A 72,089-nucleotide genomic window follows, 5' to 3' on the forward strand; every position below is an offset into this window, starting at 1 on the left:
AGGGGAAGGGGGTGGAGGGATGGGTGAGTCTGTGGTGGGTATTAAGTAGGGCACATATTGTAGGGAGCACTGGATGTAAAATGTAAACAATGAATCTTGGAACATTACATCAAAACCTTATAATGTATTGTATGGTTACCAACATAACATAATAAAAATATAAATTAATAGTATGTTTTTTAGAGCATTTGTAGAGAGATTCAGGTTTAAGGACCTGACATTATTTTATAAAAGACATCTGAATAGCAAGTGTCAAATATTTCTGGATTTTTAGTCTTTATTTTTTTTCTTATATTAATTTACAATAGTGACTTGCAAATCACACATCCTAATCACCAGTTTTGTATTTCTTTGTAAGAAAAATTCTCTTATTTTGGGCAAAACTTCTGAGCTGGAATTTTGCATGTGGGTGTTACACCATCAGAGTTAAATGGAAACTTTTAGTGTATTGATTACCAATAATCTTGTGCCATTCTTATTAAGTATGTCTTTTATACACAAAGACTCAAATTTTTACTTCACTCCAGTGGCCTCTTCAGCTTGAGAATTTCATATATGTGCTGAATAATTGAAAATAAAGAATTCTTGTTTATGCAACCTTATATGTTTGCTATTAATAAGTGGCATGGTCCTTGCTGTTAGATTGATGTTTTTTCCCCCACTTAATTCTCCTGAAGTGAATGGCCAGGAGAAGCCTCTGAAAATATGGATTATGTGGAAAGTCTCAGTTCTCAAGAGCATGAATCCCTGGTGCATTTAATTTTGAACAAACCGCCTTGGGGACAAACTGTTTTAACAATTCAGCCAAGTAATGTTTTGTTCATTGTTGATTTAGTGCCCAATCATGTCTTTCCTTACCTGGGAGGAGGCTTCTCCTTGGGGATTGATGTTTCTGTCAAGAAGAGAAAAGAAACCATTACTTTAGTGGTCATAGACCCTATTAAAACAGTCATAGGAATGCTTCAGAAATATCCCAAACAATCCAAAATATCCATTTCTTTGATTACCCAGATGTCTGCATTATGGACAAAAAAAATACTATTAAAGGCTTATTCAATTAACGTGGTCAGTTACACATAACAATGAAGTTTTGAATTTGATTTTTGGTACATAATGTCAATGATGACTTTCAAATTCAATGATTCGTCAGTCATCTCAACTGTATATGCTTGAAGTCAACTCTGGATAATTCCATAATCCAAACTTAAATGTTTTTGAAAGTTGAAGATGGTCATGCTTTGTGCAGGCAGAGAGAGAGAAATCCTTACGTGACAAAGCATTTCTGGCTGCAGTGACAAAGCTTGTCCTGATATTTTTTTCTGCAGCACACCAGGGTTGATGTGGTGGCAATCCTGATTTACCTTCATCTAAAGAAGCCATTATTTCCTAGGATCAAAGATAGAATTGTAGAAGTGTGGATTTGGAACAAGCGACCAAAAAAGAAAGAGAAAATCCAGGTGACATACTCAGAAAAACTCTTCACTGCTATGGGAACAGGGCAAAATAGACTTACTTTTCGTAAATTATGTGTCTTTCTTAAGCAACAGGTTTACCATTTGATCTAAAATATTTTCAGCCAGATGCTCCAAGAAAAAGATAGTAAGTACATGCATTTTCTCTGTTTTATAAAATATTATTGTAATAAGTACAGTGTCAGTAATTTTCTCCAACATTTTATATTAGAATTAAATATATATTAAGAGAAATAAATCACATCAAAACAGTACAGCTTGTCATATATATGGTCTTCAAAATAACTTTTTAAGATTGCTTTTATAATTTAAAGAATCCAAGGATTATTTATTTTGTGTCTTAATATATTGGATAATAGTAAGGATTATTATACTCCTTTATAAATTGTTACCTTGTGTCTAGTATCTTTAAGTGTTCTGGCCCATCTAGACATATTGGCATTTTTTTATTGAAGTAAAATACACGTAATAAATTGTTGTGTATTCCTCAACACCATCCATCTCCAGAATTTTTTTCATCATCCCAAACTGAAACTCTGTACCCATTAAACAATAACACTCCTTTTTCTCCTCCCCCTGGCCCTTGGTATACATTGATGTACTGTGAATATGACTGTTTATTTATGACTATATTGACCTTATTGCACCTAGCATAGTGTCTTCAAGCTTTATCCATGTTATAGCATGTATCAGACTTTTTTTCCTTTTCAAGGCTGAATAATATTCCACCATCTATACATACCACACTGCATGCATTCATTAGCTTTTGGACATTTGGATTGTTTCTACCTTTTGGCTATTGTGAATAATGCTGCTATGAACATTGGTGTACAAATGACAGTTTGAATCTCTGCTTTCTATTCTTGTGTGTATATGTAAGATTACAGTTTAATATTTAAGTTAGCAACCTTTATTACAAAGGGAAACTTAAAACTTACAATGTGGAAAGTTGAGGTCAGAGAAATTTAGTTACTTGTTAGACTCATTGACCTATAATACATACACCTTATTAGAAAATGAATTTTAGTGTCTGTGAAAATGGAATTCATGAATTTTACTAAATATGAAATCTACAGAAAATGCCAGTATCAGTTTTTGCCTATGGGTTAATTACATGGATATTTCCTTATTTTTAGGGTCTTAAAATATTCTGAGCAAAATGGACACACTGAATTTTATACTCAGTTGACCTCTTATTTATAAAATGAAGACCCCCTTTGGCTGAATTTAGATTTAATGATTCAGTGAAAAGAAGGGAATGAGATGTGGAGAAAGAGGACATTTGCACACAGTGATGTGAATTGTGAAGAAAGAACATCTTCTGTAATTGTATATGATAATGACCCAGTCAATCCATTCATCCCTCAGGGAGTGCTCCTTTGTGTTATGAAATAAGATAGTGGACTTTGGGGAAACTCTTGTAATGTGGCACTAAAATTACATGGGGAAACAAAAAAGGGTCAATAATATCTTGAATGTATTTAGTGACTATTACCTGTCAGGTAGTTTCTGGAGAGCTTTATTTGCATTATTTAAAAAATTTTTTTAAAGATTTGATTTATTTATTTGACAGACAGATCACAAGTAGGCAGAGAGGCAGACAGAGAAAGGAAGCAAAGCAGGCTCCTGGCTGAGCAGAGAGCCGGATGTGGGGCTCAATCCCAGGACCCTGGGATCATGACCTGAGCTGAAGGCAGAGGCTTTAACCCACTGAGTCACCCAGGCGCCCCTTTTATTTGCATTATTATATTTAATCTTTAAAGCCGTCCTATGTGTTAGATGCCATTATGTTTCATTATGCAGATGATGTGAGTAATTTACCCAAGGTCACACTGCGGCTTAGATTCCAGGACAGAATATAGAACCTGAGTTCTCATAAAGTACACTATTGGCATCCAGAGCCACTCCTGCAAAATTATAAAACAAAACAAAACAAAACTCACAAAGACTATGTTTGGGCTAGGCAATCTGCACTCTCTGATTGTTGTTATCTGTGCTTGTCCCCAGAATCTGTTCAACCCCATTCAGGTTTTAGAGGTAGCATTTTTCCTTCACTAGAAAGTAACTCATTTGGAAAATGTGATAGCTTTTTAAGATGTATCTTTTTAAAATTTAAAGAATTTTTAAAAGATTTTATTTGTTTATTTGAGAGAGAGTACAGAAGCCCACAAGCACCCATGGATGAACAAAAGAGGGCAAGCAGGAGGGTAGGGTAGGAGGGGTGAGGGACTTGGGGGAAGGGTTGAGGGAGAGGAAGTAGGTTACCCACTGAGCAGGGAGGCCCTCCTGGGATGGTCACCTGAGCTGAAGGCAGATGCTTAACTGATCCATCCAAGCACCCCATACAATATATCTTCATTTTTTAATCTGATGATCTGATTAGGTGTTTATTAGGACCTCAAAATTTTTGGTGCTTCATTTTTATGGTCACTGCTCAATCATTAAAAAAAAGCACTTGTTTATGTGGGGAACGGATTTTACTCTACAGACTATTAAATAGAAACATTCAGATAAGTATTGTGATCATCGTTTCAAAAAGTTCTGGACTGAAATTTACAATTTCAGAGGCCACAGTTTCTATTATCCTGCTGATCTGAAAGTCTTTCCCTGTGTTTTACACCTTGCATACACACACCTGGGTTGTTTTTCTGTCTCATGTTGTTGAATTTGGTATAGTATAGCTCTTAATTTATCTTATTTTAATTCTCTGTTATAGATTAAAGTTTTTGGAGCATTCCTTAAGTGATTTATTTGTTCTCATTTATTTAGTGATTTATTTGTTCTCATTGAGTGGGTTAAGAAATTTGAAGTATCTCACGGATGTTGGAAGCAGATAAATTTATTTTTAATAAAATACTATAATGGTTAAATATAGAATTTTGTATCATTCTGAAGCAAATCACTAGTTTTCAATAGTCTAGAGTAATCATTAGGTTCATAAGCACATTTTTAATAGTCAACTTTTTATTGACTAAAATGCATTTTATATTATATCATATTATATGGCACACATATAGATTCTGGTGATACCATTGTTAAAAAGATGTGTTTACTCTGCTGGCAGATCTAACAGATGACTGGGGAAAACACAGCTATAAACAAATGACTGCTACAGGGCAAGGTGTTAGACCCTCATACTGGAAGTTATCTCTTGAATGCTCAGATGACCCCTATGCATTGTGAGTATTTGCCATTATAAATGCAGACATAGCTTCATAACTGTGAGTGGAGATATTTAATTATGTATGTATGTGAATAACCTGCTGTAAGTCCCAAAGATGGAAGTCCTTTAAGCAGCTGGTCTCTTCTGATATATCTTAAGGTTCAGAATTTGGTTTTCTGGAAATGTAAAAAGTCTGAGCAGTGAGTCCTGGTACTGATGCTAGGTTACCCTCTGGTCCAACTCTGGATTGAAAGTTCTGGAAATCTGAAATTCTTCTACTTCCATTCAGTTTTCCCAAACCAAACTCAATCAATTCAAAGCCTATTTCATTCAGTTTATGGTCTTTGCTAGTTCTTATCTGCCTTTTCTGTTTTCTTTTATTATCTCTTTGCTACATTTTTATTCTCACTCTGGATTGTCTAGAAGCAGAAAGAATAGAATAAGCTTTCCTTCACAAATGATGGTTTACAAATGTAGATATTATAATGGGGCACATCTAAAATAATTCTGCCAAAACAAAGTTGCACATATTGCATGTACAATTGGTCCTGGGTTGTATCTGGTTGGCCTTATGGATAATTTATTTTTCTCAAGTGAGAAGGAATGTCTTGTATTCCACACAGACTCGGAAAATCAAGAGCTAACAATATGAATGAAATATCTGGTGTAATCTATTCATCACTTTAATAATCAAGTAACCTTTAACACATGCCAATTCACCCTGGTTAGTATAAAGATGGTCCAGCAGTAAGTGCTAGCATGTCATTTAAGATAAGGTTTTCCATGACTAGAGTTCAGAAACTCATATCTCTGGGAAGGCTATAACCTTTCCAATAAGAACATGAGTTGGGACATGTTTTTCCCAGAATGACTGAACAAAATTAACTTTTTGAGATTTTTAGTGTGGGATTCTTGCTACTATACCATGATTCTGCCTAAAATCTTTATGTTGGCATTCTGAATTGAATTACAATTAGCAATAACCAATTCTAAACCATTTTGGAAAGTAGGGAAAATGTCTAGGTAGTACCCATTTACTTAAATTTGTACTATCCATTTTTCTCCTCTATAACCTCTGTTGTAATAAATGCCTATTCCATGTGTGTGTGTATGTGTGTGTGTCTGTATTTTCAAACAAAGTATACTTTCATGAGTGGGAAGAATTTCTTTTTCTTTTTCTTTTTTTAAGATTCTATTTATTTTTTAGAAAGAGAGAGAGAGAGAGAGAAAAGAAGGGGGAGAGCACAAGCAGGAGGAGTGAGAGAGGGAGAAGCAGTTTCCCTGCTAAGCTAGGAGCTGGCTGTGGGGCTCAATCCTAGGACTCAGGGATCATGACCTGGGCTGAAGGCAGATCCTTAACCAGCTGAACCACCCAGGCATCCCAGGGAAGAATTTAATGTACTGGTCTCTTCTTAGATGGTTTATTACATGTTCAAAATTCAGCTGGATTAAATAAAGTTTAATAAATATTTAAGGGGCACTCTTAGTATGTCTGGGTCTCTCACTGCAGCAGGTGACATATTTTTTGATATTTGGAGCTCATAGTGAAGTCACTCAGAAAGCAGTTATCTAAATGTCAGGTAATCACTTTATGCTCCATGGACTAGATATTATTATGTAAACAAGGTTATTAAAGATGAGCATGTTTTCACAGTCAATGTCAGAAACCCAGAAAGCATTCAACAAAAAAAGAAATTACATACAAAATAAAAAATGAAGTATTCGTAGGCAGGATTCTGGAGAAAGCCGCTTCCTTGTTTTTCGGTAGGTCATGTCACAGATAAGCCCACTGCCATGTACCTCCCAGGTAGAGAACTGGTCTCCTTGTAGTTGATGCAAGAAATTTGTGGAAATGAAAACAGAAACTGTGGGTGGTGATTCTAAACTTTCATTCTCTAGAAAGTCACCCTGTGTGAGGCCCTGTGGGGCAAACGTGGTTGAGTGTGGCAACGGTTTTTGACACAAAGCATGCGATCCTCTCAAATTCATTATGGTCGTTTCATTTCCAGCCTCTGATGCCTGAGTTCAATGCCTTCCAAAGAATATATGGGAAATAGAAACAATGTGACAGAGTTTGTCCTTCTAGGGCTCACACAGGATCCTGAGGGGCAGAAAGTGCTCTTTGTCCCATTCTTACTCATCTACGTTGTGACAATAGTGGGCAACCTGCTTATCATAGTAACCATTATGGCCAGCCGGTCACTGCATTCTCCCATGTACTTTTTTCTTGCTTATTTATCATTTATGGATGCCATCTATTCTACTGTCATTGCTCCCAAGATGATTGTAGATTTGCTCTATGAGAAGAAAACTATTTCCTTCCAGGCTTGTATGACTCAAGTCTTTCTAGATCACTTATTGGCTGGTGCTGAAGTCATTCTTCTGGTGGGGATGGCCTATGACCGATATGTAGCCATCTGTAAACCACTTCATTATCTAATTATCATGAATCAGAGGACATGTGTTCTTATGCTGCTGGTGGCCTGGACTGGAGGCTTTCTGCACTCTATGGTTCAGTTTCTCTTTATTTATCAGCTCCCTTTCTGTGGCCCCAATGTCATTGACAACTTCGTATGTGATATGTATCCCTTACTGAAACTTGCTTGTACCAATACGTACCTCATTGGAGTTTCTATGATAGCTAATGGAGGAGCCATTTGCACTGGCATCTTCTTCATTCTCCTAGTTTCCTATGGGGTCATATTACACTCCCTTAAGACTCATGGTTTGGATGGGAAACACAAAGCCTTCCACACCTGTGCATCCCATATAACTGTGGTCATTTTATTCTTTGTTCCCTGTATCTTCCTGTATGCAAGGCCTAATTCTACCTTTCCCATTGACAAATTCATGACTGTAGTTTTGACCTTCATAACGCCCATGCTAAACCCCATAATCTACACCCTGAGAAATGCAGAAATAAAAAATGCCATGCGGAAACTTTGGAGTAAAAATGTGACCTCAGTTGACAGAGGGCTGTACTGCTCATGCAGAACAGGATATTCATTCTTTCACAGAATCGAGGACTGCTTCCATTATCAGTGATTACATCTTAAAAATGATCTCCTTTGGGTTAGTTAGCCTCTTTATTCTGAAATAGCTATATAAATTAATCTTTATCTAAATGGAGTATGTTACAACCCTTAGAGAGCAAGAGAATTGTGTAGGTTTAATCTCTGATCTATATAATCATACTGTGCTAAGGTTCTTCAGTGAGCAACAAATTTTGGTTTTACTTCAAGTTTTTGTTGGTGGAGTATGGTACCTCCACGGTACATAAAAATATGACCTAATAGAAATTATTCTCCTTAGTCCAAGAGAGTGAGATTTTAAAATTAAAAATTCACATTGTTTAAAAAAAACCTAATCTAACAGTAGAAATAAATTCCCTGTCAAATTAAATAATTAGAAATTTCACAGCACATGTTCATAGCTGAGGATAGATCTATGAGAAGTGAACTTTATTAGCTTTATACTGTGATGATAGCATATGGCTGATTTTCTATATCCTAATGAAGTTTTGGGCAGAAAACTTAAATTGTTCAATGCTTGTGTGCATCTAGATCAAATGACTCTTCTGGTAGTTGAAATACACATTTAGTCTTTCATATCACATTAGACTGTCAGAGTCTACCTACATTTAATTAAATTCTCTGGGTATACATTTTTAAAATTGTAATAAATGTTAAAAATTTTGTGAATATGTTTTGTTTTACATATGAATGCCTTTCTCCTCTGTAAACTTTATGATCTGGACTTAAGTAATAAGTCAAAAGTGACTTCTCTCTTTATAGTTTCTCTATAGAAATTTTGGAGGTTGATTACTGTATTACAAAAGTCATTTTTGAAGGCCCTGACATTACACATTACCTTGCTGAGAGGTCAACTCACAACACAGATTGGATATGAAATTGGTATTTTTTGCCCTCATCTTTCTTTCAATTTGTAATTGGATCCAGTGAGTGTATTTAGCAATATTAATGCTTCCATTTATTTAAAATGTATTGAATAAATGCCAGCCATGAAGTTTTATTTATTCTTCAATGAAGGAAATAACAACTAACCTAGGTATTTTAATCAGAAAGAAATCCAGTACAGTGGATTAAATACTTCAAAATGATCAGAATTGGTGGACCTACTACCTGGATACTGGTGTGCACGCAGTTGGGATCAAGGATTTACCACCAAAGTTATTATGCAGAAATGAGAAAGCTGAACTCAGAATGAAAAATGTGTGCATATACTTCTCAAAGTCCTTCCCTGTCCTAATTTTAAAAATAATATTAAAAAAATTTTTCAAGTTTTGCTTCTTACATTTACATCTTTAACCCATATAGAACATAAATGTTCAGGTATGGCGTGAGGTAGAAATATACATTCCTTTTAATCATAAGAATAAATTTCCCAGCACACTTACTGAAAACTACTGAATTTCCCACTACCCTGAAACACCTCTACTTTTATATATAAAATATCTGTATATCTATTCTTCTGTTTCTATGTAGTTCAATTAGTTGATCCATGAATAATAATATGGTATCTAAAGTGCTGCAATGTTTCAGATACCATTGTGATATTAAAAAAAAAAAAATCCCCCCAATGTTTAGTAGCTGAAAATACCAGCAATCACTTCATCATTTCAGTTGGTTTCAGTGGGTCAGGAATTTGGGAGCATTTCTGAGGGGGTAATTCTTGTTCAGGGTCTCTTGTGAGGTTACAGACAGAAACTGGGTGAGCCTGAGGTCATCTGAAAAGTTTAGTTACTCATGTAACTTGTACCTAGACTTTCAAGTCTTGAACAGTGGGAAATAGAACAAGTGGTACTCCTTGAGATCATAAGGGTGGGGTCCTATAGAACTGGTGTCCTTGTAGGGAGAGGAAGGGCAAGAGAGTTCTCTTTCTGAAATGTGTGCACAGAGGAGAGGCCATGTGAGGACAGTGTGAGAAGATGGATAGTCTACAAGCTGGGAAAAGAGGCCTCATCAGAAACTAGCCCTGTTGCTACCTTGATCCTGGACTTCCAGCCTCCAAGACTGTGGGAAAAATCAATGTCTGTTTAATCCTCCCTCTCTGTAGTATTTTGTTATGACAGCCTAAGCAGACTTTGATGATGATGATAAATAATTTAGATTTGGTGAATAAAGGCCTGACTTGAATCACCACAATTCAGTTATAAAGGTCATGGCTCCTCATCAAATCACCATATGTGAATAATACCTAAAGCTTGAATTTTTTGAATGAAGGAATCAATAGGTATCCTCGAATAGTCTGTGATAGCACCACAAAGAGGGATGTATATCTTCCTCTTTACCTTTTTCTACAGCATCTGAGATCATTTTGCCAGGGTAACTGTGCTCTGGAAAGAGAAATAATCAAACATTTCTGGAGATGACTGGAAATATGTTGCAAACTAGTGCTCATTCCTGTGGTCCAGTAGTCTGAAAGCAGACCAAAGGTGAAAGAAGGAGCAAAAGCTATCATAATGGGGCAGTTCCACATACACTGTTAGACTTCCATGTGTTCTACAGGAATACATTTCTGTTTTGGGTCCCTGGTCACTGGAGTATAGTTTCATGGAATGAAGGAAGGACTCAATAGAAGTATTTAAAACTAATCTTTCATTCCAAAATATTAAGCAAAAAGTAGTACCATATTTTTGGCTGCTAAAGAGATTTGATAGATGCAGAGAGTGAGTCTTACCACTTTCCCACTTAATTTACTTGCTTGGTTTGGGAACAAAATGGAGAGACAGGCTCAATCTGCATGGAAAATGGAAGCTTAAAACAAAATCTGGTATCATTAATATTTACTTTTTGTGATTTGCCTTTGTATGAGAAAATCCTGTAGAGTCAAAAAAATGTATTTGGTTATGATCTCTCAACATCGTCATTTCCTTAGACACCTGTCTAAGGTGTCTCCTCCCTTGGAAAACAAGGAGGCTCACTGAAGTAATTATATAGACCAATTAGGCAAGCAAAACAATGTCTTTTGTTTGGATTACTCTGCACAAAATGAGAATATCAGCTATTCCATGCAAGAAAAATAAGTTAGGATTTAAGAAACCTAAATTTGTATCCTTAATTTGTCTCAGATTCTTCATATGAAAAATTTTTTAAAAAGTGAATTAGGTACTCTTCAATAACTCATTCAATTTCCATTATCTAAGATTATTGATTGATTCATCAAGTTCTGGCTTCCATGTACTTGAATTTTCAGAAAACTCTCATAATATTATATGAAATCCAAGATTAGTATTCTTCTTCTTCTTCTTCTTCTTTTTTAAAAAGATTTTATTTATTCATTTGACAGACAGAGATCATAAGTAGGCAGAGGGCAGGTAGAGAGAGGAAGGGAAGCAGGTTCCCCGCTGAGCAGAGAGCCTGATTTGGGGCTCGATTCCAGGACCCTGGGACCGTGATCTGAGCCGAAGGCAGAGGTTTTAAACCCACTGAGCCATCCAGGCGCCCCTATTATTCTTTTTATAGTCAAATATGGTACAACACTTTTCAGATATTTTTTATTTTGGAGATTTCTTAAATTAGGTAGATAACATTGTGGAACTGAAACAATAGAAATTGGCTTTTGGTTCTACTGCTTACTAGTTACACTATCCCGGAAAAGTGAAATAAATCATTCTAAGCCTCAGTTTTTCTATCTATGAGTTGGAAATAATGTATTCATCTTCTAGGGTTATACTGAATTAACTATGAAAGGGCTGTAAATAGTAACTGCTTGGTATATGATACTACCTCTTGCTGGTGAATTTAGGGCAAATTAGAAGTGGACAGGGACAGTAATATGTTATTAACTGACTTGACAAAGTAAATAATTAATAGTAATTCTAAATTCTCCAGAGGGAAAAAAGTAAATTCTCCAGAGAGAAAATACGGGAAGTTCTGAGAGGAAGAAGTTGATGCATTTCAAATTCCCAAGTGTTTCTTGAGTTTAGTGGTTAATATCTCCACAACTTAGAATGAGAATCAGTCTTCTTAAAGCCTTTGTTGAAAGATGGATGTTAACTAAGGATCCTGCTATGTGCCTTGGTGAGTGTTCGTATAGGAAGTAATGTGGGGCCAAGGTCAAGATCAGGACTTGAGGCCAGACAGACTTGAATTATATCTTTAGGTCTGTTTCTCACTAACTATATGTCCTGGGATACAAGGCTCTCCTTCTTCATGTTTTAGTTTTCCTATTTGTATAATAGAAGAAGAAACTTTTCAACCACATATAACTCTCTCTAAACAATATTAAAGGAGATAATTTACATTTTGCATGATGTCTAGCATATATAAACAGTCAGTACTAATTTTTGATTATTACTTATAATAAAATGGCTAACCTTCACACAGCACTTTATAATTACCAAATAATTCCCATCTCTTAAGAGAAGAGTAAACTTACTTTCCTTAGTCCTTAATCATCTCAGAACTTTAATATTTCTGACACCAAAAGAAATAAGAAGAGAGATGAGAAAGAGCTATTGGGACATTTGAAATGGTAATAAAATTTCTTTAAAAGGTATATTCTCTAAAATTAGAATAACATGTAGTCATGATAGAAAAATATAAATTAAAGATAGGTTAAAAAAGTAAAAATGTTATAGTTTCAGCATTACAATAAACCTATAAAAAGAATACTGGTTTGCTCTATTTACTTTCTGCATTTTTTCACACATAATTTTAAATACTTGTACCTATACTTTCCCAAGAAATTCTAACATTTAACAATAAGGTAACAGCATATTTCTTTGAGTTGAAAGATTTGGAGATGTATTTCTTCCATTCCTGAAGGCAAAAAGGAGTGCTTTATTTAGATGCACTGAAATGATTTTTAGCTTTTATTCCTTGATGGTGTAGTACACCTTTCCTTCCTTGACTCCTATGCCCTTTGATTCTTAATGAGGGAGAGAACTGCTGGGAGAGGTACTCTTGGTTGTTCCATATGTGTTACTCTATGAGAGAGGCTGGTGAAAACATCATGGCTATTGGTTGAAGATGTGGCTTCTGATAATTGAAAGCAATCGAACGAAGCAAAGGATTTCTTTCTCTCCAAGAGTTAAGATGCTCCTCTTTGATAAAATATAGGAAATGACCGGAACCATTGTTTTCAAATTTTTAATCTTTTTACACAACAAATAGTACTCCCTTGCTTCCTGAAGTGATAAGACACTGAAGCAGTTCTTTCAAGATTAGGGGTTTCGAATTCTATTTCCTACTTTAGGCATTCACTTAATCTTCAGTACAAAATGTTGAAATGTCTAACTCGGTGTTCTAGTCTCAAAGACATGATCCATGCTTCATCTTCCATTCATTCACATTTGGTATTTGGCCTCTGCATATTTTGAAGTGCATGCCTCTGACACACTTAACATTTTCTCTCTTTTTCATTAGAATGTTGGTTGTACCTCTGGTAGAGGAGGAGCTTTTTCAAATCAGGCTCCTGTCTTTGCATTTCCCCCTGGAGACTGCCTTCCTGCCACTTACACATATTGAAGGTGTAATAAATGGTTACTGAATTAACATGTGAATCAGTGAAACTCTGGGCACTAGGCAATGAATCAAAGGATGAATGAATGAGTAATGGGTTTTGAGAAATAAAGGAATGATTTTCATAAATGCAACAAGTGGATTTTATCTTGTGACATTACCACAGCTATATCTTATTTGATAGCTTCTCTATTAATTCGCCATAATGTTTAGATTTTATAATTGCGGGGGTAAGCCAGAGACCCAAACAACCATGTTTGCAAGAGATAAAGCATTGGGTTTTTTAAGGACTGGATTCTCTCTGGCTTACACAGATTTACACAGAAAAAAAAAAAAAAAATCCTTCTTTAACTTATCTCATCTATAGTGATAATACCTGTTAATAGATCTTCATTTTTCACCCTGGAGGCTAAAAAAGGGGGCTGGTTAGAGTCTCCCAGAATAGCCTTCCTAGCTTCCACATTATCACCTGCAGTGTTGATAGACACAGATTACTTGTCTTCCCATTCCCCAGTCTTCTTGGTAGCTATTCTTCTACTAGATTACTCTCACTAGTCCTTTTTCAGAAGGGACTGAAGCAGTACTCTCTTGGACTCTAAGGGGGATAATATCATTTATTAACTGAATATTCATCATTATAGGTTAAAAGATGACTCTAGGGAAACAAAATCTGGAGACATGAAAACAGCATGGAGAGGAGTGAACAAGCAGGGATCATTTTTGTGGGGGAGGGAGGGTGCTGAGCAAAAAAAGGAAAAAATGACTTTGAAGGGGAGAGTATCAGAGAATGACAACACTTGCAGGAAATTTATTTCTTTTTGTTAGAATATTATATTTGGCACTCATTTTCAAACTGTAATCTTGTAATAAAAACTGTCTTTGTCTATTTAATGCCAAGACTAACTAATAAATCTAATGTGTATGGAGTCAGTGTGTCTATGTGTAAAGTCGTTTACAAGCAGCCACTTTGGTAAAGAAGAGGAGAAGATTCATGCTACATAGTTAAGAACCATGAAGATAAATGATAGATACATATTCTCATTTTTTTAAGCAATTCACTGCACAGTGAATTTCATAGAAAGAATACTATATAATAGTCATGGTCAAATGTCAACCTTTGTACCTACTTTGTGCAATTACAGAACTAGTCACCCTTCTGTTCTGACAGATAACCTTTGAGCCAAGCATCTTCATTTTACAGTAAATAGTGAAGAGTTCCAGAGGTTAAATGTATTTTATAGAATTATCTTTGCTGTTTATTCCAGTGTAAGGCCAGGGTCACAACCTACTGAATTACACTGAACAGCTTCCTTTCCTTTTGTAAGTCTTCATTATTTCATCTTTTACATAAGGATGATAGCAGGGTCTGACTTCAGTGTTGATGTAAAGAGTAAATGTGTCTGGCACTTGTAAACACTCAAGCAAATGTTGGCTGTGTTAGTGGTCACATCTAGACATGAAATGGTCTCCGTACATGACAACACTGTCTTTAGGTGATGTTGTCCAAAAAACTTTAGAGTAATTTTTACTCTTTTCTCTCTTTATGTCTCTGTCAAGTCTCTCAGCAAATTCTACTGTATCTACCTTCATAATACATCCACCTCTACTCCTACCATCACAGTCCAAACCACCATCACTTTTTGGCTAGATGGTTGCAATAACTTCCTAACTAGTCTGCTTCTACTCTTGCTCCTTAATGAACCATTCTCTAGACAAAAGCCAGAATAATCCTCTGCACGATCTGTCATCAACCACTCTTTATTCATCCCACTCCTGTTAAGCTAGCCTCCTTTGATCAGTGGTACCAACCATGCTCCCTCCTCAGGGACTTTTCATTTGCTGGTTTCTCGATCTGGAAGCTTCTATGCTCAGATACCTTTGTCCTTCCACAGCCATTCAAGTTTGGCTTATGCCATCCCTTCTCAAAGAAGCCCTCTCTGATTAGCTTACAGAAAATAATCCTACTCAGGGATCATGTGTCATTTACCCTGCTTTATATTTCTCCTAGCAGGTATTGTATTTTTGACATAATATATAATTCCTTTTCTATTTGCTATTTTCTGTCTCTACGTACTAGAATATAAGCTTCAGGAAAGTAGAGACATTATCTGCTTTTTTCCCTAGAGTGTTAGGCATATAGTAGACCTTGAGTATTTTGAGGTGAACTTATAAGCAATTGACTAAATAAACCATAAAATTAAATTGCATTATATAATCTTCCCCTTCATCACACACACACACACACACACACACACACACACACACATACACGTACACACACACACACCAGGGCCAGATTCATAGGATTTTTTTCAGCAGGTTCCTTTCAATATGGTTGCTACGGATGCTCATATTAGCTAAGTTTGGCTGGGACTGGAATTGGGAAGCTAACAAAAAAAAATTTCAATAACATATTTTGTTTCTATTTTACTTCAAAGGGAGTTTTAAAGAAGATTTTTACAAATTGATTAAGCAGAAACAAATCTCCAACAGAATAAAACAGAAAAACCCATGGTGAAGAACACAGAGGACAAGAATATCTGGATCTCTAGAAGTCTTTTAGTTTATCTCTCCTAAATATAGTGGTTGCTCTTCTCTTATCCAAAGGCAAGATAATTTTTAAAAACGTGAAACCATGACTCTCAAAGAAATATAAAATGAACACATAACAAAGGTTTTATTTAGTTCATTCATTAATGAGGAAACTGGTATGATTATACTCAGCCTAAAGGAAATTCCAAAATAGCACCCTTACATTATTCAGTCAGGGATGTGTAATTAATTTACAAATAAATGCAAAACTGGCTTGATCTGTAATGACCAGCGAAATCAATCAATGTTCCACCCAGTAGCCTTTGCATTTCTATGGACCAGAGTTGTTAGCGTTATTATCAGTTTTATAAATTTAAGGAGTTGTTAAATAGCTCGAGATACCAAAATGCAAAAATCTGATAGACTCATATAATCCCAAAGAGAGTGTCATAGATAACACGTAGACTTCAACTGAAGATGTCCAGTAATCTTTAGGTTACATTTCTTTCTTACACAATATTTTTTTCTGACAAAAGTTAACCTTAGTTTCTGTACATCAAAAGAAGTACAGATGTTTTATAAATAAATTTATATAAAAGGAAAACTCTTTCTTTCTTTACAAAGGAAACAACACAAATTTTCTGCATCCATTGGCACCCTGAAAAAGCATACTTAAAATGAGAGATTTAGAAGAGCTTAATTATGTTTACTTACCAGGGTGTAGGTGGGACTATGGGAAACCAGCAAGGGATGATAAAGCCATTATCAAAGTTAGACCTGAGAGAGCAAGGGGAGAGAGTGATTACAGGAAACCAGAAGTTCCATTCCAAGTGTTCTGTCTCATTTATCACTCACTGGTTGACAGTAAGTGATAAAGGAGGGAACCAGGACAGTAAATACCCCGAAATCCTTTTCTTCCCACCTGCCTTACATTCAGCTGGTACCACCTGTTGGTAAGAAGTAAGAGAAATCTGGTAAAAGGGGACCAGGGAAAGCAGCCGCCCAGGGTGTATACATTGAGAACAGATCTGAAGGGGTAGAAAGAATACATCTAGTACCTGTTCCAACTGTGTATTCCACTTTTTTTCCCATGTAAGAAAGTAAACACTTTGATTTGGGGAGTTAGGAGGAAAAAAGAAAACACAGGAAAAATAAGTAAGGAGTCTTCCAACTGACTTATTTATATAACACTTGTTGAATACCACTATGGGTCAGACACTGACTGAAGCAAGTGCTGGGGATAAAGAGGTGAACAAGACAGGTACAGATCTACTCTGCCACTTACTTGAAGGGTTTTTAAATGAGAAAAAAAAAAAAAGGTGAATCGCACTTAACCTGTATATTAAATCAACAATTGTACAAATAGTTTTTTAAAAAATATTTAATGAACAGTTCTTAACATTTCTTATTAGCTGAGAAACAATCAGGTCAATTATATGGTGAGTTAGTTCCCTGTATCTGGATGTCCTCTAGCATATCCTCAGTGATGGTTCATCAGGTGATGAACCTTGTAAGAAGCTGAGTTAGTTCAAAAATTCACTCTTTTTATAAAATAGAAAAAGGATGTTTCTTTTCTTGGTACACCATGAAAAAATACCTTATACTACTAAAATGTTTTGGTCTTGTCTAAAAATCCAAAATATGGAGTTCTCATCATTTGAATTTGGAGATCTTATCTTTGCAGGTTAATTCTGCACTCCAGAATCTATCATCAGGATTGAAATGAAAGAAGACAGGATGAATGTGACCGAATTCATTCTAATGGGACTTACCCAGGATCGTCCAATGCAGAGAATTCTATTTCTGGTGTTACTTATCACCTACACTGTCACTGTAACAGGCAACCTACTCATTGTGGTTACTATCATTGGCAGCCAGGCTTTGGACTTCCCAATGTATTTCTTCCTGGCCTTCTTGTCTTTGATAGATGCATGCTATTCCTCTGCCATCATCCCTAAAATGCTAGCCGATCTGCTCTTTGATTCAAAATCTGTTTCCTTCAGTGGCTGCATGACACAGCTCTTTATAGAACATTTCTTAGGAACTTCAGAGATTGTCCTCCTTGTGGTCATGGCATATGACCGCTATGTGGCCATCTGTAGACCTCTGCACTATGTGTCTGCCATGAACCACCACACATGCTGCCTCCTCGTAGGTCTGTGTTGGGCAGTAGGTTTTCTCCACTCCATCGAACAGATTCTGGTTACTTTCTGGCTCCCATTCTGTGGTCCCAATATCATGGATCACTTCATGTGTGACATTTTCCCCCTGATACAACTTGCCTGCACTGACACTTTCCTTGTTGGTCTCTTGGTGGCTGTCAATGGTGGGGTAATCTCTGTGATCACCTTTGTGATGTTACTGGTATCCTATGTGGTCATCCTGTGCTCCTTGAAGACTTACAGCTCTGCAGGGGAGGAAAAAGGCCCTCTCCACCTGTGGCTCCCACATCACAGTAGTTATCCTGTTCTTCGTGCCCTGTATTTTTATGTATCTGCGGCCAGTAGCTACTTTTCCCATGGATAAAGCCATAGCTGTATTCTATACTCTTGTTACTCCCATGTTAAACCCTGTCATCTACACAGTCAGGAATACAGAGGTAAAAAATGCCATTAGAATGTTATTAAACAAGAATGCAATTACAGATGATAAGTGACCCAATACAAATATTTTATTTCTATCATGATCTTTACATTTTTTATAGTACTTTAAAGCACTTTCCATACCTCCCATGTGAGACAACTCCTCTGCAAGGTAGGTATTATTATGATTATTGCTGTTTTACAGATGAAGGAAAAGGAAATTCAAAAACATTGAATAAGTAGCCCAATGTCAGAGCTAGCGTGTGGATCTGCTTTTTTCTAAATCCAAATCTGATGATCTTTCAACCATTTCAAAGACTATTAGGGAGAAGACAAGCAGTAATTCATCAGAACCGTTCTTGTTTTGTAACAAACTTAAAACATGCCTTTCTAGCTACAGAGTTGTATAATGGCTTGTGTATATAAGCAGTTGGTACTCAGAAAGCTGTTCTGCCTACTGGCATATGGGACAGTGTGGAGTATAATTTAGAAAGAGGATACTTGCCAAGACACGTTTGGCCCACAGTTGATATACCTAATGTTTAAAGTTATTTTGGGGTTTCTTGTTCTGTTGAGTAAAAGTTGTCAGGAATTATAAAAATTAATGGTATTTAAAATGACGTGAAAATGTTTAAGCGTTTTCACATGGTCACCCCTTATAAAATTGAATTTCTATTGTTTTTACTTTACAGAAAAAAGTGGAAAATCAGAAGGTCTAAATAAGTAGATTCTAGAACATATCAGTCAGCCTTGAGCCCAAATATTCTTACTCCCCATCCTGTGATCTTTTCATTATATAGGGGGCTTGGACCAGTATTAGATTATGATTTGTACTATAAAAATAATTTTTATTATATGCTATAGGTTATGACACTTTATCAGAGAAATAATTATTAGTAAAATCAAATGCAAGTGTTTCTCAAAACATACAATAGAATATATTTTAGAAACTTTTACTACTAAAAAGCTGGCTTTACTTTTAGTTCCTTGAGACTGGAATCGTCTCTGGAAACTGCTTTAGGAGGTCATTTATAAGGGATATGAAAAAAAAAAAAGAATCATTACACTTGAAGGAAAAAACTATTTTTTAGCAAAACAACTTATATGACTTTGTTGGCTCTTTTTAAAAATAAAGTCTGTTAAAAAAAAAGTCTGTACCTAAATTCAAATGTATATGCATGTCATAAATGTGCTAATAGCTTCTTCTTTTCTTAAAGAAGATTTTATTTATTTATTTTAGAACTGAGATAGAAAGTGTGAGCAGGGGGAGGGGCAGAGGCAGAAAGAGAATCTCAAGGACACTCCACACAAAGCATGGAGCCCAATGCTGGACTCAGTCTAATGATGCTAAGATCATGACCTGAGCACAAATCAAGAGTTGGAACTTCAAAAAACTGAGCCACCCTGGTGCCCCAGTAATTTTTTCATTTGACAGAAAGTTCCAGGCTCCTATCTCACATGGATACCACATGTTTTATTAAGAACATCAGTTGATTGCATGATGTGAAAATATTTAACAAGCATATTATGGTTAAGAAAATGTAGAGCAAAAACCTTATCTTCAGGATGAGGAGACATGATCTTATTTCTCACTATGCCATCATCCCTTTCCGTGACACAAAACAGCTCTCTCTATTTCTACCAGTAGTTTACTTAGGTAATTCAGAAGCTATTTCCAAGTTCTGTGATTCTGCTTATGCCAATATTTTTATTATTATAAATACTGTTAATTTGCTTCTACTTCAGTTAGAAGAAGTAAAATTGGAAAGGTTAGGAGAACACATCTCATCTCATGTAATTTTTCCATTACTCATAAACAACTTAGATGTCCTTCTGGGCTGAAAGGGTCTGTGAATTGGTCTAAGACAGTATGAGTCCTGCTCTTTGAGAACATGTCCTTCTCCCTACTGAAATGTATAAAGCTGCCCACAAAAAGAACACTTTGGCAGGTATCTGATTTTTATGAAACTAGTCCCCGAACCCATCAAACATCACATCATACCTCATCTAGTTTCTGACCAGCTATGATGTGATCTATATTTAATTTCTTTTTCATTCTGGTTTACCCTTCTAGGTTGAAGCTCTGTGATGCTATTTCTCAAGGGTTACCAACCAGTCTGTCTTTGGATTTATATTCTGGAAATAGACTTTCTTGGGATAGCTCCAATAACTTATCTTTTGAATAATTATCTTCATGGCTAAGTCTCAGTGATTTAGATCTACCTTCATTTTATGCTACTTTCATCCTTGAGGGGGGTAGACTAGACAGATGTAGAGGTTCTAATGCAATTAACGACCACTGTAGCTAAGTTGAGGCTGGATGACCACTTAATGGACAATATGAATGGATTGCAATCTTTCCTGATGTTGAGTATGATGTCTGCTTAAATACATGCTAATTCTCTGATCTGGCTCTGGCTTTCATTCAAGAGCTGAAAGACAAGTTCAAGACATTTTCACAGATGATACTTCAGTAAAATGTGTATTCCGTACAGCTTTTAAGTTTCCATCCTCATTCAAGCTTTCCTTGGCGTCTGCCATCACAAATATTATCATAGCATTGTAATACTCAAGTGTCTAATGAACCTGGGTTTAGTTGGTCTCAGTTATTGTAAACTGTTCTCCTCATGACATGTGTTGCTCACAGTGACCACCTTCTCTAGAGCCAATCCAGATTTATGTACAATTTCTTTTTCTTTTAATAAAGGAAACATATTTGAACAAGGGTGAATGTGGTTCTATATAGGAATATTTCTGAATTGAATTGAATTAAATTTGTTTAAAAATCATTCTAAAAATTAATATTTATTTCTCTTAGTATATAATTGTATTATAAATCACAGTTGATGACAGTATAAACGTGAAATGACACTTTAGTTGTAAAACAATAATTTAGGAATTAGGATCCTGAGCGAAGATTGAGAGGCCCGGCTTTTTCTTTTGCCTTGGTGAATAGCATTCTCAGTTCCTGTCTTATAATTCCTTGTTATGAACTGTGAATTCAGATGTATATTTCTCTTCCCTTTCATAGGTATATCAGAGATTAAGTTTAAGTGGCTGAAATAAATGCATTTTATCATCTGTGACTTGATTCATAGAATGGAATTATTTTCATTATTATGTTAATTTTAATTTCAGAATTGGCCCAAGTAACAACTGCTTTGAAGAAGTAAGTTTTAGCTGGTTTGAAGTGTCAGTATTATAATGGGTTTCATAAATATCACTTAATTTACATCTTTAAATAATATTTAAAAATTATTACCAGGAATGATAGATCAGTCAAAAAACACAAAATATTATAATTAAAATTTAAAAGGTAAGATTCTTATCCTCCTAAGTGTTTAATTTATACAATACCAAATATAAAGTCTCTTTATTAAACTCATCTTTATCAAGCATATAAATTCGTAAGTGGTTGAGTTTGTTTTTTGCTCTTGTTATGGAGTTTTGTTTTCATACAGACTAAAGAAAAAGAATTAAAAATTAAAGATGAATACTATAAAACTTCTCTCATGTTCAGTTAAGTTTCATGAAATAATTAGGTTGTTGGTAAGATCGAGTAGTAACGGTGACATATCCCTGAGGTCCAATTAGCCACAGCTAATAAACTTCGCAGAATGCACCCACAAACAGGGTATGTAGTCGTGCCTGTGAGGCTCAAGAGAAAAGTGCCATTTATAAATCAACAAAGACACTTACCGAGCTGGGTGAGTTGGTATTTTCAATCTTACAACCTAACTTATTTCTTGGTGAACTAACAGCTGCCAGGGATCCTGGCCATGAAGCTGTGCTAAACAAGTCTGTAGGTGAGATAATTTTTTCCCCAGAAATTTATATAATTATAGAATCTCAGGTTTAAATGCATCTAACATATCATATAATCACATCTCACATTCCATGGAACTGAGTGTTAAATCTCTTCAGGAGGTCAGGCATCACAATACAATAGAAACAACTACATCCCACCAATTTAGAAGTGAAAACATTTTTGGGGTCTTTTTTCTTACTAATATATACATTTTTATATATTTCAATTAATTAGATTCAGGTTATATTTTCAAATTTGTTCCAAACTTTCGCCCACCTATTTTTACACTTAATACTTTTCCTTAGGCATTGTACAATTTTTAAAAACATCTTTCTTATAAATGACACATTATTCAAAGAGGTGCACTATATTTTACTTATCTGCTTCTCTAATGTTGGACATCATATGCAGTTTCTAGTTTTCCACAGCACATAATAATTTTGTTGAACAGATTTCTACATAATGATTTTTCTCTTTTAAAAGTATTTTTCTTTGGGTTTCATTCCTACAAAGAATATGTTGAAGCCAAACAAAAGGACCATATAATTTCTATTTCTTCACAGCTATTTCTAAATCTCTCATTAACTGTATTTTTCTGAGTTTATGTCCACTATACTATTTTATGATCTGTTGAGGGAGTGCACCTCAGAATAAGGGAATGCAATGAAGCTTCTGCACTTGGTTTTCACACATGAGTAAAATTTTCATTTTGGATAATTAAAAAATAATCTTCTTTGTCCACTTATCTTTGCAAGGAAAGGAAATATTTTCTTTAAAAATACATTTCATTATATTTACACTTTCTCCTCTGTTTCCTTTGGGAACTATACATCTTCAAATTTCCTCATTGTATTAGTATTGCAATATCCTGCAACCAAGAATGATGGTTGATGGACGTTATGGGAGGATGGGAAAAGAAGCCATGAGAAGGCACATAGGAGATATGTAAAGGAGTGGAGGGATCTCATGAATGATAGCTCTGCTGCCGTTTGGTGATAACGTGTTGGGGAGGGATTACCAAAGGCATTTAAACTGGGGCACTTTTTATGACCTTCTCTGGACAAACATACATTTATATACATGGAAGTGCCAATAAATGTTTGTTGAATGAGTGAACATTTAATGGGCACTTACAGTAAATAGTAGATATTACATATTTGTGTGTGTGTTTGTATATATGTATGTATATAGATAGTATGTGATCTATCTTACCTAACAGAACATTTCTTTCTGTTCTCTGATTAAATTTCTATTTTCAAAACTTTTAAATAAGGGTTTCCTTTGCTTGATAGAGCATCATGTAATGAACACCCATCTAGGAGTTTTTATCCTGTTCTACTGAAGCTGCCCATTTACTGAATGTGGTTATGTTAAATTGTATGTGGAACAGCGTGTTGAAGAATAAAAAATATTAACTAACAAACACTGTAATAATCTTGAAAGTAAAATGACCCGGGAACATATTCTTTCCTAGAAGCAAGTTATATTTTCATACTCACTTCATAAATTTTGTCAGAAACTATTAAGCTAGAATACAACTTTATTCTTCAGAAGTCTATTTATGTGTCATAAAGTAAAGAGTAAAAACAGAGTGGGAGGACAAGAGAGCTTGGATATCTATGTTTATGGGATGGGGAAGTGAGTGCATTCTTACCCGTGGAGATACAGGAATGTGGTAATTCACCAAGCATTTATTTATTACCTAACAGGGACCAGACACTGTAGACATTGTGCCTGACACTGTGGTAGGCACAGTGAAGAAACACAGGAACACTATATATGTTATGGTAGTTCCAGGGAAAACATGTCACCAATGGCTTGTGCATCTTCCATTTTAAATCATCTGCTTATGATTGATACTTATGACCATGTCTTTCTTTCCACATGTGAGGGTTCGAATGTAAATTCCCTTGAAGAGGGAATAGCTCATACTTTACAAAATATATGTGAGAGTTAACAATTTGTAAGCTCACAGACACAGAGGATGGCTCAGAAGCATGGGACACTGACATGACTTAGCAAAGTCATGGAAAGTGGGAACCAGGAAAATCCCAATGTCATGTTTATAGCCCAGTGTTTTTTCAGTTAAATTTACTCATCCCAGGTTGTGCTATGGGTGTTTACAGGTCACAAGTATGAGGTATCTGAGGAGACGGAATGCATTGTAGAGAAAGTAAGAAAGAATTGAAACAAATGTTGATGCAAAGAGTGCCCAGAGCATGCTCTACAGTTAGTCACTCTTTTTGTACTATGAAATCTGACTACAATCCTTTCAGGGATAATAGGTGTCTCTCTTTATCCCTTTGTAGGGAATTCAGGCCCCAGGAAGGTGTTTCTTCCTGAATGGATCACCTCACACCTCCCAACAATGTGACTGGATTTATTCTCTTGGGACTCACGCAGAATCCACACTTGCAGAAAATACTCTTTGTGCTCTTTTTGTTCATTTTTCTATTTACTGTGCTGGCCAATCTGCTCATTGTTATTACCATCTCCCTCAGCCCCACACTTTCGGCTCCCATGTATTTCTTTCTTACATACTTGTCCTTTATAGATGCATCCTACACCTCTGTGACTACCCCCAAAATGATCATCGACCTGCTATACCAGAGGAGAACCATCTCCTTGGGCGGCTGCCTGACTCAGCTCTTCGTGGAACACTTTCTGGGAGGATCAGAGATCATCCTCCTCATTGTCATGGCCTATGATCGCTATGTAGCTATCTGCAAGCCCCTGCACTACACGACCATCATGCGACGGGGGCTCTGCCACCTCCTGGTGGGGGTGGCGTGGATAGGGGGGATCCTGCATGCCACTGTGCAGATCCTTTTCATGGTCAAATTGCCCTTCTGTGGTCCCAATGTGATTGACCACTTCATGTGTGATCTCTTCCCTCTGCTGAAACTTGCCTGCAGTGACACCTACATGCTGGGAATGGTGGTGGCAGCCAATAGTGGGGCCATGTGCTTGCTCATTTTTTCCATGCTACTCCTCTCCTACATAGTCATCCTGAGCTCCCTGAAATCCCATGGCTCCGAAGGTCGGCACAAAGCCCTCTCAACGTGTGGCTCCCACTTTACTGTAGTTGTGCTCTTTTTTGTGCCTTGCATATTCACCTACATGCGTCCTGTAGTCACCTACCCTGTGGACAAGTTGGTGACTGTGTTCTTTGCAATCCTCACTCCCATGTTGAATCCTATCATTTACACAGTGAGAAACACAGAAGTGAAAAATGCCATGAGGAGTCTGTTGAAGAGGAGGATAACTTAGTCTGTTCCTAATGCCAAGGAAGGGATGGTTTATTTAATAGGGAGGATTCTATCTGTTGTACAGTGTGAAAGAGAATGGAAGATTTTGCAGATCAATAGTGTAAAAAAAATTTCCCATATTCTAACACTGATGAAGCACTTAACAGTGGCTAGGCCTTTTGATAGGTGCTTTTGATAGCTTTTAATGTACTTTATCAAAGCCACAGTGTTCACAGATTCAAATAAAGAATAGAAAGAACAGCTATAAATCCCTAGTTTGTTTATTCTAGAATATTTTTTCTCTCCAAGGTCTTATGTTACTTTACTAAATTTTTCACATTTGTTACTTGACTGAAATTTTTTATTCCACGTGACTTCTTTTTTTCTTGACCTATGGTTAAGTCAACAAGAGAATAGAAATTCTTAAGTAGATATATTAGAGGGAGCAGTTGGGGAATAAAAGAATGACTCCTGATTTTTTTTTAGCCCGATGAATGTACCAAAGCGAAGAGGACACCAACGAAAGGAATAGACTAATTCACAACCTCTTTCTGTTTGTTTTGTTTTATTTTTTGGCACAAAAAATAAACTAGAAATCTTGAAATTATGCTCAATTTGGTCTTTTAATTTTTAAATGCTCTTATAAGTCACAGTTTTTATCGTTTTTGTTTTGTTTGTTTTTTTTACTATAAAGGAAACCTTTTCTTTTTCCTTACCAAGACTTGAACCATTTGAAGCAACAACAGTAAACATTGTTTTATTTAACCTCAACAAAAGGGCATATGGTTAAGTTTTAAAAGTTTTGCTCTGGAGGTTTGATACCTACATTTATATTACATGAACATGTTATTATTTGTCAGGCATATACACCTCAGGTGATTTATCCATGTGGAAAGCTGATAATTCCAATATTACTGTCCTCATTTTACAGAGAAACAAATAGGTAACAAGAGAGGCTTACTAATTCATTTGCCTCAGGTCAAACGTATATACGATTTACAGGTATAAAATTCAAGTCCAGCATTGGGGAGGGTATTTGCTTCAGTGAGTGCTATGAAGTGTGTAAACCTGGTGATTCACAGACCTGTACCCCTGGGGATAAAAATATATTATACGTTTATAAAAAATAAAAAATTAAAAAAAATAAATAAAATACCCTACTGGAAAAAAAAAAAAATCAAGTCCAGGTCTTCCAGATCTCAGTCTTACTTTCTTTCAAATAAAACACAGTTGCCTGGAATATTTACATATATATATGTATATACATATATATATATGTCTATATTATATATTTATGTCTATAGATAATTAAATCTTCTTCAGTCTTTTAATTTTTTAAGATTTTATTTATTTATTTGAGAGAGAGAGAGCATGAGAGGAGAGAAGGTCAGAGGGGGAAGCAGACTCCCTATGGAGCTGGGAGCCCGATTTGGTACTCGATCCCGGGACTCCAGGATCATGACCTGAGCTGAAGGCAATTGCTTAACCAGCTGAGCCACCCAGGTGCCCCTTCTTCTTCAGTCTTAATGATTCCCTCTGTTTTTTCAAAAATATGATGTCAAACTTGCTAAAACCTTGTCTCACATGTAGAGACATATTTAAGCAACAATGCTCCTCTCTGCACATGGGAAAGATCAGGTCATTCTCCATGACTACACAACACTTTATGAGACTCTGACTATAACACTCCAGCCCGTGTTACTTCTCACAAATACCCCTTTCTCAAACTCACTTGTCATCTGGAGCTATTTCTTAACTGACCATACAGTAATGCCAGAGCATGGTATACCTGTTCTTGGGGGTGACTCTGTGTCCTAGCTTATGCATGGCTATCTCAAATCCTAAGATAGAGAAACTTGTCGCACAATGTCCAGGCCTGGAAGATGATTTAACAACACTTAGTTTACCAAAGATGATCAAGTTGGCATGTGCTGGTGAGAATTAAACATTTCAACAGAATCCAGATGAAATAATGTGTGGTTTATTTTGACAGTTGGATAAGAGCTAAGGCTAAGCCAGGGATAAGGATAGGAAAAGTATTGAGTAAATATTATTTCTAGTTTAAGACCAAAGGGGGGATTTGAAGAGGGAAGCTAGGGCCAACAATTGTGCCTTAGGGGTAACTGATGTGAGAAGATGAAAAGGATAAAGATTATAAATTGTCAACAGCAAACTTGGAAGGCATAAGAAAAAGGAGAAATGTAAGGCAGTCTGATGTTCTCAGTAGATTGAGTCTTGATGATTTGTGAATAATTTTAAGAAATGTTAAGCTATTCGTTTGTAAAAGATCTCATCATCAAGGTACTCTCATGAAGGTTAAATGTCATCTGATTATTTCTCAGATTTAAAACAAAATGGAAGTATATTTACCCTGGGAAATTAATGAGATAAATAATATTTGGATCTGTTGTACAAAGATACTTTGCCTTATAAGGACTTTAATTTTTTTATTAAATTTTTTTAGAGAGAGAGAGAGAGTACACATGTGTGTGCATACATGATTTGGGGAAGGGGCAATGGACAGGGAGAGAATCTTAAGCAAGCTCCACAACAAGCATGGAATAGCTTATATGGGCTTCCAGGTCTGTGAAAATTTCAGGCATTAAGTGAAGGAATGGTCTAACCCTTATTGAAGGCTATGATGCATACATTTTGATAGGGTTTCATATGCTTTAAGTCTCTTAATGTAATAAGTTTTAATAGATAGATCTCTGTGCCTTTGATACAAAAAAATAAGAATGAATAAGGGTTAAGCCACAATAGCAAGTCTTTTAGACTCTGCCTTCTCTCCTCATCCCACTTCACAATACTCTTTGCTAGAATAATATAGAAACACCCAAACATAGAACTGTTCATTGGCTGCAATGTAAAGATTGTCCTTGAGGCATTCTGTCCTTATTTTGGGGTTCACTTTCTTCTGTTCAGCCCTCCCCTGAGCTCTGCTTCCCAGGCTGCTTGTACTTTCCTGATTCTTTTTGGGTCAGAGGAAAGCCACTTGATGATCTGATTTCTACCGATGTAATTCCCTTCATGGATGTCATGTAAAGTGGGATGTAATGGGCTCAGGAAATGCAATTCAAAAGGTCACATTTGAAAGATAGTGACGTATGGGTGAGAGATATTTGCAGGAAAAATAAACAACTCAATTGTTGAGGAGACTGACAGTCTGGGTATGAGGGTAGCACTATGAAGAGCTAACTGTCATTTCTATAGGGCTTTTTCTATTGCTAGTCCATAGTCTTAATATTTATTACTTGAAAATGGTGGCTCCAAGGTCAATTAAGTGTAGGAAATTCATATTTCATTCATTCAAATAATTCTGTTGCATGCCTGCAGTGTGCCAGAGAGCTTCTGGGGGCTTGGTATAAGGTGTTCAATAATACGAACAGAGGCTGTGTTTATATGGAACTTAAATTCCCATGAGGAACAGATGGTTAATAAGCAAGTTAGAGAGGAGAAGGGAGTTGGGGGAAATTGGAAGGGGAGGTGAACCATGAGAGACTATGGACTCTGAAAAGCAATCTGAGGGTTTTGAAGGGGCGGGGGGTGGGAGGTTGGGGTACCAGGTGGTGGGTATTATAGAGGGCGCGGATTGCATGGAGCACTGGGTGTGGTGCAAAAATAATGAATACTGTTATGCTGAAAATAAAAAATAAATTAAAAAAATAAGCAAGTTAACTCATGAGTGAAAAATGTAATTGTGTTAGTAGTAAGTATGATGAACAACATTTTATTCAGGGGGCGTTGCAGAAGAGAACGATTGGAAATGGATGTGTGTGGTTGTTTGAAGCCCAGCTAGAATTTTGCTTAAGCTCAAGTTTAATCACATTATTTCCCCCAACCCTTTTCTTCTTATAAATAGGTTATCTAACACACGAATTTGCAGTGGGCACTGGGAACCATGCTGTAAATGTTGCATATCAATATTTTTCACTATTGAAGGTGAAAAAAGAATAAAGTCTATAACCCCAAATATTTCTAAATGGAAAACATGTTATTTTGGAATACTAATTGTTATGGAGCAAGAAAGAACGGAGTCCTTATTTTTTCTAGCTGAGGTACATTTTTTAATCCTTAATAACGGCAGGTCTCCTGCAGTAGGATATGACACAATTTTAATAATAGTCTTAAAAGATGAAGGCAACACCAAGCTAAATGAGAACAATTTGGTCCCAGGACTTGCCTGGTGTATTGACTTTTCTTTATCTGTGTCATTAGGCAGATGGATTGCTGTATGGCCATTCTGTTACTGAAGAAGAGAGTTTACTTGTGGAGAAGATAATTGAATGGTTAATGGTAATGCCAGGATCTGGTGGTGTGTTTGTGGAGCATCAGCCTGGCCTGGATCCAGTGAAGCTCTGCCCCTGGGAAAAACAGATCACTGCAGGGATGGGATAGGAATTCACTGGTATGATGATTAGCTCCTGTCAGTAGAAACACAGCCTCCAGGGCATGCACTTGGAATGATGCAAGTCTGCACATTTTGAAATTCGGTGCCATTTGAAAATGTCACCCTGCCCTCTTTTAGCTCAAATTTATTATGTGAAGGAAAACATCTTACTAAATATGTTTCTTCTAAGATGTAAGTTGGAAACGGTTTACAAATTAAGCTCAAAATACAGCCAAATGGCGGGCACAGTTCCATAAATTGTTTGTAAATAGATTATCTGCCCCCACTCACCCCACAACCTTTCCCATTTCGGTGAAATTTGAATTCTTCTGCCATCTACAAGGTTTGTTACCTATTTAAGCCCTTGGACACTTAGAGCAACTATTTTAAATCTTTCTTTAAAAATCATTAGAAACTCTGAACCTATCAAAACAAATTCCCATTAAGTGCTTAGATGATTTGTTTTCAGAACAGGTCCTGATTTACTTGTATCTGCTAAGTTGAAACTCTAATAAGTAAAAACATATATCTCTTTTGTTGATGAAAGTTCATGTAAGCAGATCCTGGATGGGGCCAGAACTTTGGTTACCTTGACATTATCCTGGAATATTTATTGTATTCTGTCTGCTTTCTACTTCCTGAGACTGTCAGTTAACTGCCTTTTGGAGGTCGCAAGGATGACATCAGGTTGACTTCTGGAGGTAACCTGAACAAGTTACTTGAGTATTAAACATCTTCTTATTAATTTGAATTACTATTTTTGAAATTATTGAAACAATCGAATCACTTTACATATATACACAATTACATATGTACATATATTAAGTATAATTATACTTAAAATGTATTAGTTCATCTGTATGACTATACTCACAAACTGTGCCTTTGGATAGAAAGCCTTAAGCTATCAACACTTTTGGGCTGGATTTACTTTAATTACTCTTTGAAATTATCAAAATTTAAATGTCTGCCTAATGCAGGTCATGAGCTTAACAACTATAAGAATGTGTTTGAAAGCAGTGATTCAACATTGAACTGGGAGTCCAAGATATAGCTCTGCCATATGGCTCTTGGGTTTGGTTAAAGCCTGTCTAGGAGTAGAAAAAAGAGAGCTGAAAGACAATAAATATGTGGATATGTGAGCCTGGATGTTGGAGGAATAGCAGTCAGGCTCTGGCAATGGCAATCTCTCATTTCTGGATGCAGGATTAGTACCACCATTGCCTGGGCCCAAGGATCAATACTGCTTTCTTTGTATGAATTCAGTTTCATGGTTTAATTAAATTTAATTAAATGACCTGTGTGTGCACAATGAAGCATTAGAAATTTGTGAAAATAGATAAATTAGCTATCCTTAAGCATCCACATAAGGAGATAGAACCAACCTGAAATTTAAAAAATGGCTAGGAAGCCAATTGAATTATTGCTGATATGCACCCTATGTTTATCGTTAAAAATATCTAGGATAGTGATGGTGAAAGGGACACTGGAGAGGAAGTAAGGCCGGAGGGAGGATAATGGATTTCTTGACAACAGATGGCATACACAGAGGCAGGAGGAAGTCAGGAGTTTAGAAGAATAGAAAATAATCATGAAAATTTTGTTAGTCTTTCCCAAATATTCTCATGCTGGTACTTCTTTTGATGCTCATGAAACTATTGTGAGGCAGGGTATATAACTCTTAGAGAGGCTCTAGAAGATGATGGTTAGTAGCTTGTGCTATGGATTTGCTCACAGACTCACCCAAAGTCCCAAGCTCTCAAGCATTATCCACTGCATCAGAGAATCAAGATAATACCATTCCATGTCTCATAAGTCTTTAGTGGGACATAAAAGAGGAAATCATGAAGCTCTTAGCACAGTACCCTGAAAATAACTCCACAACACATACTAACTTTAACCATTATTACACTGTTTAATTTTTGCAGGATTAAAGATTATATTAAGTCAGTAAGTATCATAAGTGGGACAGAGAGTGAAGTCTACTTGCTCTGTACCCATGGCTTCTCACTGTACTAGAGAGAACAAGGTGTGTGTTCTGGTAGTAAAAAATGGACTTGATTGCTGTGAAGGAGACATACAAAAAAAAGTGAGGTGATTTATTTATTTTTTTAAATTTTTTAAAATTTCTTTTTAGCGTAACAGTATTCATTGTTTTTGCACCACACCCAGTGCTCCATGCAAACCGTGCCCTCTCTAATACCCACCACATGCTTCCTCCAACCTCCCACCCCCCGCCCCTTCAAAACTCTCAGATTGTTCTCCAGAGTCCATAGTCTCTCATGGTTCACCTCCTCTTCCAATTTCCCTCAACTCCCTTATCCTCTCCATCTCTCCCTGTCCTCCATGCTATTTGTTATGCTTCACAAATAAGTGAAACCATATGATTATTGACTCTCTCTGCTTGACTTATTTCACTCAACATAATCTCTTCCAGTCCCGTCCATGTTGCCACAAAGTTGGGTATTCATCCTTTCTGATGGAGGCATAATACTCCATAGTGTATATGGACCTTCCTTATCCATTTGTCCATTGAGGGGCATCTTGGTTCCTTCCACAGTTTGGAGACCGTGGCCATTGCTCCTATAAACATTGGGGTACAGATGGTCCTTCTTTTCACTACATCTGTATCTTTGGGGTAAATAACCAGTAGTGCAATTGCAGGGTCATAGGGAAGCTCTATTTGTAATTTTTTTTAAATTTATTTTTTATTTATTTTCAGCATAACAGTATTCATTATTTTTCACCAAACCCAGTGCTCAATGTAATATGTACCCTCTATAATACCCACCACCTGGTACCCCAACCTCCCAACCCCCCACCACATCAAACCCCTCCGATTGCTTTTAAGAGTCCATAGTCTCTCATGGTTAACCTCCCCTTCCAATTTCCCTCAACTCCCTTCTCCTCTCCAACTCGCCCTTTCCTCCATGCTATTTGTTATGCTCCACAAATAAGTGAAACCATATGATAATTGACTCTCTCTGCTTGACTGATTTCACTCAGCATAATCTCTTCCAGTCCTGTCCATGTTGCTACAAAAGTTGGGTATTCATCCTTTCTGATGGAGGCATAATGCTCCATAGTGTATATGGACCACATCTTCCTTATTCATTCATCCGTTGAAGGGCATCTTGGTTCTTTCCACAGTTTGGCAACCGTAGCCATTGGTGCTATAAACACTGGGGTACAGATTGCCCTTCTTTTCACTACATCTGTATCTTTGGGGTAAATACCCAGTAGTGCAATTGCAGGGTCATAGGGAAGCTCTATTTTTAGTTTCTTGAGGAATCTCCACACTGTTCTCCAAAGAGGCTACACTAACTTGCATTCCCACCCACAGTGGAAGAGGGTTCCCCTTTCTCCACATCCCCTCCAACACATGTTGTTTCCTGTCTTGCTAATTTTGGCCATTCTAACTGGTGTAAGGTGATATCTCAATGTGGTTTTAATTTGAATTTCCCTGATGTCTAGTGATGATGAACATTTTTTCATGTGTCTGATAGCCATTTGTATGTCTTCATTGGAGAAGTGTCTGTTCATATCTTCTGCCCATTTTTTTATATGATTGTCTGTTTTGTGTGTGTTGAGTTTGAGGAGTTCATTATAGACCTTGGATATCAACCTTTTGTCTGTACTGTCATTTGCAAATATCTTCTCCCATTCCGTGGGTTGCCTCTTTGTTTTTTTGACTGTTTCTTTTGCTGTGCAGAAGCTTTTGATTTTGATGAAGTCCCAAAAGTTTATTTTCGCTTTTGTTTCCTTTGTCTTTGGAGACATATCTTGAAAGAAGTTGCTGTGGCTGATATCAAAGAGGTTACTGCCTATGTTCTCCTCTAGGATTTTGATGGATTCCTGTCTCACATTCAGGTCTATTATCCATTTTGAGTTTATCTTTGGTAAATGGAATTGATTCTCTAATTTCCCTTTTTGTATTTTCATTGTTAGTGTATAAGAAAGCCACTGATTTCTGTGTATTGACCTTGTATCCTGCCATGTTGCTGAATTGCTGTATGAGTTATAGTAGTTTGGGGGTGGAGTCTTTTGGGTTTTCCATATAAAGAATTATGTCATCTGTGAAGAGAGAGAGTTTGACTTCTTCATTGCCAATTTGGGTACCTTTTATTTCTCTTTGTTGTCTCATTGCTTTTGCTAGGACTTCTAATACTATGTTAAACAAGAGTGGTGAGAGTGGGCATCCTTGTCATGTTCCTGATCTCAACAGGAAGGCTGCAAGCTTTTTCCCATTGCGGATGATATTTGCTGTGGGTCTTTCATAGATAGATTTTATGAAGTTCTGGAATGTTCCCTCTATCCCTATACTTTGAAGCATTTTAATCAGGAATGGATACTGGATTTTGATCTTTTTCTGTATCAATTGAGCTTTTTCTGCATCAGTTGAGAAGACCATGTGGTTCTTCTCTCTTCTCTTATAGATTTGTTCTATTACATTGATTGCTTTGTGAATATTGAACCATCCTTGTAGCCCAGGGATGAAACCCACCTTGTCATGGTGGATATTCTTTATAATGTGCTGTTGGATCCTGTTTGCTAGGATCTTGTTGAGAATCTTAGTATCCATATTCACCAGGGATATTGGTCTGAAATTCTCCTTTTTGGTAGGGTCTTTGTCTGGTTTGGGGTTCGGGTAATCCTGGCTTCTTAGAAAGAGTCTGGAAGTTTTCCTTCTGCCTCAATAAAAAGTGAGGTGATTTCTATGGGTAAAGTCTTGAATGTATGATTGAGGTATGTATTAGTAGTCGATAAGAACTGTGATGAATTTATAGACTTTAGACAGAACAGGCATTATTATCTATAATAATGTATTATGCTTTTTAATACCCTAAGTCCTAAGATGGCTCACCGAACATCTGTTTGCAAGTGTGAAGATTTTATGCAGGTATTTCTGAACTGCTGTCTTTGAGAGGGACAGAGTCCCTTAGTTGGCTTCTTCGAACCCCCAACATACCAGTCATCTACCATATATGCCTCTTCTCTAATTGAGGAAATGGAGCCCCGGAATGCTGAACAGTGTCACAACACACTCAAGGATTTAGAGGAATAATTTGAAATTAAACCCAGCTCTCCTGATTCTGAGACGATGTTCCTTCTACTTTATTAGAGCTACTAAAATTGTATCAAAGTTCTTGGGCCATAGATTGGGGTTAGCCCATATTGTAGACTGCAAACAGTGTCCCGGAAGCTGTGTACCTTGTTTAGTAAAAGAGATAATATGAAGAGCGTGTCTTTGGGTTTTAGAGGAGCCTAAGAGAACCTTATTTTATATGCCCATTTAAAGTAGTGGTCTCTAATGTGTTTCCACCCAAGGGCAGACAGCCTCTGCTAAGTATCCAGAGCCAGGAGAACTTTACTACTGGAGGGGTACTTTCCCTGTATCATTTGGGATCAATTAAGATAGAGCTGTTATGAGATTATACTGTTAGCAGGTGGTGGCCATATTGGTGGCTGGAGAAAAAAGCAGGTCAAGAATGTCTGAGACACAGTGTAAAACTTGTCCAACACATTTAGTGATTACTAATTAAAAACAATATTCTTTTGTAGATTTTCTATCTCAGAGTGGTGTGCTTATATCAGCCCATAGTAAATGAAGAATCCAAACAATGTAACTGAATTCATTCTTTTGGGCATTACAGAGAACCCGGAGCTGCAGAAAATACTCTCTGCTGTTTTTCTAACCATGTATGTGTCCACAGTGTTGGGAAATCTACTCATTGTGGTAACTGTGATCACAAGTCAGAGTCTGAGATCACCTATGTATTTCTTCCTTACTTGCTTGTCCCTCATGGATGCCACCTACTCTTCTGTCATTGCCCCGAAGATGATTGTGGACTCTCTCTCCAAGACCACTACCATCTCATTAGAAGGCTGCCTGACTCAGCTCTTAGCAGAGCATTTCTCTGGTGGTGTGGGGATCATCCTTCTCATCGTGATGGCCTATGACCGCTATGTGGCCATCTGTAAGCCCCTGCACTACATGACCATCATGAGCTCTCGCGTGTGCTGTCTGCTGCTGGGAGGGGCTGGGCTGGGGGTAGTTTTCCACGCAGCAATACAGCTTCTCTTCATGTATCAGATACCCTTCTGTGGCCCCAATGTTATTGATCACTTTATGTGTGATTTGTTTCCCTTGTTGAAACTGGCCTGCATGGACACGCACACCCTGGGTCTCTTAGTCATCCTCAACAGTGGGGTGATGTGTGTGACCATCTTCCTTATCCTCATCACCTCCTATGTGGTCATCCTCTGCTCCCTGAGGTCTTGCAGCTCTGAAGGGCAGCGCAAAGCCCTCTCCACCTGTGGTTCCCACCTTACTGTGGTCATCTTGTTCTCCGTGCCATGCATTTTCCTATATGTACAGCCTGTGGCCACTTACCCCATAGACAAGGCAATGGCTGTGTCCTTTACCATTGTTGTGCCCATGTTAAATCCATTGATCTACACCCTGAGGAATGCTGAGGTAAAAAATGCCATGAGGAAACTGGTGAAACGAGTGACCCTGGATGTCACTGGCTTATGTGCTAAGGAAAGATTTTTCCTACAAGGACAATGAGTTCCTTCAAGTCTCATTCATTCCAAATCATTGGGTACCCTAGAGCCAATGGCATCTTTTATGTGTGCCATTTAGATTAAGATACTATAATCAAGTTATTTCTTAATTCTCTAGTACATTTACTCCAACCTTGTTTTTAGAAGACTCTGGGAACCCTTTTTCCTCTTCCTTTTTTTTTTTTTTTTTTTAAATTAATTCAAGTCTGTTTTTCAATAATTCCAGTCCTGATTCAGGGCTTTTGTTTGTTATTAGTCTGCTTGCTGCTGAACTTCTCTTTCCCAGAGTTATTGCTTGGCTGGCTCCATCTCATTTTTTTTCTTTTTTCTATTTTTACCTCCTTACGGTGAAGTTTCCACATCTCTTTAAACAAGTCTCTCCTGATGTTTTTCCCTCGGCATTCCCCTTAGTTATTCTCTGCCTCTTCATTCCTGGATTCATTTTACATGTCCTTATTTTGCCTCATGTCAAAAGAGAAGAAAAAGCCCATGGCAGCATAAATAACTGGTTGTGAGTAAAAAATTTAGGAATATAATGTTTCTGCTTTAATTTTAGAATTACAGAACTGGAAGGATCTTAATGATATTCCTAGCCTCAAATGTTTGTACTCTGTTTGGGAATTTTTCTAGTGTCAAAAGTAGATCCAAAAGCCCCATCTTCTATTAAATAGGTAAGAGCTGTTTTTATCATTTGTGTTGAAAGTATTACCTGTCAGTTTGAATGCAAATTTCTTCTCTTAACTCTTACAAGTTCATTCAGATTAAATAGCTTTCTCGTTAATCATATTACTTCAGAGTTCAGTGTCTGTATTCTTTTTTTTTTAATTTTTTAAACAATTTTTTAAAGATTTTTATTTATTTATTTGACAGAGAGAGAGATAGATAGATATCACAATTAGATAGAGAGGCAGGCAGAGAGAGAGAGAGGGAGAGGAGGAATCAGGTTCCCTGGGGAGCAGAGAGCCCAATGTAGGGCTCAATCTCAGGATCTGGAATCATGACCTGAGCCGAAGGCAGAGGCTTTAACCCACTGAGCCACCCAGGAACCCCCCAGTGCCTGACTTCTTCTTCCTCTTCTTTTTTATTTTTTTTTAAATTTATCTATTTATTTATTTATTTATTTTCAGCATAACAGTATTCATTGTTTTTGCACCACACCCAGTGTTCCATGCAAACCGTGCCCTCTCTAATACTCACCACCTGGTTCCCCCAACCTCCCACCCCTCGCCTCTTCAAAACCCTCAGACTGACTTTTTAACAGTAACATCTGAAACAAGTTTTGATCTTACTCCCCTTTTATAGGAACTTGCTGTTAATAATGTTAGCTTATAAATCATATGATTCTTTCTCTATTAGAACTGAACATTTAAGTACCATTCAAGATACAATTGCATAGCAAAATAGAGTAAAAGGGTGTCATAGTTTGGAGAAGAATATCTTCTTAAAAAGCTATTGCCAGCATGAAGTTAATGGAGAAACATTAGATGAACTGGCTTCCTATTTCACTGAGAAAAATTAAGTCATCAGAAGAACATTTCCACAGAGTCATGACTATCAATCTACCAGCATCTGTTCAATTATATACCACCTTCTTACCATCTCCAATAAACACATAACCTTGCTCCTATCCAAAGGCAACCAATCTCTTTATAATCTGTGTTCTGAGCCTCACCTCCATTTCACTTACATAAAGGCATCTCTTATTTCACCTATATTTCCCTTACTGATGGATCATTTGCTTCAGCAAAGAAGCAGTCTGTCATTTCTTTTATTTTTAAAATGAAATCTTCCCTTGGTCTTATTTCCTTTATCACATACTACTCCATTTCATTTCCTCCTCTTTGTAGCAAAACCTAAGAGGTTCTTTGATGCCTGTTACCTAATTCTTTCTATTCTCTTTAAACATTTTCCAGGGATACTACAGTACCTAACACTGAAAATGCTCATTTCAAGGTCACCAGTGACATCTGTGTCCTAAGTTTGAGTAGTCTTTCCACATTTCTTATGGACTCCACCATTAATCCCAGTCAAAAGACTGAAGTATCTTTCTGTGTTCTAATCAGACAATAAGCAATACAAAAGTACCTCCTCTTTCCCTGCAATTCTAGAACTGCATCAGTAACTCACTCTATCTCACCCTGGATATTCACCGAGGCAGTGGTCCTTTGGGAAATTTGCTGGCTCTGCCCAGTAAGGCCCTGATTTTGAGACACCATTTTCTATAATGAATTAATAACACCCCTTCACCAGAATGACAAAGTATATTTTCATTAAAATTGATAAACTTGGGGTGCCTGGGTGGCTCAGAAGGTTAAAGTCTCTGCCTTCGGCTCGGGTCATGATCCCAGAGTACTGGGATCGAGCCCCGCATCAGGCTCTCTCCTTGGTGGGGAGCCTGCTTCCTCATATCTCTCTCCCTCTGCCTTCCTCTCTGCCTACTTGTGATCTCTCTCTTTGTTGAATAAATAAAATCTTAAAAAAATAAAATAAAATTGATAAACTTGATTCTTAAATTTGTACGTATGTGTAGCTATGTTTGAACATCCTTGGCAATAAAATCAGTGTGAGGGACATAGAGATAGGGGACAGGATCTTCTATGAACCAGAACATACCATAAAGCTCTGCTTTGTAAACATTTTTCTGTAGGCCTGTTAATAAAGAACTTTAACGAATGGAAGAAATGGCCCAGAGATTAAGCCATCTATCTTTGGAAACTTGGTATAGATTTTGTATATTAATAAATGATGAAGGCAGGATTTTAAATCTGAGGGTAGAATGGTTTATTGGATCAATTCTAGAAAGGCAAATTGCTATTTATCTCCCTCTACTTGATTCCCCTCATTTCATACATTTCTTTGTGCTTGTCTCTGTCTCTGTTCTCTCTCAATTTTGCCTTGTAAAGCTGTTTTTTGAAACTTCACCTAATATTTGCACAAATAACATGTTTGTTATATAATCTGTCTCCCCCAACTGCACACTATTATTTCAGTGTTACAGCTCTCATTTCCTCTAACAGAATCAAGTAATTAGTGGTGGAGAAAACAGGGCATGGAATAAAGTGGAAGATGCCAAGTGTGGTTTGAAGTAGGGTCCAGAGTTCCAGAAATAATTGCTGGAGTCCTGCTGTTGAGTCATGTGTTTAGAGGATCAGCTTCTCTAGGAATGTGGTCCTGGTCAGATGGTTCTTCTGGTCAGGGAATCTCTCTAAACTGTTAGTGAAAAGATAATAACACTTGTTCCTTAACACCACAGGGGAATAACACCTGTCCCTCAATACCACAGGTGAAAGTGCTTCTGCAGGTTCATTTTTCTGATGAATCAATTCAATGCTGCTTCTTTATGTCAGATGTGAATAGATATAAAAATAGGTAGGATACAGGAGTGTGTAGAACAACAGACTCCTGGGTATGCACCCTCTCCGCAGGGACATTATGAACTAAGTCTAAGTTTCCCTCAAGCTTCAATCCCAGGGCTACCTAGATTCAGAGTATACAGACCTGCCTTTCCCTCTCTTTTAACAAAAAAATGGAAAAGAGAAAAAGTCCTTTAATCTTTAAAAATTGTGTCCTTTAGTTTTAAAACGATGACATATATAGCTTAAGTACTGAGGAATAAAAAGTAGATTTCAGATTAGACTATACATCTTTGCACATTATTCATAAAATGTGTTAATCTTTAACAAGCACCTGTTGCTACTCTACTTCCAACACATTACAGGTCCTTGTGGATTGATGTTGTATTTCATCCCAGGACTCAGCTCTTGTATTTAGTAAGCACATGGGCACATTGTCTTAATGCTGCACAGAGATATTGTATTCTATCCCAGTGCACAGTTTTTTATTCCTGAATATGAATGGAATGGAAGGCGTCTTCACATGGAAACCCAGAAGAATTTGGAAAATGAGAAAAGAAAAAAACTTTAATTGGTTGGAGACATTAAAGTTTTGCAAATACTTGATCAAATCAAACCACATGAAACTGCATTTTGAAAAATCATACTGATGTGAAATTGCCAAACCCTGGTGAGAACAGAGAAGCAATTCCATAGTCATCCAAAAGTCATGACCTTTCAGGGAAACTTCTTTAAATTGCATTTGGAAACCAAGGAGGAAACTCCTTCCTTCCTTCCTTCCTTCCTTTCTTTCTTTCTTTCTTTCTTTCTTTCTTTCTTTCTTTCTTTCTTTCTTTCTTTCTGTCTTTCTTTCTTTTTTTCTTTCTTTCTTTCGATTTTTATTTATTTATTTGACAGAGATCACAAGTAGGCAGAGAGGCATTCAAAGAGATAGAGGAGGAGGAAGCAGGCTCCCTGCGCAGCACAGAACCAAATGTGGGGCTGGATCCCAGGACCCTCGGATCATGACCCAAGCAGAAGGCAGAGGCTTTAACCCACTGAGCTACCCAGGTGCCCCAAGAAGGAAACTTTTGCTTCTTTACTTTTTTCCTGGAGACCATGTTGAAGATTGATAAGTAGTGGGGAACATTCTCTACCTTGTCAGCCAGAGTTACTCTTCCTCTCCCTCTTACATGTACAAGTAGGACTTGGGACACACTTCACATGTTGGGTAGCCATTGAAGGGGCTTTTCTCTGTGCAGTATGGAGATTGCCATCACCAGAATTTTCAAGAAACTGACAAATGGTGAGATTTATAATGCACATTTTTGCATTTTCAGAGAGGATTTTAAAGTGTGAGATAGTAGTTAAAAAATGGTTCTGTTGTCCAGCTACCAAGTTTAATGCAAGCATTAGTCTATCACTTTGCTGTGGGCCACTGGGCCAGCTGTATAACCCTTTTTCACCCTAAATCTTCATTTTTAATGTAGATCATATATAAAAAGTCTCAAAGGATTTGGAAACAAAATAATCCACGTGGTGTTCACAGGACGGCACTTGACACAATACTATGTTATCAGTAAATAGCAGCTGTTAGAATGCAAACATTTTTTAGAGGTTTAGGAGTACCTAATACATCAAAGCTAATGAAATTAGAACTTATTTAGTTTTTCATCTTCAGGTTAAATCCCAATGCTGATGTAATGCAACATATACCTATTTAGGTCCTAGTCATATTATCCTATTTTTTATTCGTTCGGGGCTCCTGGGTGGCTCAGTGCGTTAGGCTTCTCCCTTCAGCTAGGGATCATGATCCCAGGTTCCTGGGATTGAGCCCCACATTGGGCTCTCTACTCTGCGGGGAGCCTGCTTCCTCCTCCTCTCTCTCTCTGCCTGCCTCTCTGCCTGCTTGTCATCCCTGTCTGTCAAATAAATAAATAATTTTTTTAAAAAGACATTCATATGTGGCTAATATGTACTAATAAGTGCATAAAATCTTAAATTCAGACTGAAATAGGATTATAGAATATTACATACAATGGTGACCATACTATTAATTCCTCATATAGTTTTGCTTGTTTCTTTTTTCTTTAATGTCCTCTACCACAGAACTAATAGATATGGGTATAAGCAAGATGTCAGAGAAATAATTCAGGAGAGCAATCATAAAGTCAAGAGCTAGGCTTGAATAAAGTATTAGTCACAATAGAATCTCTAAGGTCAGAAATGAGATCCAATTAGGTCAGATTAAAAAATGCTATGAATGAGTTACAGTCTAGGGGCACGGGGGTGGCTCAGTGGTTTAAGCCTCTGCCTTTGGCTCAGGTCATGATCTCAGGGTCCTGGGAGGAACTCTGCTCAGCAGGGTGCCTGCTTCCCCCTCTCTCTCTGCCTGCCTCTCCTTCTACTTGTGATCTCCCTCTGTCAAATAAATACACAAAATCTTTTACAAAAAAAATGCGTTGCATTCTAAACTGGATACTCTAACAGTCTGGGTAAATGAAACAGAAAGGGAATCAGTGATCTAGAAGATAAGCTGAGGGAAAGAAGGAAGTTGAGTAAAACAGAGATAGGCATCTAGAAGCACACGAAGAAAGGGCTGGAGAGATTAATGAAGACATTAAATGTTCCAATGTCAGAATTCTTGGGATTCTCATATAGTTTTAAAAATTTACTTGAATGTTCAAACGGGAATTTCTATTATTTTCAAATGACTGATGCTAGAATTAGCTTTGTGCCAAAATGAGTGGGAAGGAAATAGTGGGCAAAGGGGAGAGTGGGGAGGCAAAATTTCCCAGGTCACAGCCCTGGAGATGGTTCACAGTTCCATTTACAGCCACGAGGGTCCTTGAGCAATCTCTGGTGCACTTCCAGTGTATTGAAGAGTATGGCTATTGAGGAAGAATAGACCTTTGAATGTTTGGGAAAATTTGGGCCATGATACATCTATTTGCGAAAAGCTTATAACAGTTTAACACTTTTAGTTTAAGAAGCTATGTTATGTTATCATGAGAGTTCCACCTACACAAATTAATTATACTGGACACTTGATAAAATGATTTTCAAACTCCCTCTCCTTTTTTTCTGAACTGCTGATTTGATGGAAAATGATGGTGCTGTGGATTTGAAGATTTTTAGGGGTGTCTGGGTGATCCATTGGCTTAAGCATCTGACTGTTGCTTTCAACTCAGGTGGTTGATCTAGTGTCTTGAGATAGTGCTCTGCCTCTGCATTCTGCAGAGTCTGCTTCCGACGGCTCTGCAAACCTGTTGCAGTTGCTCTGCAACTCTGCATTCAGCATGGAGTTTGCTTCAGATTCTCTCTCCCTCTCCTTCTGCCCCTCCTGCTCATAATCTCTCTCGAGAATAAATAAATCATCTTAAATAAAGTAAACTTGATTTTTAATTTTAAATTTCATACAGTTCTCTCTAGATACTTACTGAAAATAAAAGTCTATTATTTTTGTATGTTCACATCTTGATTTTGATTATATTAACATGTCTGTATAAATGGGCAGAGTTATTATGCATTTGTTGTTTTTCTCTTTTCACATTATAAAAATGCTTCACCATTCATGTCCTCACACTATTAATTAGTGTTTCACTGTCAGTATCAGGTGCTATCAATCTGTCATAGCCTGAATTGCAGAAGCATCCTCCTATTGTTGACCACGTTAGATATTTCTAAATTTTCACTATCATAAATTACATGACATCATCCTCCATTATAAAAGTTATACTACCCTGGGGCACCTGGGTGGCTCAGTGGGTTAAGCCACTGCCTTCGGCTCAGGTCATGATCTCAGGGTCCTGGGATCAAGTCCCACATCGGGCTCTCTGCTCAGCAGGGAGCCTGCTTCCCTCTCTCTCTCTCTCTCTGCCTGCCTCGCTGCCTACTTGTGATCTATCTCTGTCAAATAAATAAATAAAATCTTAAAAAAAAAAGTTATACCACCCTATTTCACTTTTAGAATAACCTTTAGTGCGGGAGTTACTACTATAAGGAACACAAACATGTTTGTCAGTCTGGAAATAATGCAAAGGAATTTTGCAAATGATTGCATGAATAAAGCAGTTTTACTGCAACTTTAGAATTAGTATATTTTTAAAACCCATGATTTAAAATAAAACCACATATTTTACCTTATGATAATCTAAAATTTCAAGCTTACTGTGTGTGTAGACAGTGCTTAAAAATAATGCCATTGATAGATTGTATCTTTAAGTAATTGGGCATTATCTTCTGATTCTACATTCATTTATTCTGTGTTCTTCATCAAAAGGCCTCATCCAAACATGAACAAGGGAATCAGAAGGCTTAAACCTCTACAGCTGGGTGGAGAGTTGAAAGGCCAACCTGCTCTACATTCTTGCAAGGAGAGGAAAAGTCTTGGTCCTTTCTGTTGACACAGTGGAAAGATTTAGGTATTAGAACTAAATTTTCTCTATTAATATCCCAGATCTAACTTCTATTCTCAAATTTATCTTTGTATGCATGAGTTTCATATCAGTACAATAAGGATAACATGGACTGTATCCTAGGCACTAGGCCTACAACTATTTTTTGTTTGTTTGTTTTGTTTTGGTATTATTTAACTTAGTAAACATGTCAACACTCTGGTATAGATTTTTTTTTCCCCTTCTAAATTCCAGTTCTTATTTTAAAATGATGAAGAAAACAAAAATAAAAACAAAAACAAAAACAACAACCAAGCAACTCAACACATGGATACTTGCTCTGTGTTTGTATGGAGCTTTCCCATGTATCTTTCTCTTTTATAAGGAATGAATGAACTCACCTTAAAGGCCATGTTCATTTCAGATGTTTAAAGAAATATTTGAGAGTAGCCATGATTTTCAAGTGCTTCTTAACCTGAATGTTATTCTTCTGTTTGCAGATCAGGCAAACTTCTGGCAGGGATAGCATGTAAATGTACTCTGCTCTTATTCTGTGCTCAGGGGTGGACATGATAACTCCAGTGTCATGCTCCTTTCCTTAGAATCCTCCTCCTCCTCCTCAGTTCTTCCTGAGCTTCCACTACCACCTTCAACAAATTTGAATTTTGTGTTCACAGTGATGCTAGAAACACAGAAGATAATTTTTTATGTAGATGCACCAACTTCTTAATGACGACCGTATCACTTTACACTGGTCTGAAACACATTTTTCTTTCTCATAATTGTAGCCTCTACATGGTCCTTCTGGCAGCTTTGAGCTTTCCCTTGGAAATCATGCAAAACCAAAATTTTGTAACTTGAGTTTGTTCTCCTGGGGCTTTCACAAAATCCTAAGTTCAGAAAACAGTACTTGTATTTTTGTTTGGATACATTGCAACTGTCAGGGGCAACTTGCTAAATGTCGTAACCATCAGCAACAGCCCAGTACTCCTCGGCTCCCCCACGTACTTCTTGGCTTTCCTGTCCTTCCTGGATGCCTGCTTCTCCACTGTCATTGCCCCGCAAGATGATTGTGGACTCTCCCTATGAGACGAAAGCCATCTCCATTGAGATTGCTTGACCCAGCTCTTTGCTGAACACTTCTTTGCTGGGCTGGAGGTGATTGTCCTCAGAGCCATTGCTTATGATCACTATGTGGCCATCTGTAAGCCCCTACACTACACAACCATCATGAGCTATAGGCTCTGTGGCATTCTGATGGGTATAGACTGGATGGCGAGTTTTCTGCATTCCCTGACAAAATTTTTCTTTACTCTCCACCTGCCCTACTATGGCCCCAATACCATTGATCACTTCATGTGTGATTTGTACCCATTACTGGAGCTTGCCTGCACTGACACTCACATCTTTGGCCTTTTGGTGGTTGCTAACAGTGGGTCTATCTGCATCATAATACTCTCTTTGTTGCTTGTCTCGTATGTTGTCATCTTGCTCTCTCTGAGAACCCATGAAGGGTAGTGGAAAGCTCTCTCCCCCTGTGGATCTCATGTTGCTATTGTGGTTTTCTTCTTTGTCCTCTGCATATTTGTGTATGCATGGTCTGCACCTGTTTTCTCCTTTGACCAAATGGTGACTGTCTTTTACACGATCCTAAATCCTTTGCTCAATCCTTTGATTTACACTTTCAGGAATAGGGAAATGAAAAATGCCATAAAGAAAATATGAAACAGACTGATGGTGGTTTGTAGAGACAAATGAAACATTGAAGTTCAAAAAATTGTGAAGAGTAAAAGTCAGATATTCGAGACAAAATCTTTGCGTGTTTTGTCCTCTTTAATAGGAGCTTATATATTGGAAAAAAAAAAAGAAAAGAAAAGAAAGAGAAAAAGAAAAATGAAAAGACAAAAAGCCAGTAATATGGTGTCAGGAAAAATATTTTCACAGTTAGTTCACTTACCAATTCTGATTTGGTAATTCAGTATTCATAATAAATTAAAAAGTTTTGGAGATTATGTTTACTTAATATGTAAGATCCAGTGAAAAGATTAGGAAGAGAAATTACCCATCAAAACTCTTGCCACTCATCCCATGTTTTGATAAATCTTTGTGGAGTAATGACAAAAAAAAATCTGAGAGATTAGAAACAGAAACTTAAACTATTTCAAGTTAAAAGAAACTTATGTGTAGGATATTGATCTCTCTGATCAATGAAGACAGCATTCAGGACTGAAGAGTGGAAGAGATCAGGAATTCTCATAAACTGAGCAGTATAGGAGATCGTACATCATTTGACTATGTTCTGAAAGAGGAACTCATACCTTGGATTTCATGACCTCACTTCCCCATCTACTCTTATTTATTTTATTTTATTTTTTTATGTTTCAAGAAAAGTTATTGCTTTCTGATATGCTGATATAATTTAATTTTCTTATTTTTTTTTGTCAGTTTCCTCTCATGGACTGTATGCTCTAGTTGAGGCAGGGAATTTTTTTTTCATTATGTATCATAATAGTCTAGAACATCCTTATGTAGGAGTTCAGTGAATAACTATTGAATAAGTGCATAAATGAGGTATCTTCCCATATGCCCCTTTAAGTATATCTGTAACATTAACACACCAAAGTAAAGTTTGGCAAAGGAATGTAGTTATTGCTGATATTAGATTTTGGTAATGGTATCTCTCTCTCTATATATAAAATTTTATATAATATGTATAAAATTATATTTTATATACTTTTATATAAAATACAATTATATGTATATATGTACATACATGTATATATTTATATATATATTTATATAGATAAAATTTCATATATTATATATAAAATTATATTTTATAATCTTTTATATAAAATATAATTATATGTATATACAAAATTCAAGTAGAAAATAAAGCCACTGCTGTCTAAGCATTTTCTCATTCTTCACACTCTGTTCCCTCTTCCACTCTCTGAAAATAATAAGTCTTGCTCCCAATAATCTGAATTTTAATTGTGACTATTTCTTTATTAAAAAAAAAGATTTTATTTATTTGACAGAGGTCACAAGTAGGTAGAGAAGCAGGCAGAAAGACAGGAGGAAGAAGGCTTCCTGCTGAGTAGAGAGCCTGATGTGGGGCTCGATCCAAGGACCCTGGGATCATGACCTGAGCCAAAGGCAGAGGCTTTAACCCACTGAGCCAACCAGGCACCCCTGAACTATTACTGATCCAATTAAAATCATTTCTCTCCTTAAATTTTCATTGTATTAGTTGGGTTTATCTAGCCAGAATTTCTAAATTATTCATTGGAAACCTTCCTTTGTAAGATACAACTTTAAATAAGCAGAGTTTAAATCAGTGCCCTGGTTGATGTTGAGGACAGAGGGGGCTTAAACTAAGACAAACCTCAGTTGGGAACCCTGCAACTGCACTACTGGGTATTTACCTCAAAGATAAAGATGTATCTTTGTACAGAAGGGACATCTGTACCCCAATGTTTATAGCAAAAATGGCCACAGTCGCCAAACTGGAAAGAACCAAGATGCCCTTCAATGGACGAATGGATAAGGAAGATGTGGTCCATATACAGTATGAGTATTATGCCTTCATCAGAAAGGATGAATACCCAACTTTTGTAGCAACACGGACGGGACTGGAAGAGATTATGCTGGGTGAAATAAGTCAAGCAGAGAGAGTCAATTATCATCTGGTTTCACTTATTTGTGGAGCATAACAAATAGCATGGAGGACAAGGGAAGTTAGAGAGGAGAAGGGAGTTGAGGGAAATTGGAAGGGGAGGTGAACCATGAGAGACTATGGACTCTGAAAAACAATCATAGGGTTTTGAAGGGGTGGGGGGTGGGAGGTTTGGGGAACCAGGTGGTGGGTATTAGAGAGGGCACGGATTGCACGGAGCACTGGGAGTGGTGCAAAAATAATGAATACTGTTATGCTGAAAAAAAAAAAAAAAGACAAACCTCAGTTGGCATTTGTTCTATTTCCACACAGTTTCATGATGGGATGAGCATAGTCAAGTGATTTCAGGAAATCCTGGCATTGTTTTGACAGAATTTGGAACCTCAATGTCATCTGGTCTTATGGTGTACAAGAAATTTAATGAGCACTAAAGGTCTTTTGACTCAGAGATTGAAGAATCTTCATGAGATTGTTGACTCAGCTTCTTGCCTTTGGCCACTTCAGGATCTCCTTGCAAACGACCCTCCAAAATTTTCCCACCAGAACTGGAGACCTTAATAATTCTTTAAAATGTAAGGAGTTTGTTTAGGACTTTTGAACAGGGATGTTTAATGCAGGGGCTCGTTCATTGGCTGTTCTTGTTCTCCAGGCAAAGAAATCTTATGACCTTACTGTGTACATCATATGAACATAAAAGAGATTTGGACTTATACTTAAGAGATGTGGATTCTAAGCTCAGTTCTGTTACCAATTAGCTGTGGGAACTTTGTGTGGTATTTCACTTCACTGGTTCTCAGTTTCTCATGTTTAAGTAAGATTAATAAGAACACATGACTATTTCTTCTGTGCTTTCTCTGAGCCAGAGACTCATTCTTTCCCTATGTTAGATATTTTAAGATTTACAGAAGCCTTTTAAAGGTAGGTATTCATATTCCCATTTAATTAATGGGGAAGCTAAGGTTCTAAGATCTTAAGTGACACACCAAACACCATTCTTAGGATTCTTCCAGTCCATTTGTAATAAAAGAGGCCAAGTGTTGGGGTATGATTTCCTCTCAGACATTTATGTGAGATGCCAGGGCTTGAGGCTTGCTGGTTACCAGTAGACCCTTCAGCAAGAGTGCAAAGCATTGTGCAATCATTTGTGAGGACCTCTCACCTCCATTCCTGCCTCCACCTTGTGTCCTTCCCCTGTACCCTGCATGGCTCACCTCATCCCCATTGAAGGTGCCTAGCAGACAGTGACACACTTGGCAGGTGATTCTTGAACCAGAGTGCTGGGTGGTAACATGATTTTCCATTGGAAAAGTAATTTATAATGCAATCTATATCATCTTTGATAGCTTATAACTATTCTCAGGCAACTTTCTGTGTGGATATGAAGAATGGCATATATCTTTCTGTGTGGCTATGTAGAATGGCACACATCTTTTTTTTAAAGACTTATGTATACATTACGTATGGATGTATGTATATATGTACGAATGTATGTATGTATTTGAGAGGGAGAAGAGAGAAAAAAGTAGGGGGAGGAGTAGAGTGAGGGGGACCGCAGGGGGACAAGCAGACTCTGTGCTGAATGCAGAGTCTGACACAGGGCTCGACCTCATGACTCCAAGACCATGACCTGAGCCCAAATTAAGAGTCAGAGACTTAACTGATTGAACCACCCAGTACCCCATGGATGGCACACACATTTAAAAGGAAAAAGAAAACACAGAAGACATGTATTCAAAAATTCCTTCCCTTTCCTTCTTTCCTTTCTTCCTCTCTACATTGACTTAGAAACGTAGTTAAGATTTGGAAAGGGAGTACTGAATATTAATGTTAAAAATTATATATATATATGTATATATATGTAAAATTTTATATATGTGTATATATGTATATATGTGTATATATATGTATATATATGTGAGTGTGTGTGTGTGTGTGTGTGTGTGTGCGTGTGTGTATTTGGGACACCTAGGTGGCTCAGTCAGTTGAATGTCTGACTCTTGATTTCAGCAGTCAGGTCATGATCTCATAGTTAAGAGATTGAGCCCTGTGTTGGGTTCTTCACTGGGTGTAGACTCTGCTTAAAATTCTTTCTTTCCCTTTGCCTTCCCCCCAACAACTCCTGTGCTCTCTCTCTCTCTAAAAAAAAAGTATTCAAAAGAAGAAAGAAAGTTGAAAGAAAGAAAAAAAGAAAGAGAAATTTTTATTACTGGTTGACTTTTCCTAAGAGAAAATGGAAATTAAAGAAGGTAAGAAACTTGCTTAACATCACATAGCAAATAATGGTGAGGCTAGGGCTCATGTCTGTCTATCTGACATAGTTCATGTATCTAAGCCTTTAGGTGGCTTCAACAACTTTCACGCTTCTATAAGAGATGGGCTGAAGCAAAGTTTATGGAGAAGTGAACAGATTTTCCTCTCTTGCAGTTCACAGTGAGTTGAAGCTAACTAATTGGCCCCAAAGCATGTGTTTGCCCATGGACCGTCTGAACAAGTTGACACATTGGACATCCTTTGGGACGGTTGGGAGTAATGGTATTCCTGGAGTTCCTGAGGCTGGATGCCTGCCTTAGGCATTTGTTAACTTGTGTGAGAGTTGCCATAAATATGCAGTGCTGTGGAAGAAATCAGTTACTCATATGTTTTCCAAAGGAGCAACTCTGGGAAGAGAGGGAGCCTCAAAGGAATTTCTCTCTCAGAGTGCAGGGAGAAGGTTCCTTCACAAAGTTTTGAGGAATTGAATTAAGAAATTTCTCTTTTTTATGAACATCTCCCCTACTCCAATCTAGAGCTTGTTGTTTTTGTCTAAATTCGTGTTTTGGGGGTGGAACTATGTGATGTAGGACCACATGCAGCGTCCCTTTTCTGCATAAACTCTCTACATCCCATCACCTCTTGTGATAAAAACATTGATAAATCTCAATGAAGTATAGTTTGCATGTTTTATTCAAGCTTCATATGATTCAGCCTCTAAGTAAATTGAAGTTGAAGATACGAAAAAATTTGCTCTATTGGAAGTCATCTATTTTTTCATAAGCAAAGAGGTAAGCTTTTTAGTCTGTCTGAGATCATTTCCTCACATTCCCTTGTCAAGCCTGATCTGATGGAATCTATATTCAGAGGGTCTTCTAACAAATGGTGAAGTTCCTGGACACTATTTCCACCCATGGGGTACTGAGGTAGTTAAGACTTCCCAAACCTTTGCTGACCTCAGTGCAAGGATTTCCTACTTTTAGATCATCTCTGTTTAATATAGGGGTGGGGTAGAGCAAGAAACTTCAGCATGGCATTGCGGCCAACTTGGGAGAAATTTCTCTCTTGGGGAGGCCCCTGATTTGAAAAGTTTTGGGTCAGTGGTGATGCTTCTGGGCTGGGTATAACTAAGAGTGCACTTTCTACACACTTGGGTTTTTAAAAAAAACCCTGCTTATGACTCACCCCTGCAACTTCTGTCTGGTTTTGGGGTGAGGGACCATGTGTGGGTCAGAAAGAAAGAATTGAAGTCTCCAATGAAAACTCAGGTCAAACGACCCTCTCCAATATGTTTGCTCACCTCCCCTCTTTTGTATGTCTTTTCTATCTTCTCCCCTAACCCTTCTCTTCCTGGTGTCTCCTCACTCTCATTCTCCTCTCTCCTGCTCTGACTCTATGCTCTCCTTGCCCTATCTTCCTCTTCACCATTATTCATTTGGGTATCTAGTTTTCCCTATTCCTCACCATGCAGTTTATAGAACCCGATTTTTACAGAACTGGAAGTTAAGGTATCAGATGGCACCCTTCTCTGATCTTTCAGGATTTACCTTCTCTTGCATGCAATGATGATAGGGATTTGATGTTTTATATGCTGTGGAGGGTGAATACTAGGGACAGAAAATGCTACCTAGTAGCATCCCATTCCTGCTTTAGCCTGACTGTGCTGTACCACAGAAACTTTCTGGATCACAGGTGAAACTCTGCATACAGATTTTTCTGTACATAAAGCAAGGGGCCACACCAAAATTGCAAGAAAATGTGAATGTCAAAAATACTAATAAAAGAGGAATATTGTTTCAGTGATGTTTGAACATTACAGAACAAGAAACATATATAATCTGGGATTGCATAATTCAATTGTGTGTATAATCTAAATATTAAGTATATATATTAAACATATGTATGTATTTAATAAGAAGAAGTATTTATTAATAGAAGAGGTAGAGGTAGAAGTCTATTGACCTGAGAAAACCAAGGGATGTCTTTTGGTAGCAACATAATTTGAAATGTAAAATTTAAACAGGCAAAAAGTTAAAATTATGATTAAGGAGAAGAATAAGCATGCTCTATTACTGTGAAGTCACCCAAAATCTGAAAGATAAGACAGTCTGGGAGTGTGAAGGAATAGTGATTGAATTCAGTGATAGAACTATGAGTGGTGGTGTTGATCTCATAAAATGTGCATATCTTATAAATGCTATTTTCTTGTCTTAATGCCCCAAATCTTCTTTTTGCTTATTTAAAATAGAACAAGATAGAGCTACATCACTTGGATTTACTGATTGTCCATTATTTGCCCCCAATCCTCTCTATTACAACCTTTTAAAGTCACCCAGATGCCCCAGGAATCTAATGTTTTAAAACAAAACAATCATTATTTTTATTCTTTTCTAATGCTGTCAGAGATCGTTGGAACTATTGATCACAGTGTATAGTTATAGCATCTCTAGTTTATCATACAACACTAGTATTATTTTAGCTAAATGGCAAATGAATTTTAAGTTTTATTTAGATAAGGAATTTTATTAGGGTAAATGGGAAGTTTATATTCTATTTAGAGAAACTGAGAGTAAACTTATGGCATACTTGAATTTCAGAGAACTGTGCTGGAAAATCCAGTTTACATATTTAAGGCCAATTCTACACTTCTTTATCATTTTTGAAACTTCACTGACCAGCCAATTGATAATTAAGTGACCGTTGTTCTTTTGAAATCAAAATTCACTTGGTATTATCACATATGGTTTTATGTAATTCTTATATCAGTAATGATCTTATCTAAAGATGTGTTATCCTTCTGATTTGGTTGAAAACTGGCTGAGGAAATATTTATATGCCCCCTTACATAGATTGAAGATATTAGTATGTACTTAGTATATATTGGTAACTACTTTGCTTTGTTATTGATTCATTGAAGGATTGTTGATTTATCAGAAAGAGCTTCTCAAAACTCATATTAAAATAAATTCTACATTATTTGAAATCAATATTAAAATGTACAGAAATATTGTAGACAGAATAAAGATAAATTGTACTAATTTCCTAAATGGAAGCATTAGAAGAAAGTATAATTATGGCTGCCATGAAGCTGAATTAGGAAGTAATTTCTTCTTAAAGCATAATCCAAGCAAGGTACTCAAGAGGTCAGGAATAATAAAGGCAAACTGGTGACCAAATCAAGAAATGTTTATTTTAAGAGAGAGTCTCCAATTTTAAAATAATAAGGGATAATCTTTTTCAGTAATTCAGCTGCATTTACATTGTAAATACATCATACACATAGGTATATCCTTAATAAAGTATCTATTAGGGTGTCTAATTGTCAAATGAAGATAAAGCTTCAAGACCTTGAAGTGACCTAATCAAAATCATACAGCAAAGTCATTAGTTCTCAGAACTTGGCAGAACTAACCATTACGTGAGAGCTTTATTACCCCTGAAAATCTCAGTCCACATAAGAAGACCTTCAGTTAATGCTCATTGTTAAAGCATGGGCATAACATTAAAAAACAAAAACCAAGTTTCCCAAGTGATTTCAATATATGAAAAACTGAGAGCCATTGGTTTATGTGTTGATGGAATTAGAACTATATAAGTGCAATTTTGAGTCCAATTTCATCACCATAGCCAGGTCACTATTTCCCCAATTTTCTCTGCAGATGAATAGCTTCTACATTCCCTGTAACCATGGAATTGAATAGCAGTGTGAGTGAATTCATTCTGCTTGGGCTAACCCAGAATGTTCTGAAAGAGAAAGTCGTGTTTGTGGTCTTCTTCTTTCTATACCTTGCAACTCTGATGGCAAATTTACTGATTATGATGACCATAAGATACAGCCGGACACTTGGGAGCCCCATGTACTTCTTCCTTTTCTACTTATCCTTTGCTGATACCTGCTTCTCAACAACCACTGCTCCTAGGTTGATAGTAGACTCTGTATCTGAGAAGAAAGTCATCTCCTACAATGAGTGCATGACCCAGATTTTTGCATTTCACTTCTTTGGGTGCATGGAGATCTTGGTGCTCGTCCTCATGTCCTTAGATCGCTATGTGGCTATTTGTAAGCCCCTGCGGTACACAACTATCATGAGCCACCGTGTCTGTGGTACAATGGTGAATCTGGCCTGGGTGGTATCTTTTATCCATTCTTCTTCACAGATTTTCTTGGCTTTGAAACTACCATTCTGTGGACCCAATGTTATCGATAATTATTTCTGTGATATGCCAACTTTGTTAAAACTTGCTTGCATGGACACTCATTTAATTAATTTACTCATAGTTTTTAATAGTGGGGCGATCTGCATGGTAAGTTTCATTGTCCTGCTTACCTCTTACATTTTTATCTTACATTCTCTGAATAACCAGAGTGCAGAAGGAAGAAAGAAAGCCCTCTCTACCTGCACCTCCCACATTATCGTTGTCATCTTATTCTTTGTCCCATGTATATTCACATATGATCGTCCTGTAACTACATTTCCAATGGACAAGATGGTGGCTGTGTTTTACACTATTGGGACACCCTTGCTCAACCCTCTGATTTACACTCTGAGAAATGCAGAAGTGAAAAATGCCATGAGGAAGTTATGGTGCAACAAACTCTAACTTGAAATGGAAAAACAAACAAACAAAACAAAGCAAAACAGAAGACTCCAATTTCTAATCCTGTAACAGCTTAAATAAGATTGGGTTGATAGAAATCATTTCTATGTTTTCATCCCAGTGTGGACAATTGAATCTTCTCCCAGTAGGTTGTTTGTAGATATAGTAGAATGACCACAGAGCACAGACCCATTTCATTTTGAGTCAGCATCATACACTGCCACACTATCAAATACAGTAGTATTTGTGGGAGGTAAGCCCAATTCCCCTTTTTGCTGTCTGCACAGCAGATTGTGAGGCAGCCCTTGTTTCATCTATCACCTTAGCTCCCTCCTTTGTACATTATCCTGGGTTGTGTTTCTCTTTTCCATGGTTCTGAGCTGGGTTGAAAGACTGGTCCCTAATTTTGACTGGCCTATTTTGTTGGAAAATCAGTTTTGACACTACTAAATCTTGATCTTTTCTTTTCTGGCTCAATGATGAATATCCTCAAGTCAGTACAAGAAGCTAATGATCCCACAGGACCATAATATCAACTAATTAAGCTATTTGTCACTTGTCTTCCCTTTGTAACTTCTGTAAAATTGGCCTTTTCTTTTTCTTGTCTCTTGAGCATGTTCAAGGATATAACTCATGACCTTCTATTCAAATAGTATAATTCTAGCTATAATAAATAAATTCATTGTGTTGATCCACAATTTCTATGTACTTTAATATCTTTTTTCTTTGTTATTCATGCTTACCATTATTTAATCAAATTTTAATGTCATATACATTTCTCATATAAGTCCACAAGCATTTCCCTAATTGTTGGTTGGTGAATCTGGGACAATTTTATCCAATCCTGAGTGTTATATTATAAAAACAAACGCCTCCTGTATAAGAGCACACATATGAGAAAAGCAGCAGTTGACAGAGAAAATAGAGTTAATGTTACAATATTTCATCCAAAAGAAGAATATACAAGGGATTGTTTCATAACTAGTGGATAAGATTGCTTGGTTGCCTGGCATGGCATGCACATTTCTGGGTTGAGAGAGATGTTTCAGGTTATGGTTTATTGAATTCTACCTTTATTAAGCAAAGTTTGCATGGCAATTTGACTTTCTATAGAGATTTCCCTCTTTGGAGAGAAAAGTCTTGACTAATGACTAGAATAATCACATTAGTGTTTTGATTTATATTTTTCACGTATGTCATTAGACTTACATTCTATTTCAGGTACTGTTAATGAATGAGTAGGGACAACCATAGTCATTTCCTGTGAGAGTGGGCAATGAGTCTCTGTCTGAGAATAAATATAATCAAGACTATTTTGCTACAGATCTGTAGCAAAGAAGCTACAGTTCGAGCTTGAAGTGTGGCAGATGAATCCGTATAAATCCATTCTGAGAGGCTTTGGTTGAGTAAGCCTCCTTGAGGATAAAGGTCAAATTCCATACTCTGACAATGAAAGTTTGGAAGACTTACTTAAAGTTCATCTCCTGTACTGGAAAATCCCTCAATGTACAAATCCTGTAGAGGTTCCTGGGTAACTGAGTCAGTTAAGCATCTGACTCTTGGTTTCTGCTCAGGTCGTTTTCTCATGGGTTGTGAGACCTAGCCCCTTTTAGGGCTCCATGCTCAGTGGGAGTCTGCTTCAAGATTTTCTAGCTCTGTCCTTCCCCCTACTTTCATGCTTGCTCTCTCTCTCTCAAATAAATAAATAAATCTTAGAAAAGTACAAATCCTGTAGATGATGAGACAGGAATTTCTTGGTTGGTAACATAAGGCATCAATAAGCTACTTGCCTTACCACATTTGCCACAAATTTAGCTTTGCTATAAATTGCTATATTTTGGTATTGCTATAGAAACAGAGAGGAAGAACAGAAAAGAGAATGAACAAGTAGTGATGAAAGTGAGATTATGAAGGAGAGAAGGCTTTTCAGCTTCAGTTTTAGGAACTTCACTAGGTGAATGTTTGTGGAAGATCACTGATAATCAGGAAGCTTTTTTTTTTTTTTTCTATTTTTAATCAGTTCTCTTTATCTGAGATTTCTCTGAAAGTACATGTATTTAGGAAACGAAAGCTCAGAGGAAAAATTTCATTTCCTATGTTATATTAAAAGTAAAATAAAATCAAGGGTCTTTGTGGCTTTACATACTGTCTCTATGCTGATGACTCACAAATTTGCATTTCTACTACAGACCTCCTCCTTGAATGCCAGACTTGTACACTCAACCACTTGCTTGATACTTGCTTTCATATATTTATAGATATCTTTATATTTAATGACTGATTTTTTCCCTTTCAAAAGTCAGTTTAATATGCTAGACACCTGTGTGTGTATAAATTAACAATTCAATATTAGATATTTTTAAATTTATAGATAGATACTCTTTGAAAGGACAGTTATATAATCTTGACATACAGTCCCTCTGGGTGGAACTACCTAAACTCTGATTTTTAAAAAATCTAGTAAAGATGATTAGCCTAAAGTATTTCTGTCAGGTTACATTTTTCTTTTTGATTTGTGTTAAATGTTCTATTTGATTCTTTCTAGCAACTTGACTAAACAATTTATTTTCAGGGTAGGCATGTAAAGCAGGTTAAAAAGGCATAGTATTCAGGTGCCTGGGTGGCTTAGTTGGTTGGGTGACTGCCTTCAGCTCAGGTCATGATCCTGGAGTCCCAGGATTGAGTCCCATATCAGGCTCCCAGCTCCAAGGGGATTGTGCTTCTCCCTCGGACCTTTCCCCCTCTCATGCTCTCTCTCATTTTCCCTTTCTCAAATAAATTTTTTTTTTAAATGGCATAGTATTTAGTCCACTTAAATTGTACATGACTTCACCTGGAAGATCTTTTTAGCATAATTAAACAGTCATGGTAAAAACTGCCTTCCTGAAACACAAGATTCCTGAAACATCTGAGCCTGGGCTGTTACACTTTCACATAAAGAAGCATGGTTCTACTAGAATAATGATAATTTTAAAATGTTAACTGTTTTCCTTTAGTATCTTTAAGGCATAATTTATACTGTGGTGTTTGTACTCAGAAGACAGCAAAGATGATGAATTCCAGAGTGACTGTACTGAGGAGTCTTAGGTCAAATTGAGCAAAACTAGGCTGATGTGGTTTAGTGCAAGCTGTGACCCTTGGCTGGGCTCATGATGTAGTATCTGCTCAGCCACATCAACTGTTTGTTGCTGTGAGGTGTCAGGGCAATTACCTTTCTTTTCTTATTTTTTTTTTAAGATTTTATTTATTTATTTGACAGAGGGGGACACAGCAAGAGAGGGAACACAGGCAGAGGGAGTGGGAGAGGGAGAAGTTGGGCTTCCCTTGGAGCAGGGAGCCTGAGGTGGGGCTGGAAATCAGGACCCTGAAATCATGATCTGAGCTAAAGGCAGGTGCTTAATGATTGAGCCACCCTGGTGCTCTGGGTGATTACATTTCTTTAGTGTTGTGCAAATTGCACATTTGCATTCAGAGTGAAAATGCACATTCCATTACTGCTAGGTTTTGCTATCAAATCTGGTGAAATTCTTTCATGAGACAGTCATGTTGGGAAAGCTTCCTGGGAAGCAGGTGTTCATAGGAACATCAGTTTGAGCTCTGAGGTGGTGTATGCCTGAATCTTTACATTTCCAAGAGCAGGAGAAATCAGTATCCTCTCATCACTCCATGTGTGTCCAATATAATGCAACATCTACCTCAGTACACATCTTTTTGTTCTTTCTTTTCCTTTCTGTTCCTTTTCTTTTCTTAAGATTTTATTTATTTATTTGAGGGAGAGAGAACACACAAAATGGGGGAGTGGGATAAGGAGTAGCAGGCTCCCCGCTGAGCAGGGAACTTGAATCAGAACTCTTTTCCAGGGTCCTGGGACCATGACCAGAATAGAAGGCAGATGACTAACTGACTAAGCCACCCAGGTGCCCCCTACTTCTTTTTTTTAAATAAAAAAATCTTGTTATTATTGATATTAATTTATATTAATGTGTATATTAACATACCAATATTAATAATTAATCTTTATATTAATATCTTTATCATTTAATATTAATATTAATATTAATAAATAATAATTATTTTTAATAAAATCTTTTAAAAAGATTTTATTTATTTATGTAGGGGAGAGAGGGACAGTGAGCAAAGCAGGGGGTAAAGGGTAGAGGAAGGGGAGAAGTAGACCCCTCCCTGAGATGGGCTTGAAACATAGAGGATCCCCCCGTAAGATAGTTCCAGCACATTCTACACGATTAACCTGGTTTTGATCAGGTCTGTTAGGGGTATCACAATGGTGAAAATCATGTCTGCCAGATTCCCAGCCATGGTGGAGTCCACTTGGAAATAAGGCCCAGGTCATCTGTGAATAGTTACTAAACTTTTAGTAGACATGGTGTTGCAAGGGAAGAGGTGCAGTGATGGTCCTCTGTGTCCCTTCCAGGTCCTAAACTCCCTGTGTCTCCAGGACCCCTCCCCAGGAACCACCACCAGGCTGAGCACATCTACTGGCCCCATCCAAGCCAGGGAGATCAACAGTGACTAATTGTTGTCACAGTCAAACACCTGTGGCCTTCCCCAGACAATTCCATCCTTCTAGTTTCTCAGGCCAAAATCATGGAAATCCAAACAATTGATAATATCACAGCTCACAACTAACCTGTTAGAAAAACATTTGTTTGCCTTCAAAATATATGCAGAATATGATCTCTTTTATACACCACGTCTCCTTCCATCCTATTGTGAGCTGCCATCATCTCTCACTTCCATCATAGTCATGAACTCAGAATTGTCCCTCCTTCCACGCTGCAGTGATTCCATTTTTCTCATAGAAAAAGACCAAATTTTTACAATGATTTGACCTTCTATTGCTCCTTTGGTCCCTTCTGGTACTTCGATACTTGCTCCCTTAGCTACAGACATACTGGTTGGCTTTCTTGCAATTTCGTGGACATCAGGCAGACTTTCCTTACTTAAAATATGGGAGATTGCCCAATAGCTTCATCTACTTATGACATTATTCTAATTTCTCCTCAGTGAGGTCTTCCTTATGGTTATTTAATACCAAATTCTTATTAGCATGCCTGATCTTTTCATTCTTTTTTAAATATTTTTATTTTTTTATAAATATATAATGTGTTTTTATTCCCAGGGATACAGGTCTATGAATCGCCAGGTTTACACACTTCACAGCACTCACCATAGAACATACCCTCCCCAATGTCCATAACCCCATGATCTTTTTATTCTTTTTTGCTTTTCCTTTTTTTTTTTTTTTTTCCCCTTTCAGAGAGGTAGTGGTTTGGGGCAGAGGGAGATAGAAAATGTTAAGCAGCCTCCATGCCCTTTGTTGTTTCTGTATATTATCTCTTTTCCTGTCCAGTCTATGTTACTTTTGGGCTCTCTCTTCACACAAAGGATCCCCCTTAATATTTCTTGAAGGGCTGGTTTAGTGTCACAAATTCTTTTAGTTTCTGTTTGTCTTGAAAGCCTTTTATCTCTCCTTCTCTTTATCTCTCCTATCTTATTCTGCTTCTATGACAGCCTTGCTGGATAAAGTAGTCTTGGTTGCATAGTTTTTCGTGTAGCACCCTGAATATATCATGCCAGACCTTTTCTGGCCTGCCAGGTGTCTGTGGATAGGTCTGTTGCCCGTCTCTGAAGTTTCTTCCATGTAGGTTAAGGAAGTCTTGTTCTGAGCTGGTTGCAGGACTTTTGCTTTGTCTCTGAAATTTGCAAACTTCACTATTACATATTGTGAGGTGTTGACCTATTTTATTGATTTTGAGGGAAGTTCTCTTTCTCTCCTGGACTTGAAAGTCTGTTCCTTCCCCAGAGTAGGAATGATATCTCATATACTTTGCTTCTAAATACTTACTGCCCCTCTTTTTCTTTCCTCTTCTTCTGGGACCCCAATTATTCTAATATTGTTTTGCTCCATGGTATCAATTTTCTCTCGAATTTTTCCTTGTGATTCAGTAGTTGTTTATCCCTCTTTTTCTCAGTTTCTTTATTTTTTATCATTTAGTCTTTTATGTCACTGATTCTATCTTCTGCCTCATTTACCCTGGCAGCTAGAGGCTCCATTTTTTATTTCATCTCATGAATAGCCTTTTTAATTTAAACCTGGTTAGATTTTTGTTCTTTTATTTCACCAGAAAGGGAGAATCTTGTAGCTTCTATGCTTTTTTCAAGCCCAGATAATATCTTTTCTTTTTAAGATTTTATTTACTTTTATTTGACAGGGACAGAGACAGTGAGAGAGAGAATACAAGCAGAGGGAGTGGGAGAGAGAGAAAATGGCTTCCTGCTGAGCAGAGAGCCAATGCAGGAATCAATCTCAGGACCTTGGGATCATGATCTGAGTGGAAAGCAGACACTTAATGACTAAGTCTCCTGGAATCCCCCAGCTAGTATCTTTATATTCATTGTTCTGAACCCTACTTCCAGCATCCTACTTAGGTAGACTCTGATCTGGTTCCTGACTGTCAGTATGCCTCTTGTTCTCTTTTCTGGTATTAGTTCTTCCATTTTATCAGTCTGTCCAGAGTAGGATAGATGAATGAAAGAACAGCATACTAAAAGAGCAATAACCCCAGAGAAATGTACACTAAACTGTTAACCTGTTCAGAAGAGACAGAAACTGGAAAAAGAGAGATAGAGAGAGAATCAGAGAGAGAGAGAGAAAGAGAATGAAATAGTTGAACAGAACAAATCAATACACTAGATCCTGGGTGTATTTTGGTCTGTTTGTTAGAAGAAACTAGATCCTCATATTTTCAAGAAAGGAAAACTTATATATATATATATATATATACAAAAATAAAATAAAATACAATGAAAAGATAAACTATACATATGGAAATTAAGATTAAAAAATACTTTAAAAAAGTGTGGATAAAACAAGAAATTAGTTGAAAAGGAAAAAAAAATAAATCAAAGGTCTAAAGAATCATGGGAAAAAGCACAAATCCTATATACTTTTTCCCCTAGCACTGGGTTTTTGCAGTTCTGGTTGATCAAGAAACTTGATGTTAGTTGGATAATCCTGCTGGTCTTCTGGAAGAGGTCATGTTATTCTGACTCTCAGATGTCTTTGTCCAGGGTGGAGTTGCACTGAGTTTGCCAGGGGTTTGGGCTCAGTTTCAGTGGCACCAGATTGCTCTATGTGGGTTTTGTTCCATGAAGGCTTTCCCACGGCTTTAGAAGATGAGAATGAAATGGCAGCAGCCTGATCGTCAGTCGTGGAGAGGATAGTTCATGCTTTTCACCCTTTAGTGAGCCCTCAGAGAAGAGCACTCAATCACTCCAGTCTGTGTTTTCTCTAGTTTGTGACCAAGAATTTCTATCTCAGGCACACAACCCCATTTCTAGTGTCCAAACATTACGGACAGCAGCAGGAGGCACCAGTACTGTTCCTACCAGGGAGGGGAGAGGGGAAATCTCTCCATAGTTCTCCCACTTGCTGGACCCCTGACAAGAGACTTGGTCACCAGAATGTGCTACAGTTTGCAGTTTATGGCAACACTGAGCAGAAAGCTGGTGCCTGGGCTCATTGTTTGCTACTACCTGGGAACTCTGGTGCAGTAAGGCATCCCCATTCTTTTTGTGACCCTGGGGATCCTGAGACCACATTGTCCCACCAGGGATTTTGCCTCACTTCACCCCTTGAGCGCCTTTCAGGCAAACTTCTAAAGGTTTTAATTTTGTGCTCTGTTACTTATACCATTTTTCAGCACCCAGCTTACAGAGGCTTCCTCCTCCCAGGGTTTATCTTCCCAGAGATTACCTTGGATTCATGTCTCTGCAGCTCCTACCCTGCAAAACACTGTCACTTTTCCACTTGTAGAATTGTTAACATTTCTTTTCTCAGGTCTCCAGGCGATTTTGCAGGTGTTCAGAATGATTTGATATATATTTAGCTGATTTCCTGGGACCAGATGAAATTAGGGTCCCCTACTCCTCCACCGTCTTAACTCTACCCCCAGTCTGCAGCTTTACAGATGTGGTCAGAGTAGTCTTCATGGAGGACATCACATTTGAATAGATAGTTGAATAAGGGAAGTATGTCACCCATGTGGATATACACAGCAGAAATGTGTTGGAAGGTTTGAATCCAGTGAGATGGGAACACAGAGAGTATTAGATGATGTCAGAGAAGGATTGGTGAGTCCAAATCATGCAGAGTCTTGTAGGTTACATTTAATGACTTCATTTGTGATGAGAGCAACAATGGAGTACCGCTGGAGAGCACTGAGCAGAGAAAAGACTTGGTGTAGGACATCAAGGTGGATAGTGGGTGAAACACTGAAAGGTTTGAGAATAAACCAGTCATGGCAAGCACTGAGCAATCTGTATAATTGTTCAATCCAAAAAAAAAAAAAAGGTGCGTTTTATTGGATTTAAACTATAACAATTTCACTTTTTTAAATTTTTAAATAAACATATAATGTATTATTAGCTCCAGGGATACAGGACTGTGAATCACCAGGTTTACACACTTCACAGCACTCACCATAGCACATATACTCCCCGATGTCCATAACCCCACCACCCTCCCCCTGCACTCCTCCCCTGGCTCCCACATTTTCTCTTGTAACATTAAGAGTCTCTTTTGGTTTGTATCCCTCCCTATCCCATCTTGTTTCATTTATTCTTTTCCTAACCCCTACCTCACCCCACCCATTGCATCTCTACTTCCTCATATCAGATCACATTATAGTTTATATTTATCATCAGTAGAGATCATATGATAGTTGCCTTTCTCCAACTGACTTATTTTGCTAAGCACAATACCCGCTAGGTCTATCCCTGTCATCTCAAATGGCAATATTTCATTACTTTTCATGGCTGCATAGTATTCCATTGTATATATATACCACCTCTTTATCCATTCATCTGTTGATGGACATCTAGGTTCTTCCCATAGTTTGGCTGTTGTGGACATTGCTGCTATAAACATATGGGTGCACGTGCCCCTTCGGATCACTACATTTTACAACTTCATTTTAAAATAGAAAAAATGTAAAAGAATTTTTATTTCTCCTTTCTATACCTTCTTTCCTTACTTACTAACTTAATGACTTCAAAATATTTTAGAACATATAGAAATTTTAATTAGTAGTTTCCATTGTAATAATCTATGTTTTATTAGCATCATTAAAATGGATAATAATTATTATATCTGTAGTAAGATTTTCTAGAATAGGAAGCTGGGAGAAGTTAAGAAACTTGCCTAAAGTCACAGAGACATAAATCATGAAACTAGAATTGAACGTTGTTACCTTCGTTGAAATATACTAGGGCTAAGAGATTTGTGTTTATTTAGAAAAGTCTGGACATAAAGAGCAGGGTCTTTGGAAAATTTTAGTACTCTATGCCTCAGAATGACTTTAAAGGTGTCCTTTTTTCCTTAGAGCAGGGACATAAGTGAAGCAGTTGGTAACTGAAATAAGCGGGTTCCCTTCGAGGGACTAGGAGGGGAGAAGGGTTTGGGGACAGAATCTGCCTGTTGACAGGTTTGTCTAGGATTCCTTGGCACCATGGTTTGCTGTGATACAGCATTGCCTGAGCTAAGTAGTTTATAGAGCATATCATTTAGGGTTGGGTGGGAGGGACAGAGTCCTTATCCCTCCAAAGACTGGGTATTTGTCATAGGATCTTCCTGATATGAGGAAGTTGAGAGGCAAGGTGGGAGGGTTGGGGGTTAGGGAAGGAAAAAACAAAACAAGATGGAATCAGGAGGGATACAAACCATAAGAGACTCTTAATTTCACAAAACAAACTGATGGTCATTGGGGGAGGGGGTAGGGAGAGGATGGTTCGGTTATGGACCTTGGAGAAGTTATGTGCTATGGTGAATGCTGTGAAATGTGTAAACCTGGAGATTCACAGACCTCCAACCCTGGGGCTAATAATACATTATATGTTAATAGAAAAAAAATAAAAAATAAAAACAGACTGTGTATTTGTGAACCTCTCTAAAGTCCCTATAACTATCTGATGGAGGAAGAAATGTTTCATGCATGTGTTCTGCCAGGGAATTGTTCTGGGGTAATACAGCTGGCTTTAGAGATGTTTCTGTCACAGAGCAGTGAGGATATTTACTTTTTATGCTAGAAAGTTCTAAGAGTAGCAGTAATAAACTTTCTGCTGGTATTACAGACCCTTCAGAAGAGTGTAACTCAAGCCTTCTAGAAAAGACTGGCGGCTGTGGAGTATCTTCTCTCCCCATAGATCCTGCAGTGGAAAGCTGAGTAGATGTACCTGAGGTACAGTTTACATGTTGCAAACACACTGCACATGATTCATCTTCAAAATAAATCAGAATTGCGAGAGCAAAAAATATGAGCTCTCTATTGGACCTCATCTCCTTCTGTATAAGAAATAAAGTACGTTTTCAAGCCCAACTAAAGAAAGTCCTTTATCTTCCCTCTCATTAGGGACTGGGTATTTCGGACAGTTTCCATTTTGTAGTTCTGTCTCCTGAGAAGCATGAAGTTCCAGAAACATATTTCTCTCATTGATGAGAAGATTCTGATGTGTCAGGGTTCCCGGCTTTCACTGGCCTCTGCTTGATGCAGCACTGCCTCAGGAGTATTTCTTATGGAAAGCAGGGTCCATTGAAGGGGCAGATATAGTCTCTGCTGGTGGACTTCTTATTTGCAAAGTTGAAGGTCAGGAGAAGGAAAGAATGTATACTGACCACATGCAATTGGTATGCATTGATACTGTTGATACCATGATTCTATGACACTATGATCCTGGTTGTTCTGATATTAATGATACTGTTGACTGCCAAAACCCACTGGCACCTATGAATTACATTCTCTTACTGCTTTTGGAATGATATATGGAGAGGATGAATGAGAAGCAAACTCTCTAGCAAAGTCCTAGGAGGAAGCATTCTTTATCTCTAGCAACGTTCTTTACACAGCCTTGGACTGGGGTTTATATTTAAGTATAAATGTAAGTGCTGGGTTTTTTTTTGGACACATCTTAAAATTTACATCCATTTGATAATCAGGACATATACTGAACACACCAATGGTTTTCTTCCTTACCTGTTTATGGTTTCTGACTTTATACTGGCTATACTGTTATAGTTGTAGTCTGATGTTTTGTATGGTGTTGGAGGGTGGAGTGTACAAGAAGGATAAGTTGCCATGGAGCACAAAAGCTACAGATCTGGTACTGGTTTCTTTTTGACTGCTCTCTGCTAAACTGCCTTCCAGCCTAGCCTATATTGCACACAATAGATTAGTGTGAACTTGCCTTAGGATATATAAAATCAAGTGAACAAAGATATGAAAGCAAAAGAAAGAAGGCTACAATTAAGGGTTAAAAGGCATTATATTATTATATTATTAAGGGTTAATTAAGGCATGATTCATTAAACACATATACACACATACATTTTACCAGTTTAAGTTCTTTAGCAAGAAAGTGGTTTGGGAAATCTTGGAAGGCTTTGCTGAGGACACTGTATCTGCAGCTGGTACTCTGGGCACACGTAATGATGGAGACTGGAGATTGTTTCAGAGGCAGGTCATTTATGCACTAAGAAATATTGAAAATTTGATGAGTTTGAATTCTCATTGAATGAGATGGTATGGGCATATTTATGAGGGGTATCAAGTGTCAGGCGTGGCTGGAGCATGCATGTCCAGAGGCCGTGAGAAGAAAGGTGGTAAGAAAAATTGTGACACAGTGTTTGAGGTCTGTGAAAGTCATGGTGAGTATTTCAGCCATTGCATTTGAAAAATAGTAGCTATTTTATCATTTTTATGATTCATCATATTTTAAAATGATTCCTTTTCCAAGTTATACCAAGGAGCTAAAAACAGGAAGAGGGTAGAAAAGGAGAAGGAGAGGGAATATCTGACGTTTTTTCATTCTGTTTAGAAACTTAGAAAGTCCACTTAATGGACTAAAATTGGCCATTTATAATAGTCACGTCTATGAAATACCAACCTGCTTCTATGGTGTCTATGAACTGATAATGCTCATAATGAAATCTCACATAGATTTCTCACTCAGTGTGTTCTTTTTTTCTTACATAAAATAATGCAAGACATTTTATTTAGAATTTAAGAAATACTAGACATTGTGTGAAAAGAATTTTCATCTTCCGTGTTTTGGGAATCTGAGATGACCCTGCTTTTAGGGCAGCGAAAATACTCTGTATGATATTATAACGATGGGTGGAGGTCATTAACATTATTCCAATTCCATAGAATGTACCACACCAAGAGTGAACCCTGGGGTAAACTCTGGCCTCTGGGTGATGGTGATGTGTCATGGTTAAATGATCAATTGTGACAAATGTGCCATTTTGGTGGGAGATGCTGATAATGGCAGGGAGTGATATCTGTGTGGAGGCAGGACTATATGGGGACTCTGTACCTTCTTAGGCTTTGCAGTGAATCTAACACTGCTCTAAAAAAAGAGTCTTGACAGCAACAACAAAACAAGACAAAAAAACCGGAATGATTGTTATTAACACTGAAGGCTGCTGTCTATGTTTGGTACCCATCCTGCCCCAGAGACAGCTGAGAGTGAGCACTTCTGGTCCTTCACTATGAGGGGATGTGACAATTCTGAAGCCGCCACAGATTCATTTTGTTGGGGTACAGCAAATGCACTTGTATGGTTTCCCCTGAGTTTCTCAGTTCAGGGGATACAAAGATGGATGTCTTTAGTGTAACTCATCCATCTTGAAGGATGTAAGCACTGCATTACAGATAAGCTCAAAGTCCAATGGGACTACATTTAGAAAAAAAAAAAAGATGACTAAATTTTGTTAAACAACTAAATGATTTTTACGGGGAACTTGAGTGACTCAGCGGGTTAAATGGCTGCCTTTTGGTCAGGTTTTAAACTCAGGTTCCTGGAATCCAGCCCTGTGTTGGGCTTCTACTTCTCTGCCTGCTGTTCCCCCTACTTGAGGTCTTTCTCTCTCTCTTTCTCTGTGTGTCAAATAAATAAATATAATTTTTTTTTAAACTGAGTAATTTTGTTCTTAGGTGCTGAATAAATCATAATAAAATCAGCTCTCATATTCTCTGTGTCTCGAAATTGTATACTTGACCACAAGAATATATTAAAACTTCATATCCTGGTTTTCATGGCCTTTGACTGAGGAAAACATGATTTTCCAAGTTCTTCCACTATGACTTTAGAAAATGGGTAGAATTTTGAGGTTTATATTGACTTCTTTGCCCTATCATCTCTACTAATACTTTGATTTGATTTCTTTCATCTCAAATACTCTCCCCTCTGTTTTTCATATCATATCTTTGCATCACAAACTCTTTACAAGTAAGGGCCTATTTTATTTCTACTTTCTTCTTATCGTGGACCCTACATAACAAAGCTGTTATATACCTTTTCTATAGTTTTTTTTTTTTGTTGTTGTTGTTGTTTGTTTGTTTTTTTGCTTTTTATTCTAGACATTTGGAGACATCATTCCCAGGTTCTGACCACCATAAGCCAATTGGCATGATCCACAGTAACAATATGATTTTTAAGCCAGCCAGCAAAGGAAATTTGTGTGTAAAACCATTGTGCAGCTCTATTACAGGTAAATGAGCAAGGTAGATTAATAATTTTGAAAGTAAATATTAATAATCATAGTGGAAAATTGATACTAATAATCATAATACAAGTAACCATTTCAATTGCAGGGAGTATAGACCTGCATCTCCCATGCTTTATGCATACTGATTTAGCCTCCATAAAAACCCTATAGAATAGGTTATTTTACTTTTAGTGTTTACAGGTGAAGAAAATGAAGCACAGAGATATCAAGGGACTTGTTCAACATAGAACCATAGTGGGCAGTTGGATGGGGTATGAATCTAGGCGGTTTGGCTTCAGTCTATGCACTAGGTGCTAACAGAGGAGCCCACCTACCTCTCTGCTCTTCTTTATAATACCTGTATCTCAGAAAATCTGGTTTAGAAACTTTCTTCAGTTAAAGTTAACGTAATTATGAATTTTTTACTGCCTATATATCCTTTGGGAATTTGTACTCTTCCCAGGCAGATGGTTTGTATTCTTCTACTACCAATCACAAAGTTTCTTACATAATGAATAATTTCATCTACTTGGTCTTAAAACTCATATTACATAATTTCAAATAGGAGAGCATTTTGTCCACTTTTTACAATAACTCCAGATAATTGTGATTCAATATTTAAATAAAATGTAATTATAAAATTATGAGAGAAGAGCATAGATAGTACAATTTTAAAATGTGTTGAAAAGAAGCCATCTTAGCTCCAGCAGCCATCTCAGACCCCTGTGCCCAAGGGCTGAACTTTCCCCCACCCTGCCTTAGTAAGCCCCACCCTGTTTTGGTTCCAGCAAGCCCCACCCTGCTTTAGTTCCAGAGACCACCACCCTACTTTGGGTCCAGGAATCCCCACCCTGTTTTAGTAACAAGAACCCATAAATACCCCTGCCCTAACTAAGCTGAGGGTCCAAGTCCCTACACCGCTGCAACCGGTATACTTGGGCCCAAGCTTAAGCTTGTTGAATAAACCCTTGTGTGATTGAAAAAAAAAAAAAAAAAGTGTTGAAAAGAGAATAAATTTAAATGGGGAAATTGATGTCTTGGACCATATGACAAGAGAAACATCACAGAAAAAGAGATAAGGTAAAATTTTAATAGTAAAAGAGGCAGAACATGGGGCTCACATAGTACTTAACTTATTATGCAACTATTATGCAATATTATGTAATTAAGTTCTTACGTATGCACTTCTCCAAATATCTTACTTATTACTTACTTCTTATGAGCCAGATTGTTTTCTCATTTTACCTGGAGAGGTACCATGATTATGTTTAAAATTGCTTTCCCAGGCCAGTTAATATTGGAAATGGCATTTGAACTCAAGGCATCTGACTCTAGCAACTGTGTTCTTGACCAAAAATGTAATTATTTTGCTAGATTAATACCTATTCCAGATAAAATATCAAGATTGCAAAATATAAACTGATAAGAGATGAAAAATTCTCAGAAGAGCAGTATTTTAGTAAAAAATACAGTAAAAATGTAAAACGTGCTTTGTGATAAGAAGTATGTGCACTTAATAAAATACATTCTTTTCAAAAGCTTACTAAGTGAGAATGTAAGACATTGTCACAAAATAATTTTTCTGTTTGTCTGCATGTTCATCAGCTTTTCTACAATATCATCAACCTTGAAATATTGGCCATACTTGTATATAGAAAACAGTTGCAGAGTTCCAGGTGCAAGGATACTGATAGACTATTTCTAAAGGACATATCAAAAAAACAAAAGGGGTTATACCTGGAGAGTAGGATGATAGATTCAATAATATGGAGACAGATTTTAATTTTCTTCTCTTACTCTTCTGTGTACTTGGAAGAATTAATGATAAGTTGTGAATTATTCTGCAATAAAAATAGCTAATAAATGGACACAAAATACTGAAGGACATTTTAGTAATTTTTTAAAAGATTTTATTTATTTATTTGACAGGCAGAGATCACAAGTATTCAGAGAGGCAGGCAGAGAGAGAAAGGAAGGGAAGCAGGCTCCCTTCTGAGCAGAGTCCAATGGGGGCTTGGTCCCAGGACCCTGGGATCATGACCTGAGCTGAAGGCAGAGGCATTAACCCACTGAGCCACCCAGGGAGCCCCGTTTTAGTAATTATTAATAGCAATGATAATCTCTAGTGTGTGGGGCAAAACCATGTTCTCATATATCAATTATTCAAAATCGTTACTTGTGAGCATGTAAATTAGAAGCAATATCAATATCCCAATGGATAAGGAGTCAATTAAATATCATTTAGAAAAATTTATACAATGTCACATAAATAAATGATGGGAAGTACAGTAGTATGAAAAGAACTGTATAATAATTTCAAATCAAAATCAGAACAGAAAATGATATACAATTTCAATGAGAAACTACATATCCTAAGAGCAAGAACATGAAATAGAAAAATCATGATGTACTATATTAGAATTATGAAATATTTTTCAAATGATATTTCTAGAAGAATTATTCTGGGGAATTCAGGGTAAAAAGAAAGATATAGAAGTCAAAACACTAGATTAGATTATAGACTACATTAGACTATAGGAATTGTTAAAAATTTTATATCACATTGGATTCATATGCAGAGATTCTCCATGTTCTCAAGTTCAGATTAATAGTATAGTAAAGGCGGTAAGCAGGAGTTTTCCTCAGTTTTGCCAACCTCAAAATTCTCCAGATATTTGTTACATAATGACCATCAATGAAGTTGACATTGAACACAAGAGATGTAAGTAAAAGATTGACAATCTCTTCAATAAATGGTGCTGGGAAAATTAGACAGCTATATGTAGAAGAATGAAACTCGACCATTCTCTTACACCGTACACAAAGATAAACTCGAAATGGATAAAAGACTTCAATGTAAGACAGGAATCCAACAGAATCCTAGAGGAGAACATAGGAAGTTACCTCTTTGATATCAACCACAACAACTTCTTTAAAGATATGTCTCCAAAGGCAAAGGAAACAAAAGTGAAAATGAACTTTTGGGACTTCATCAAGATCAAAAGCTTCTGCACAGCAAAGGAAACAGTCAAGAAAACAAAGAGGCAATCCACAGAATGGGAGAAGATATTTGCAAATGACAGTACAGACAAAAGGTTGGTATCCAGGATCTATAAAGAACTTCTCAAACTCAACACAGACAAAACAGATAATCATGTCAAAAAATGGGCAGAAAACATGAACAGACACTTCTCCAATGAAGATATACAAATGGCTAACAGAAACATGAAAAAATGTTCGTCATCACTAGCCATCAGAGAAATTCAAATGAAAACCAAATTGAGATACCACATTACACCACTTAGAATGGCCCAAATTAGCAAGACAGGAAGCAACATGTGTTGGAGAGGATGTGGAGAAAGGGGAACCCTCTTACACTGTTGGTGGGAATGCAAGTTCGTGCAGCTACTTTGGAGAACAGTGTTGAGATTCCTCAAGAAATTACAAATAGAGCTTCCCTATGACCCTGCAATTGCACTACTGTATTGACCCCAAAGATACAGTTGTAGTGAAAAGAAGGGCCATCTGTACCCCAATGTTTATAGCAGCAATGGCCACGGTCGCCAAACTGTGGAAAGAACCAAGATGCCCTTCAAGGGACGAATGGATAAGGAAGATGTGGTCCATATACACTATGGAGTATTATATCTCCATCAGAAAGGATGAATACCCAACTTTTGTATCAACATGGATGGGACTAGAAGAGATTATGCTGAATGAAATAAATCAAGCAGAGAGAGTCATTTATCATATGGTTTCACTTATTTGTGGAGCAGAAGAAATAACATGGAAGACATGGGGAGATGGAAAGGAGAAGGTAGTTGGGGGAAATTGGAGGGGGAGGTGAACCATGAGAGACTATGGACTGAAAAAAATTCTGAGGGTTTTGAAGGGGTTGGGGGTGGGAGGTTAGGCGAGCCAGGTGGTGGGTATTATGGAGAGCACATATCGCATGGAGCACTGGGTGTGGTGCATAAACAATGAATTCTGTTATACTGAAAAACATTAAAAAAAAAG

The 72,089-nt window shown here is 37.2% G+C and overlaps 4 protein-coding genes and 2 pseudogenes across 4 annotated transcripts; all 6 read left to right on the plus strand.

Annotated features, from left to right (window-relative positions):
• The first annotated feature begins 6,672 nt into the window (after positions 1 to 6,672).
• Positions 6,673 to 7,680, plus strand: LOC116599873 (olfactory receptor 4A15-like). The gene has a single exon (XM_032359825.1). The coding sequence runs from the start codon at positions 6,682 to 6,684 to the stop codon at positions 7,678 to 7,680; it is 999 nt and encodes a 332-aa protein (XP_032215716.1). The 5' UTR covers positions 6,673 to 6,681.
• Positions 7,681 to 17,375: 9,695 nt separating this feature from the next.
• LOC116599399 lies at positions 17,376 to 29,225 on the plus strand (annotated as a pseudogene).
• LOC116599394 (olfactory receptor 140-like) lies at positions 24,387 to 25,313 on the plus strand. The gene has a single exon (XM_032359209.1). It carries the CDS (start codon positions 24,387 to 24,389, stop codon positions 25,311 to 25,313), a length of 927 nt encoding a protein of 308 aa, XP_032215100.1.
• A 6,061-nt stretch (positions 29,226 to 35,286) lies between the features above and the next one.
• Positions 35,287 to 36,252, plus strand: LOC116599874 (olfactory receptor 4C6-like). Its single transcript, XM_032359826.1, has one exon. It carries the CDS (start codon positions 35,287 to 35,289, stop codon positions 36,250 to 36,252), a length of 966 nt encoding a protein of 321 aa, XP_032215717.1.
• An 8,559-nt stretch (positions 36,253 to 44,811) lies between these two features.
• Positions 44,812 to 45,702, plus strand: LOC116599398 (annotated as a pseudogene).
• A 7,891-nt stretch (positions 45,703 to 53,593) lies between these two features.
• Positions 53,594 to 54,508, plus strand: LOC116599396 (olfactory receptor 4C11-like). Its single transcript, XM_032359212.1, has one exon. The coding sequence runs from the start codon at positions 53,594 to 53,596 to the stop codon at positions 54,506 to 54,508; it is 915 nt and encodes a 304-aa protein (XP_032215103.1).
• Positions 54,509 to 72,089: the final 17,581 nt, after the last annotated feature.

The sequence above is a fragment of the Mustela erminea genome, chromosome 9 (genome assembly GCF_009829155.1).
Source record: "Mustela erminea isolate mMusErm1 chromosome 9, mMusErm1.Pri, whole genome shotgun sequence".
NCBI classification, from domain to species: domain Eukaryota; kingdom Metazoa; phylum Chordata; class Mammalia; order Carnivora; family Mustelidae; genus Mustela; species Mustela erminea.

Coding starts and splice junctions, on each gene's coding strand:
- LOC116599873 (XM_032359825.1), top strand. CDS start 6,682: ATGGGAAATAGAAACAATGTGACAGAGTTTGTCCTTCTAGGGCTCACA.
- LOC116599394 (XM_032359209.1), top strand. CDS start 24,387: ATGGATCACCTCACACCTCCCAACAATGTGACTGGATTTATTCTCTTG.
- LOC116599874 (XM_032359826.1), top strand. CDS start 35,287: ATGAAGAATCCAAACAATGTAACTGAATTCATTCTTTTGGGCATTACA.
- LOC116599396 (XM_032359212.1), top strand. CDS start 53,594: ATGGAATTGAATAGCAGTGTGAGTGAATTCATTCTGCTTGGGCTAACC.